This window comes from Physella acuta, unplaced genomic scaffold (assembly GCF_028476545.2).
Source record: "Physella acuta isolate Inbredline_101_S28 unplaced genomic scaffold, ASM2847654v3 ptg001231l, whole genome shotgun sequence".
Lineage (NCBI taxonomy): Eukaryota > Metazoa > Mollusca > Gastropoda > Physidae > Physella > Physella acuta.
In genome coordinates, this window is record NW_026732747.1 from 237,901 (window position 1) to 298,848 (window position 60,948).

Sequence of the window (60,948 nt, forward strand, 5' to 3'; positions counted from 1 at the left end):
GTCTTTGAAACAGATGAGCTAACTAATGAGTCCGATGTGTCTTGGGAAAGAACGAGGAAAGAAGATGGTGAAGCGACACAATGTTGACATTCTTTTCACCTTCGTGTATCTAAAAATTGGTTGTGAAAATGGTCTTGAAATTTGTGCTCATCAGTTCCTTCTATTCTGAAAAGTGGTTTTTATGCTGCTATATCACCTTTTCGTAACAACCCAGTTTTTAGCGCAATTTCCTTAAAGGAATTGCGATTATTAACTCGTCATTTCTGGATGGATGGATGGATGTGTGTCCGCAGCTTTAAGTCGTATCTCCTCCTCAACGAAGCAATATCGAGGACTAGTTCCAAAGCAAATATGTTAAGCAAGTTCCGAGGATGATTGTGGGCTAAAAAAATTCCCGGAATTCCTTCCCGGAAAAGCCAAAATACCTCGAAAAAATGCAGTTTTTGGCCCATATCTCGGCAACCAGACCACTCAGCGACTTGAAACATTTACCAATCGATTCCTGCCATAATTTAGAACAATATTGCCGAAGAAAGTTTTCAAAAATATCCTTTCGTTCGGTCACAAAAAATTAATTAAGGAAATTGCGCTTAAATTGTCACTAGACGTTTTATTAACTTGTTTTGTTATGCTAAAATGCCACTTTTTAAAACGTCACCTCGATATGTCACCCGATGTCAACCCCCTACATACCCTGGTGACGTCACAGAAGAGTCGAGTCCAAAGCTAAACATAAATCTCGCTTCAATGTTCTCAGCCAACAATGCCAAGCCTATTGTTTACTCCAATCTCAAATAGCTCATGTTTGGATTGCATGCCGTGGAAACCAGTGGCGTAGCCAGGATCGTCTCATGGGGGGGGGGGGGGGGGGTTCAAATTTTTACCCGGGGACAAAATTTTGATTTGCACCTCCCCCCCCCCCCCTCAAAATTTTGATTTGCACCCACCCCCTCGAACTTTCGATTTGCACCCCTCCCCTCTCAAACTTTCGATTTGCACCCCTCCCTCAAAATTTCGATTTACAGCCCCTCATAGTTTATATATATACACCGAGGGGTCTATGGTGGCCGGGTTTACGACCCCCCTTAACCCCCCCCCCCCCCCCTGCCTACGCCACTGATGAAAACTGATAGTTCGTAGTGTGTGGTTGCTCTTTCAGTCAGTTATGTGAAAACAACCTGATTATCGACTGTATTTAATAGTTTTGAATTAATATAATCAATCAACGTTGCACATTGTCATTAGGTTATTCTGGTAGTAATGTTTGTTTTTACTGTATGCGTTTAAAAATGTATTTCCAAAACAAACTGCATTGCACATCTGTACTATCAAAGTCTAGAACGTGTTCGTTTATTCTTAATGGAAGTACAATCTACCAATACTGTAGAACATCTTTAATTAGATGAAAATAAAACTAGAAGAAAGAAAATAAATCAGAATGAATTCACTCGTCAGAAGAGATTGAAAACAAAAACAATGTGAAAATACTTGATGAGGTGTTTCTTTATTTAGTCTACTTTAAAAATAATAGCTACAAATTAACAAAAAGCTGTACCAATCAGACAAAATCTGACGAAATATTGAATTAAAAAAATATTTTTAAACTATACGACATATATATATATATATATATATATATATATATATATATATATATATATATATATATATATATATATATATATATATATATATATATATGTATATATATATATATATATATATATACAAATGATTTGTTAAAAAATAGACCTTTTTTATTATACACACTTATTTGATTCATCTGTTTTAAAATAGTTGATTAGTTTTCAGGCACATGTATAGAAAATACGTAATTTAACAAAAAACAGATTATTTTGATTATTAAACATAAGTATGTAGGTTTAATATAATAATAATTAAGATTCAGGTTTATAGTTTCTAATATCACTAACAAAATAAAAACCTTATTGTAAAATAAATAAACAGTATATTTAATAAGAAACAAATTATTTTGATAATAAAACATAAGTAAGTAAGCTTTAATATCTATATTTTACATTAATTGTTCATTATGTTTACAACAATAAACACCGTTAAAAACAGTAAGGACAATAGTAAATTTAAATTTAGTAATAAATATTATTTTTATAATTAAACGCAAGTAAGTGAATTTTTAAAACTTTATTAAAGATGCAATTCATATTATTTTAAAGACAATCAACATTTTTGATCATAAGGTGACAAGTAAATTTAAATATAAAAATACATCTATTTTTTAAATAATTAAATTTAAGTACGGGAGTTTTAAAATCTACATTACCCATGAATTATAAATACCTTCTAACAGATTTAAAATCTTCAATAGCGAAATTATTTTATAAAATGAACACCTCTATGCATATTCAATAACAACAATGGCGATAGCTATACCAAGCTCAATGAGGGTGGCAAGGATGATGAAAGCTCTTGTACAAACCTTCTCACCCTGTCCACAACAACATTCCCTTAACAGAACTATGACCAGCGTAACAAAATTGATCGCCACCACAGCTAGTTTCACCTGCTGGATGGTAGTCACTTCCCCAATGTACAGTGTGGCCAGCAGGCTCAGCACCATCTGGGGTACGTCCTCCACCCACACGACAACAGCCGATACAGTATCCGGATCCCATCGTTCCAAGCAATAATTCACTGTCTCAACCACATACGTGATGGTGCCGACGATGCAGAAAATGAGAATAAAAAGTGTGATCAAGTCTTTAAGAGTGTGGGTTGTGGTAAACACGTCGCGGAAAAACCACCAGTCAAAAACAAGATCTGCTGTATCAATGAGCCAAAAGATGATACACAAAACGGGGTGGGGTTTCTCATAATCTGTAGATCCCATTGTTTAGTTGCTTTTAGTTTGTGGATGAATGTAAAGTTCCAGGAATTTAGTTTTTCTGAATATCTGTTTATTGTCTGTAACAAAAATAACATTTGGCAATAAAATAATGTTATATAAATGTTATATAATTGTGACATATTCTAATATCCTTTCAAGACCTACCAATACTTAAAGAAGATGAAGTAGAGTTCAGCTATATCTGTACTAACTGCAACCAAACTTTCAAAATTACGCTATACTAAAATCAAAATAGCGTATTTGTATTTGCTAATTTATAATACTTACTGTACATATATCTAAAATATTAGAATACATTATTTTATAAATTTATGTATTTTAAACTTACATTAGAACACGAAGTCAAGCAAACACATTGAGATCTAGATCTATGTCTTACCGTTACAAACTCTGGCACCTCTTCTGTGTGAAAACACTCTTTCTGCGCTATTTTAAGAACTGAGAAACACGTTAAACTTAATGACTTAATTCCTGGAAATAGGGTTAGGTGAACTCCCTATCCCTAGGGATTCTAGTAAAAAAAAATTCATGTTATTTCAACACATTACATGCTGTACTTACATAACACTGAGTTTTACTTGTTAATAGCAATTGATTAAGTAATTAATTAATTAATTAATTAAACATACCTGGCTATTGTGCTAATAAAATTGACTATCCAAGGCTCCTTAGCTCTAAGTGAGCTTATACACGGACTGATGTTTGCCTGTCTAGGCTACAATGTTGAGTCTACATCTGTTACCCAGATGAAAAATCCTTAATCTGTTTGTTACACAAATAATTAATGGTGTGTGAAGTTTCTTTGTTTTAAAATCAATGCTTAAAATACGATCGATTGCTGTGAGCGGGGGGGGGGGGGGGGGGGGGTCGGAATTTGGTGACTGTGGGGTGGGGCTAGTTATAAACTGCATCTACGAAGCGTACATATATTTTAATCAATGTTTATTATTTAAATATTTTATTATACTACTTATTATTGGTAAAAAAAAATTAAACCTTTGTTATATTATCCACCCAGCAACTTTTTTTTATCATTCACTTTTCCGGCTTTATTAATTTTACCTATTTTTTTTTACCCGTGCAGGGCGACTATAGAGGTTGAGGGGTGTGGGGTTGTGTTGATGTCTACTTTGTTATCAAAACACGAGGCATAAAAAGTTACACATATCTCTCCAATGAGTAGAAAAGAAAACGAAACCAAATTTACTAGAAGACCAAAACTAGCTTGATTTTAAAAAATAAAACGAAAGCAGGGTATAAAATAACTACAATATTTTGTGTGAAAGTTATAAGTTTTGTAAGTTTTTTTTTTTTACAAGACCCATTACTTGTTGGCATGGGACTGGGCCTGGGTCTGTGTCTGGGTCCACAGTATTGAAATAATTGGCACACACGATGCCCCAGTTTTAGCGGCACGTTCAAGTTGCGCCTACTCAGGAACAATCAATACTGAAACTTGGTGAAACTTGGGTTATTCCCCTTTCTACTGTCCAAAACACGCCAGTCAATGAACAGACATTTGAATGAAAACAATTTCTAATATGACGGAAGGCACAGACTACCCTTTTGACAAGTGAATTTTGACAAGTTATGAGACACTGACGAAAATAAACCAATGTTAAGGAATATGTATCAGATTAAAGTTATAGGTACCATAAATCAGCTAGAAAGCTACAAAGCGTGTATTTAATATGAACAGGTAGCTAGAAATGTAAGATAATTCGAATAATATACTAATGTAGCCTAAAGGCCGATAAATATGTTTTATCATTTTTATCAATTTCTTTGTATATTACTAATTTTCGCTTAAAGTTAAAAAATAGAATCTGACTTTTTAATAACACGATGATTAAATCATTTTCCCAATTATATATATATATATATATATATATATATATATATATATATATATATATATATATATATATATATATAATATATCTAAACATACTAAGATTGTAGTCAAGCTTTGGAAATTAAGATGAAAGAGCTTCACATTTTAATTACACTTCACCCCCACACCCTCCACCCCCACTCACATTTTTTACCTCCCCACACCCCTCCTCTAACTCCACTCAAAAAATCAAAACAAAAACCAACCAAAAATAAACCGAAGAATGTTCAGGTTTTTATATTGTGATGTTCAAACGAATAACATGAATACGTACATACGTGCACACTTCATTATCATCATATATGTTACCATATAGAATCAACTAACTTAGTCGTTAAACATTTAAAAAAATATCGGCGTGTATTTAACCATTTCGAATATATTATTGAAAGAAATACAAACATAAAGTAAAATGCATGTGTATGAATGTATACACTCTTCTGCATAACGTCTGTTTTCCTACAGGCAAATATTCTAAGATTTCAGAATTTGAGGATGAAAGGCGATAGTTTGGCGTCGAGAAAACCTCACATTATCACCGACTGGCTGTGAAATAGTTAGCCGAATATTTGGAAGAATTGAAAAATAATTCTTCCCTCGTTATACACTACTATCGTATAAGTAGCAGCATCAGCTCTGAAGAAGCTCATTTTTTACGGAGAAAAAGTCAAGTAAACTTCTACAACAGCAATGACGACTGATGTTGATTTGATAGATGTCAAATAAACCGGGAGTGATCTCCCCTAAAACTTTCTCGAATATTCTTATATAAAACAACAGTAAAACAATAAAAACAATAAAATAACTATAGAAGCGTGTATTTGCAAGCAATGTTATTCCCCACACTGTTTCTGGAAACTCTTTTCTTAAAGTACAGATTCGGTATGCTGTTTTTTTTATATGGTGCTTGTGGTGAAACTTAACCTATGTATTAATTATAGCCCTTTATTCGTAAATGAATTGCTTGTTATAATAATATTACCAGGTTTTGAAACAGTGATTTTATCAAATTTAAAATAGTTTTGACATGTAGTAGCTTTCTTTTAAATATTGGCCTACTGATTACTATAAACTTTTAAAAGTATAACTGGTCAGCTTCAGCAACTGATTAATATAAGTTAGATTTCCAACTGCAATAAATTAGATTAAAGTTTAAACAGTAAAGGAACACAAACAAATGATAATGATCAAAATACGTAATTTTTATTGCATTGTTAAAGCAAACTAAATTCTAAATACTAACACAATTAAACAAGGGTAACAATAATTCACACAATAAATTTAGCTACACAGGAACACAGCTTACCACAGATCTGCACAAAATAACATCAGTGTTTATGTATATTTAATGTATCTCTACGGCGCGAATGGAATAGGTGATGTGGGGCGTGGGGGGGGGGGGGGGCGGGGGGCTGACGAACTTCGATACCCCATCACCTTCACAAAGTTAAAAAAAATAATTTACATTAAAAATGTATACTGTATAATGGTGTTTGTACACCTCACACTCACCCGGAATTTCCTAGTGGCATATTCACACTCCCCCCCCCCCCCCCCCCCCCCCCCAATTATTTTTTTAAAGTGCCCCAGAGAAAAATTGCTATAAAGAGACCCTTTTTATGCATGTGTTTGAGCAGCCTGCACAGTTAAAAACTCATTATTTAATATTGGGTCACAAAGTAATTACCTGAACATCTTAAGCGTTTAATTTATTTTACGAAAGCAATAACAACTCATCTCGTAAATAATCAGTTGATACATTGCAAACTTATAAACTGAAACTACAAAATTTTAAAAAGCGATAATTAAAAAAACAGTACATGCATAGATTTGTGAAACCTTTAAAATGACAATGATTTCAAAGCTATTTTTTCCACCCAACTCCTGCCAAAATAACAGCAATAACAAGTTCGATGAAAGTACCAGCCTTGATCCACTTTCTACTTTCACTTGTTTCACTCTCACAACATCCATCAAACAGTGCACAGAGCAGAAACAGCAAGTTCCCAACCACAAGAGCTATCTTGAACCACTGTACTCCAGCTACAGGTTGCTCGATGTATATGGCGGCCAGCAGACTTAAACATATCTGAGGGACGTCTTCAAACCAGACACAAAAGGCTGAGAGCTCATCTTTATCCATAAAACGATTTATATGGTTACAAATTTCAGCGACACACGTCACGGTTCCAACGCAACAGAAAATCCAAATCCAGAATACAATTGAACTATGTTTGACACTTTTTGCTGAGTCAAAATCGTTAAAGAAAGTCCAATCCAAAAAAAGATCCGCTGTAGATATTATAATCAAGACAATGGTTTGGCAGCAATCGTCATGTCGTTTTGTTTGTTTGTTGGTGCTCTTCTCGTTCTCAGATCCCTGAAATTAAATTAGTTTTTTTGTTTTATTTTTCAAATATAAAACTAGTTATCGGACTATTGTTAGACTGTCAGAAAATTTGTAACGAATTTACCTTGTTCAAAAGTGAAGAAGCGTTTTTGAAAAATAAAAAACCGATGTTAAAAATTAGTAAAATTATGTGACAGAACCTTATATACAGTTTAGTGATGTTCTTTAACAAATAAAAAGAAAACGTATTTTGTGGCAACTTACTATGTTTAAGTACACAGCATTCCGGGACATTTTGAATTCGATTAGAAATGTATTACAGTCTAAAAAAACAAAGAGAAAGAATTGTAGGATTCAAAGTATTTATACTCTTACACTAATTAAAGTTTGCTAATCTCTTTTTGTAATTAAAATTACATAACATAGTGTGAGCAATTATTAAATTTAGCATACAACAGAAATATGACTTTTTGTTAGTATTTAAAGTTAGCTAAACAGTGAAATAAGTTTTAGTAATGAAAGGTAACATAAAACAGAAAAAGGTCTTACATTGATAAAAGTTCAAATACAAGAGAAATAATGTTTACGGTAAATAAAGTTAGAAGAGCATTGACATAGGACGTACAGTTAATATAGCATTTACAGTAATTACAATTTATAAAACACTGAAATATAGCTTACGTTAATTACATTTAACATAACACAGAAACAAGGCTTACAGTAAATGAAGTTAACACAACACTGAACGAATACGTACAGTAATAATTTATTACATTTATCATAACACAGAAATAAGGCTTACAGTAAATAAAGTTAAAACAGAAATAAAACTCACGGTAAATAATGTTAACACAGAAATAAAGCTTATAGTAAATATAGTTAACACAATACTGAAATAAGGCTCACAGTAAATAATGTTAACACAGAAATAATGCTTACGTTTAATAATGTTAACACTTGGCTGAAATATGTCTTACTGTCATTCAATTTAACACAACACCGCGCGTAACTGCGTTGATCACACCTTTCTTTATAACTGAGAAAGTAGTCAGGTGAAACTACACACTGAGCGACCTGGACAAGCTGACACGCGCATGTTAATGTGACACGTCGACACAGCACAGTGGGATAGGGGGATTGTAAGGACGAGGGGAACCACAATAGCAATGAGCCAATAGGTGCGATTACTTTATTACTGTTACTTTCGTTATTCAAGAAATGGCGTATGGTTCCATTTCTTTAGTTAAAATGTTGTATCACTAAGTAAAAGTAAAAAAGTATACAGTTATATTGACGAGGTCGGTGGGCCTACTTATAACATTTTTAGGAGCACGTAGGGCGTATGACGGGGGGAGGAGTGATATTTTGCTTTTATAAATATTCTTATCACTTACCCATAATCCAGATTCTAACAATTAACTTAATCGCACCATCACCTATATTTATACTTAAAAATACTTTTTTTTTGGAACTTCAACTGTACAATATTTCTATTTTATGTAATGCAGGTCTATCTGCCTGTGTTTGTATTACACGTTTTAAAAACAGGTTTTGCCTTTGATGCATTTATTGACTTGTAAACAAACGCTAAATGATACATAAATACTACTCACAGAAAAAGTCCGTACCAAATTATCACGTGTTGTTTCTATGATCCAGTATCACTTTTGTTTTTTTATGTCCTATTTTAAGAAACGGGAATACCGTAAATTACTATGGAATCCAGGTACTCAATATGAGGAAATTTGGTTTCATTTTTAAACATAGTCTTATTCAAGTGATGTAATTTGCTTTCATCTATTATTTTACTATTTTACACACAGAAAAGCAATTTTAATCCAGGTGTTAAGCTATATTTGGATGTAGATACTAAGTTAATGGAGGGCTTAATTCTACGTAGACGCTCAACTCATTTATAAATGTTTGCTATTTCACAGAACTGACTAATGGTTATCTGTTTCTTGTTTAGGTGTTAATTTGGTTTCGTTTTTATTAGATAAATAATAGTGTGATTCGTGTGTGTAGGCCTGTATCCAGAGGCGTAGCGAGGGGGGAAAGGGGGGGGGGGGTGTGGACCGCACCGGGTGACACCATTTAGGTAAAAATAAATTGAGAAAAAATTGAGGTGGGGGGGGTGCAAATCGAAAGTTTGAGGGTGGGGGTTGCAAATTGAAAATTTAAAGTTTGTCCCCGGGAAGAGTCGCTACGCCTCTGGGGGGGGGGGGGGGGGGGTGACACCATTAATTGCCGTACCGGGTGACATCCGACCTCGCTACGCCACTGCCTGTATCATAAGGCTTAACTTGCATGATTTATAGTTGGTTTACTTGACATGGTGTCTGCTTGCCTCCACTTCAAATTCATTTTAAAAATATAATTGTTTTTTTTTTAAATTATAAATTTGAAACAATGAAAAATTCAATTGATTGTAAAAATAATTAAACTATTTATTTTCATAGGAGTTTGAGAACAGCGTGTAAGTTTAGCAGTACATAAAAAAACAACAATCGTACATATCAATGTTTTTAAAAACGTATTTTTTTTAAAGACATTAAAATAAGCCAATGACAAAGAAAAAGCAAAGCTTATAATTGAAAATGATAAACACAGTTCTTATTAAATCTCCACTTATTATAATATCAAACACTCAGTATTTTTATGTAATTATTCTATGTATAAATCTCTTGTATGTTAAGTTTTTTTTCGTAATTAAAAAAAATAATTACACAAAAAAAGCTTAAATAATAAAAAAAATTCATAAAAAACGTTTTAATAACAAGCTTTTATGTAATGATGCACTAAAAAGTAGAAAATAAATTATAGACTACTATTTAAATAACTATAAAGAAAAGCGTGGGTCACTTTAGTATCTATTGGATACCTTTACTAATGTTAAGGAAGACACCCACGCTTTTCTTTATAGTTATTTAAATAGTAGTCTATAATTTATTTTCTACTTTTTAGTGCATCATTACATAAAAGCTTGTTATTAAAACGTTTTTTATGAATTTTTTTTTCAGTACTTTACATGTTTTATTTACAATAGAGTTACATGACTAAAAACCATTGCGCGCCTACTGAACATCACGTTCAGTAGGCGCGCAATGGTTTTTGAACGCAGCCATTACGTGATGGCGCAGCTATTGAAGGTGATGACGCGTGTGGTGTGGTTGGCTAGACATGCCTACTAATTCGGTCCAAATCTTAATTAATTAATAAAAAATTAATTAGGCATCCAATTAAGTCAAATTTAGTTTCAGATTGCATTGTCTTCATGTCTTGACCCACGTGCCAACTGTGAATCGTATCGGTCAAGTAGAACTGTCCGAATTTTCACTCCTGCGTTTCCGTCTAGACAGACTGACGACAGACTGACGACAGACTGACGAGGAAGTGAGTTAAATAAAAGCTTGTAAAAAAGCTAATTTATAACAAATCAAAGCATTTCTGTAAGGGGGTCGTCCATAAATGACGTCACACTTTTAAGGGTCTGCGGGGGGGGGGGGGGGTACGTAATTTTGACAATAATTTATTAAAATAAATTCAACTGCAATTTTGAGGGGGATGGGTGTATATGCTGATGAGTGACGTTATTTAGGGAGACGTCTGGGTTTTTGTGACGATGTGTGACAGAGAGGAGGGTAGGAGGTAAAATCGTCATTAATGGATGACCCCTTATTCATTGATCATAAATAACAATAGATTGTTTTAAACAATAACTTGTGAATACATTTAATTCTTGAACTCAACAATAGCAGGCTAGGAAAACAAAATATATGTTAAAAGCGAAAGTACATTGCGTTTTAAAATAAATTTTACATACAATCTAATGATAAAACAATAAATTATTCAGAATATTTTTTGCAGCAGGTTGTCATAATGTAAACAGCATATATTGTACATTCAACAAAAAATTTAAACATTTCTAAATTCATAGTATAAAGTATGTAAAACTAAAAAAAAAATTTTTTAAATTTTTTGTTTTAGTAAGTAGGAAATAACATTAAGCATGTAGTGTGCTGTTATCAATATTGCACACATATGGAAAGGTTCGATATGACCAGCATTGTTCATTTATGATAATAAAAATTGCAATAGAAACTTCTAATAGGGTTCCTACAATTATAAACACTCTACAGTAGATATTCTCATCATCACCACAGCAGCACTGCCTGCAGAGATCTGTTAGAAGCACAGCAACCGACAGGCTGTTCACTACAACGACCGCTACCTTGTAGTATTGTACATATGTGACGGTCTCTCCAACACAAAGTGTGATCAGAAGGCTCAGGGTGATCTGCGGAACGTCCTCGACCCAGACTACAATGGCGGAGAGGGTATCATCTTTTATACACTTGCAGAATCGATTTACCATCTGAATAATGAAAATAATGGAGCCAATGATACAGAAAGCTAAAATAGCCTGGGTAACCCTGTCATGAAAACCGTTGAGAGTGTTTAACACGTCAAAGAAGAACCACCAATCAAATAGCAGATCTGTTACTTCTAGGACACAAAAAATCAAATGTTTGGTGACTCGTTTACACGTGCATTTGTCATTTCTGCACATTTTTGTGTTATTTTTGTCACAATCTAAATCCAAAAAGAAAAGGAGGCTGAAATCGGAGTCAACGACCTATACAGCGCAGAACAACTTGACACGTAATACTTGATTGTGTTGGGGGGAATCACATTCACCACTAGATTTAAGAGCGAAGAAGAAGTTCACAATCTGTAAAAAAAAACCTGTTAATCAATATTAATATAACATATAAAAAACCTTTTGTGTAAACAAAAAAGAAAACGATAACTGAATAACATTGTGAGGGATGCATCCACCCCCCTGTTTTTTTCTCATGTTGGGCCACTAGATAGTCCACATAACTCACCGCCTATTGATGCATAAAAAGAGGATGCAACCTTAACCTCTTTGTCTCTCTCTTACTTGCTCTGTGCTAGTGTTTCTTTCAGACTTTTTTTTCTCCGGGAGGGGTGCGCTTGAAACTTTAAGGGGGTGGTGGTGGACATTGGTAAAAGTATATATTTATATATTTTCTATATATAGGTTTATTTTCGAGTAGACGTGATTCCGGGGGGGGGGGGGGGAATGGAAGAGCTGAAGGGATGCCTGAAAGAAACAGTGCTCTTAGCTTACCTGTTTTTCGCACACGAAGATGGGGCCGTCGGACCGACGACTCTCACGAGGGTAGGGTTTTGTATTATTTTACGTAGTTCAATTTTTATTTACTGTAAAAATGTGTGTAACTCATAAAAATAGTTATTATTGTTACCAGGTGTTTGTTAAATCTATTTAATACACACGTAGTCCATTCTTATAGTTAACGTTTTGTTTTAAGTAACTGAGTTTACCCGTAGTTATCGGAGCTGCTAATTAAGTATACTTACCGGCTGTAAACCCTTACAAAGACAAAATATCATCAGACCTGGCTATTAGTATTGTTACATCTTGCTGTTACTAGCTACTAAATTTTACTAATACTTTTGGGAGCTAATCGTGCATGTGACTCAATTCGAGAGGCAGTGGTTATAGGCTTAAATGCAGTGTTACTTTCAGACTTTTTTTCTCCGGGGGGGGGGGGGGGAGGCACTTGAAATTTTCAGGGGTGCGGAATAAATTTTCCTGGGGAAGGGTCGGAAATTGGTAAAAGTATATATTTTCTATATAAATTCTATTTCATTCGGGAAATGGAAGAAACTCTGCCTATGTATAATTTCGTCGACCTATTACTGTTGAAACTATTTCTGCCGTGGCTCAGTTCACGTGACAGTCGATTACATATTTTACTATACATTTATTTATTACCAGCAGAGAAGTGGCTCTGACCCTTATACTGAATTATATTATTTTTCCTGTAGTTTTAGCTATTCGCTACTCGCTTATACCAGGGGTCTCCAAACTACAGCTCGCGGGCCGAATGCGGCCCACGAGGTCCTCTCTTCCGGCCCGCGGAGATCTTTTTGTCCACGGAAAAAACGTTTGTTGGTGATGGCTGAAGAACTTTGCCCAGAAAAATCAAAGACATGCCTGGAAGAAACTGGCCCCCGAACTGAAATTTGATAGTTAATGCGGCCCTCGGACTGAAAAAGTTTGGAGACCCATGGCTTATACCATTACCTTCTGCTGTTGACAAACATAACAGTACACCATACATTTTAAGTAAAAGTAAAAATTTGGAAGGTATGAAGAAGTGTTTATTCTATAACTACATTTCTATTTCTAGATACGTATTGGCCTTATCAATTAACTTAATTTATAAATATATTTACATAAGATTAATACATTACATACAATTTAAAAAAAAACTGTATATTATGCGTTAGTACTAACTAGAACTACTTAAATTATTTCCAGCGATCTTCATTGACATAAATTCAGCTAAACCTCTTTCTACCCTAGCTATGCGGATTATAATATAATGGATGAGATTGTGACTCTCGGAGCTAAGATCCGATCAATTTTGTTTCGATAAAAAAAACTTAGCTATTGGCATTGGTAACTTAGGGTTTCAATGTATTCGACAAATGATTTTAAAAATTGGTATAGGGGGCCTACATATTTTATAAAAGCTGATATAATGTTATATTGTATTTAAAACGTTTTTAGCAGACATAAAAACATTTAGGTTATTTAAAGATAATTTTAAAATAATGTATACACGCAAAACTTACTTAGAATAAATCTTCGATGAAATCTACTTCACCTGACTTTCGACCGCTAATTGTCACCGTTACTCTTCCAACTATCATTAAAAGTCTGATGGTGATCTATTTTTAGCAATTGGAAAAGCGTCTAAAGACTTTCTAGGATTCCAGGAATAGGGAGTTGCCGTTTTTCTTTCAATTAAATGAATTCTTGGGCGGTTCAAATTTAAAATTTAACTAAATTAATTTTTTTTTTATAATTAAAACTTTAATCTTTATTTTCACGACATATTCAATCATTTAAAAAAAATTTAATAAAATATAAAGAAAAAGTACACAAAGGAAATGTTGCTGACATTATGTTGTAGGATTTACATTACTTTCACGCTGTCTCAGTTCTTTACACTTCACTTCTACGAGTTCATTGGCAATAACTCGAAGAAATCATTAGTGTAAAATGGACGAGTTATATCCCTTATCAGAAACGTATCAAAGTTAATTTCATCAATTTAAAAATTATTAATTTTATTGTTCGAAATTTTTTTGAACGCAATCAGCGTTATTACATTTGTAACTTGGGGTGAAAAAACACCGCACTATTTAGGAGCTGGGTTAAAGATGTGGGTTAGTAAATTATGTTTTTATATTTTAAACAAGAAACCTTGTATTAAATTTTATTATTTTAAAAGAGAGATTATAATATGAGAAATGGAAGCTCACATGCCAAAAACAACTTTAAAAATTATTTTCTTTTCAGTTTTTATAGAAGAAAAAAAATGTCAAAATTTATTGAACAAGTAAAATGAATACGATAGAACAACAATACTACAATAGCTGTGGATACAGCAATAGTAATGGAAGTCTAAAGAACATGATTTAGGAACAATACCGAAAGATTTTACAGGTATTGATTTCAGTAAAAAAAATTAACAATTAAAATTATTCTTATACTAAGTCACAATTATTATTACAAATTAACTATTATTCAAATGTGTTTGTTCAGTCCAACTATAGCCAAAATAACAGCGATAACAAGTTCGATGAAAGTACCAACTTTGATCCAAATTCTGCTTTCATTTATTTCACTGTCACAACAATGATCAAACAGTGCATAGAAAAGATACGCAAAGTTCAAAAGTACAAGAACTATCTTGAACCACTGTACTCCAGCTACAGGTTGCTCTATGTATATGGCGGCCAGCAGACTTAAAAATATCTGAGGGACGTCTTCTATCCAGACACAAATGGCAGAGAGAAGTTCTTGATCCATGTATTGACAACATCTATTTACAAATTCCAGAAACCATGTTGTTGTTCCAACAAAACAAAACAAACAAATAAAAAATACAATCCAACCCCACTGTCCACTGCTTGACGAGCTTAGATCATGAAAAAATTTCCAGTCAAACACGAGATCTGCAGTAGAAATAATTATCGTGATCAAAACATGAGAGCATTATCTTTAGCTTCCTTTACTTTCTTGCTTCTTTTGTCACTTTTTGATCCCTGAAAATACAATTAGATATCTCACTGAATTGTACATATTATGTGCTACTGTTTATTAGCCGTGTCAACAACACGCGAGATATGGGGTTATTAAGCCCCTTATAAGTATTCAACGGTAAGTGGTCACCAAAATAATTTAACGAGTGTAGTCAGTCTGGCTCTGTGTGGGTATTGATTCAATCAGCGGGACGCGCATTAAGGATGCATGTATTCAGTCCGAGGGTTTATTCATGGTTATAGGTTTGTAACAATTATCTTCCTCTTATAGTCACATTTGTAATCTTTCTTTTAATCTTTCGTATCACTTTCTTCCTCTAAAAATACTTAATTTAGACTTTCTCAGCCCAGCAAAACGAGACAAGCTATCTCTACAGATTAAATTTGACCACATTTTCTTTGACCCTAGGGGCTTTGACCTATGGTGGTTCGACCATTGGTGTGACCATTGAGGCTTTGACCTATGGTGGTTCGACCATTGGTGTGACCATTGAGGCTTTGACCATGGTGGTTCGACCATTGGTGTGACCATTGAGGCTTTGACCTATGGTGGTTCGACCATTGGTGTGACCATTGAGGCTTTGACCATAGGTGTTTTGACCATAGGTGTGACCATTGAGGCTTTGACCTATGGTGGTTCGACCATTGGTGTGACCATTGAGGCTTTGACCCATGGTGGTTCGACCATTGGTGTGACCGTTGAGGCTTTGACCCATGGTGGTTCGACCATTGGTGTGACCATTGAGGCTTTGACCCATGGTGGTTCGACCATTGGTGTGACCGTTGAGGCTTTGAACCATGGTGTTTTGACCATTGGTGTGACCATTGAGACTTTGACCATAGGTGTTTTGACCATAGTAGATTTGTTCAAATCGGGGCTTTGACCATATGGGCTTTGACCTCTGAGGGTATAAGATCACAGGTGGTTTGTCACAGCAGAGGTTTGACCACAGGTGCCAGTACCATACATGGTAAAGATTAACTTATCAAGCGATAAAATGTTGCGTAACTATATTTTAAGCTGCAGCATATTTAATAATATGAGTAGTTCATCATGTATAAATACAGGTCATCTAGACCTTTCATGTCGGAAGTTGCAGCAGTTCATAAAATTAAAACTTGATGTAAATATTTTAAATTAATTTTTAAAATATCTATATAATGTTTTCTTTAAACATTTCTGTTGTTTCAATTAAAAATAACCGTAATATATGCATTTTTTTTTATCATTTGTTTGTGTTTTTTATTTATTTTAAAGTAAATCTTCATTATTTATTTGTGAAACATTTTATAGGTGGTAGTTTCTATTAGTGGAAACTCAATGGAAACTTTTTATATACATTTGTATTATTTGCATCATTAGTTTAAATTAAATAACATTTTCAGATTTGTATTATTATAAACACCAAATGTGGATAAACCACATGCAGTCAAAGCCACGCTGTTGTCAAAGCTCCTGTTGTCAAATTACCTGTGGTTAACAGCACCTGTGGTCAAAGCACCGCTATTCAGATACCCAGATGAAAAACAAACTCGATCTTTCATTTTAAACCCTAAAGTATATATCAAATTCCTATCACTTCAAAAACCTAGACAGAGACTAAATTAATTTTTTTCCACACAACACGACTCTAGATAAATCGTTACTATTTTCCATACTGTATCATAATTTCGTCCATTCCTTGTTTATTTGCAGCAAGATTCACTCTCTCTTTCAAATATTTTACAACACACTTCTAAAAAAGTACAATAGTCAACGAATGTTAAGAAAGGTATAAAATGTGTACACATACAATGTTTACACGGGCGTCCATTTTTGTAGAAAGCGCTTTGAAAACCTGTGAAATACAAAATAGTTTTAAAAAAGGCGTACACAAATTTCAGAGCTACAGTTATTTAATTTTACTTGTAAGTTATGAAACAGCGGCAAAATGTTTTTTTTAAAGTGTAACGAAACTGTTAAAACTGATAAAATACACACGCACGCACGCACAGAAACACAAAAACTCACCGAAATACGTACACTAACACACACCAACAATAAATAAATAAACCGGGAGTGATCTCCCCTAAACTTTCTCGAATATTCTTATATAAAACAACAGGGGATGGGAACTCGGGATATAGATATGATTTTTAATCCATTTTAAATACTTAAAGTTTTAAAAAAAATTCATAAAAAACGTTTTAATAACAAGCTTTTATGTAATGATGCACTAAAAAGTAGAAAATAAATTATAGACTACTATTTAAATAACTATAAAGAAAAGCGTGGGTCACTTTAGTATCTATTGGATACCTTTACTAATGTTATGGAAGACACCCACGCTTTTCTTTATAGTTATTTAAATAGTAGTCTATAATTTATTTTCTACTTTTTAGTGCATCATTACATAAAAGCTTGTTATTAAAACGTTTTTTATGAATTTTTTTTTCAGTACTTTACATGTTTTATCTACAATAGAGTTACATGACTAAAAACCATTGCGCGCCTACTGAATATCACGTTCAGTAGGCGCGCAATGGTTTTTGAACGCAGCCATTACGTGGTCGTGATGGCGCAGCTATTGATGACGCGTGTGGTGTGGTTGGCTAGACATGCCTACTAATTCGGTCCAAATTTTAATTAATTGATAAAAAATCAATTAGGCATCCAATTAAGTCAAATTTAGTTTCAGATTGCATTGTCTTCATGTCTTGACCCACGTGCCAACTGTGAATCGTGTCGGTCAAGTAGAACTGTCCGAATTTTCACTCCTGCGTTTCCGTCTAGACTGACGACTGACGACTGACGACTGACGAGGAAGTGAGTTAAATAAAAGCTTGTAAAAAAAAAAATTCATAAAAAACGTTTTAATAACAAGCTTTTATGTAAAAGTAGAAAATAAATTATAGACTACTATTTAAATAACTAGAAAGAAAAGCGTGGGTCACTTTAGTATCTATTGGATACCTTTACTAATGTTAAGGAAGACACCCACGCTTTTCTTTATAGTTATTTAAATAGTAGTCTATAATTTATTTTCTACTTTTTAGTGCATCGTTACATAAAAGCTTGTTATTAAAACGTTTTTTATGAATTTTTTTTCAGTACTTTACATGTTTTATTTACAATAGAGTTACATGACTAAAAACCATTGCGCGCCTACTGAACATCACGTTCAGTAGGCGCGCAATGGTTTTTGAACGCAGCCATTACGTGATGGCGCAGCTATTGAAGGTGATGACGCGTGTGGTGTGGTTGGCTAGACATGCCTACTAATTCGGTCCAAATTTTAATTAATTCATAAAAAATTAATTAGGCATCCAATTAAGTCAAATTTAGTTTCAGATTGCATTGTCTTCATGTCTTGACCCACGTGCCAACTGTGAATCGTATCGGTCAAGTAGAACTGTCCGAATTTTCACTCCTGCGTTTCCGTCTAGACAGACAGACTGTCGACAGAGGAAGTGAGTTAAATAAAAGCTTGTAAAAATAGAATAAAATCTCGTAGACAAAAGAATTACACACCAAGTGAACGCCAAATAAAAAAGTGCATAATAGTGCGCAATATTATTAGTACTTTAAAAATTTACATTCGGTTTTTGAGAAATCGGAAGTAGCGTAAATTACTACTTCCGTTCAACGGAAATTACTCAAAATTTAACAGAAGGTAGAGAATAAGATCTTTATATATGAAATGACAAACATACTAACACATACACACTTATTCACATTAATCCTTGATGATGTATAAGGCACACACTGCTTTGAGGTCCAGTTTCAATTAAAACTAAAATGAACACATTGTCTCCCGGCCTAGATTAATTAAACACTTCGAAACACCACCCACTTCTCAACTTAATGTTTTCAATACAGCCCTCTGTAGCCTACTCTGCTTGCATAGGCATAGTGGAGAAGAATGTTTAGTAGAACCGAAGTTTTGCTTTAGAATAATCAATGTGATAAAAATATACCAGCTGTCGTGATAAGCTTTTATTTGCTTATTGATTTGGAAATCGAAAGTTTGAGGGTGGGGGGGGGGGTGCAAATCGAAAGTTTGAGGGGGGGGGGGGTGCAAATCGAAATCTTGAGGGGGGTGCAAATCGAAACGTTTGTCCCCGGGCGCCGGGAAGGGTCGCTACGCCTCTGCGTGCACCGGATAACTGCGTGTGTGTTTTTGTGCGGAGTGAACGAGGGTACAAGGGAAGCGACTGGTCGAGTGACAGCGGGTGTGTTGTGAGGGAGAGAGAGGAAGTGTGTAAGAATGAATACGGAGGGCAGTTGGATTTTGGGGTGGAAAGTGAAGGTTGATGTTTGAAAAAGCAAGGAGATTAAACCCTCTTGTATTACCTAACTGCAAAGAGTTTTTGTTGGTGTGTTCCTATACCTTGCTCCACGAGATTCATGACGCCCTCACGTTTATTACTTAATAAATAATAACTTTAGTGAACATAACTGTTATTTATTACAGTTTGTAACATGTATTTATAATAATTTATGCGAACCTTTGTAGAACTAACTGGTTCAAGTGTTTACACTTCTTGCCTGATGCATGGCATGCGATGTGATTTGATACTGTGTAGACTTATCATCCCATCTGGCTATACCAGGGGTCGGCAACCTTTTGAGACTGAGGAGCCAAAAGTTACAATTTACAAAATTTCTAGTTTTTAAAGAGCCACTACCTTTTTATTTCAATATTTTATTATTTGATTAGGACTTGGTAAATAAATGTGATTTGTTATTTAAAATAAATAGCTTTAAATATGAAATAATATTTATTCATATAAAATTATACACATGTTTCGCCAGAATAATAAACTTAGTAATCAAATAATATAATTATAGGACTATCCGTCACTATCCCAATCCACATTAGAAGTTGCTAACTTTTTTTTTCTTTCTTCACGGTTATCTCCTGCTCAGGAGGTGTCTGCCATTAGCCAGGCAGGCTTCAACACATCTAACTTCGACTAACTGGCTTGAATATCGGTTTGATAACCATGTATCTGTTGCTTCTGTCCTTTGGTTCTCACCAGGCTTCTCTTCCACCTCCATTGAACGCAGGGTAAACTCGTACCCCACAGTCCAGTACCCGGCTCAACCGTGGGAAGCTAATAACTAAGAAACTACGTCACTCATGTGAAATTAATTATTACTGATATATAGAGAAATGCATTCTTAATAAAATAACATTCCCCATTTAAAGACATTGGAAAAAGTCGGCACTTGGGCAGTGGCAAGCATAGGATTGTTGCCACGGGGTTGTGGGGCTGGGCTTGGTGCCCAAGTGGCTGTCAGCTGTCCGTTTACTTTCTACTGCACATATTCTCAATGTTCTCTGATAAGTGTTTTAATTCTGTTTTAAGTTGTTTTTCTTTACAGTATGATATTTGATATAAATTTTGAAAATGAAATTATGTAACTATTCATACTTTTGCAAGGAGCTGGAGAGCCGCATCTTAATAGCTAAAGAGCCGCATGCGGCTCGTGAGCCGCAGGTTGCCGACCCCTGGGCTATACTGTTGACTTCTTTTAGTGACTATTTTATTTCTATCTTCGTCTGTATATGATAATGAAACGGCACTTCATTTTTAATGTTGTTGTTTCAGTTACAATGCCTGCTTTCATTCCCTAAACTCGTTAACACTAAAAATAAATAACATTATGCTACTATACTGCGATCATTAAATGTGTCTACACTAGTCTACAGGTTTTAGTCCTGCTGTCGCGCCGACACAAAGCGATCTATATTTAGCTGTCAAACAGAAAAAAACGGAAAATCCCTTTTACCAAGAATGGTAATCCAAGTCTTGAGCTGGTTTGCTTCCCTTAGACACAGCAGTATATCTATGTTATCTATTTTATCAGTGTAATTACTGTTTGGAATCATCCCTAAATAGCGGCACGTTTATTTGTCGATTTTTAACTCCCCCTCCCCATTGTCACAGCAAGACCCCCCCCCCCCCCACTGTGCAAAATTATTTTTGTTTTGTTTTTTAAAGCATCGATTCATTTCGAAAATATTTACTGAGCCATGTATTAATATTGAGTGTATTGTGCAGTAAAACACGAATAAACACGTGTTAAAGGCTAAATTTAGCTTTTAACATTACTTTTTAAAATGAAAAAGTGTGCCGTAACACTTTTTGAATTCCCTCTCCTCCTATATTTAACTTTTAATCTTAACTGAAGAACTGTCGCTGTTTTGTTAAAAGAGAACATTTAAAAAGATAAAAAAAAATAAAAAAAAAATAAAACCAAACAAACCAAAAAACCAAAAAACAACACACCGTTCGCGTCCTATTTTAAGCCCGGTCCGTGTGTTTATTCATTCTGGAACTCCAACTGCATTGATGTAATGGTAAGGCGGTCGGCTTTTTAGCGCAATTTCCATTCTGGAGAATTGCGTTTATTAACTCGTCATTTCTGGGAATGGATGGATGGATGGATGAATGTGTGTCCGGGCTTTAAGTCGTATCTCCTCCTCAACGAAGCAATATCGATGAATAGTTCCAAAAGCAATTATGTTAAGCAAGTTACGAGAATGAGCATAGGCCATAAAAATTCCGGGTTTCTTTCATGTATTTCCCGGAAAAGCCAAAAAACCTCGAAAAAATTCAGTTTTTGGCCCATATCTCGGCAACCAGACCATTTAGCGACTTGAAACATGTACCAATCGATTCCTGTCATAATTTAGAACAATATTGCCGAAGAAAGTTTTCAAAAATATTCTCTCGTTCGGTCACAAATTTTAAAATTACATAAACACCTACAAACCGATTGTTCTTCTAGCTTGAACGCACCCCAACATTATACGTCAGAGCTATTTTTAGATAACATAAGGAAATTGCGCACAAATGTCACTAGACTTTTTTAATTAACTTGTTTATGTATGGCGTGACGCTATGAATCAAAACTCAGCCAAGCTAGACGAAGTGTGTAATGATGCTTTGTGAAAGGTGCAGTGTTTAAATTCAGCTCTAGTGGTGATGGTGTGTGAGGAAACGGTGGGGGTGGTGAGGAAGGGGTGGGGGGCGGTGAGGAAGGGGTGGGGGCGGTGAGGAAGTGGTGGGGGGCGGTGAGGAAGGGGTGGGAGTTGTGAGGTGGTCAGGAAGGGGTGGGGGTGGTGAGGAAGGGGTGGGGTGGGATGGTGAGATGGTATGGTGGTGAGGAACGGGTGGCGATGGTCAGGTGGTGAGGTAGGGGTGGGGTTGGTGAGGTGGTGATGAAGGGGTGGGGTGGTGTGGTGGTGAGTAAGGGGTGCGGGTGGTGAGGAAGGGGTGTGGGAAAGTATTACTGCTTCTATATTATACTTTTAAAGTAAAGGCGGCTGACCACACTATCCCTTTAAATGCCGCGGTCACTGAAAAAAGAACTCTGCTTCACCTATCCAAAGGGACTGTTAGATTTGAAAATGTTATTTCTCACTGCCCTATGTTTGAAGAGGCACAATCGACTAGAAAATTCCAATCAAACATAAAATCTGCTGTAGAAATTAACCCCATGATTAACACTAGTTAGCCGACTTCACAGGCTCTTTGTTTAGGTTTTTATTTTGTTCTTTTGTGAATGTTTTATATCCGTAAACAATTCCTTGCGGTTTGTTTAACTAAAGCAAAACACAAACACAAGTTGCAGTCATGTTTTGAATTTAATCCCCGGTTTTTGCAGCAATTACAGAGGATCTAACTCTCTTTTAGAAAGTTTTATCTCCAAATACAACAGGCAAAATACGGCTGCTGGGAAAAATTGTATAATAATAAGTAGCTGATCTTTCTTTTTCAGGTTTGAATAGGCCTATGAAGAAAAAAAGGAGCGCGCTAATCTAAATGTTGGTCTTTATTTAAACGATTTTATTAAAAAAAACACAATTCACATCACCTGTTGGTAAGCAGTTTCGCTAGTCTTATATTCATTATTTTTGTGTATAAACGACAACCAGCACAGATCAGACTGTCCATGTTGGAGATGAAGAAGGATTCCATATAGTTCTCTGGTGTTATTAATTAAATAACGAAAAAAACTACAGCTTAATCTTTTTTAAACCCTACTTTATATTACTTAGTATAATGACAAGACAATACAAGATATGTACATTTTGTTATATCAAACGACTTAAACAAAAAATAATAAATACACTAAACCAGAAGATTTTTAGTGTTCATAATTAAATTTACATTTATGTATATATATAATATAATATATATAATATATAATATAATTTTTAAAAAATTATAAAACTTTTCATTCATGTTGATACAAAAAACATTTAACGTTCTTAATGTCACTTGCTGAATATAAATAAACACCACTAAATTCAATGTTTAATCCACAACATTACTAAGTTCAAATTAGCACACGTTGATGGTATGAAAGCAAATTGTTTTGAAGACTTGTACATCACTTGGTTTAAAACACATAAAGTCACTCTAGTCTTCTCAAAACAAGTTAATAAAAAGTCTAGTGACAATTTAAGCGCAATTTCCTTATGTTATCCATAACAATTTTAAATCGAGATAAATCATATATTCAGCAAATAAATAATGCAACACAAGTAGTTTCAATAATTCAAAACAAAATAGAAAAAAATCCTTTCGAACCTCCGCTCATTTGCTATGGTAAAATCCTTTCGAACATCAGCGCTTTGCGCTAAATCATCCCAGGCCTACACGATGCTCAGTTTAAAAATTCTTAATTAATTTTTTGTGGCCGAACGAAAGGATATTTTTGAAAACTTTCTTCGGCAATATTGTTCTAAATTATGACAGGAATCGATTGGTAAATGTTTCAAGTCGCTAAGTGGTCTTGTTGCCGATATATGTGCAAAAAACTGCATTTTTTCGAGGTTTTTTGGCTTTCCGGGAAATCCAGGAAGGAATTCCGGGAATTTTTTTGACCTACGTTCATCCTCGGAACTTGCTTAACATATTTGCTTTGGAACTAGTCCTCGATATTGCTTCGTTGAGGAGGAGATACGACTTAAAGACGACTTAAAACTGCGGACACACATCCATCCATACATCCATCCATCCATTCCCAGAAATGACGAGTTAATAATCGCAATTCTCCAGAATGGAAATTGCGCTAACAACTAAATTGGCGACCAATGTGAGCGACTCTTATGAAAAAAAAATAAAGCAAACACAATAGTAAATGTATTTCGACAATTTTAAGCGCCAAAATATTGCTTTAAAATATAAATTACAATGAAAATTACAGCAAACACAGCTTTAATGAAACATCCAAACTTAGCTAAACATCTGCTTATGCTTGTTTTTTCTTCCAGAGGTTCTAGTATGTTATGATGAATATCACTCAACACGCTATATTTAAAAATGGCTAAGAGACTTTTAGCAATCTGAATTCTATTGAAATGTCCATAGTATGAAATATAAAAGTTGGATGATAGCTGCGGGAATTCTACAAAATAAATTACAAACACTGACAAAACACCAAAATGAAAATGCCGAGATTCTCCCTCTAGTAAAAGTAGATTGAATATTTGAAGCACATTCAAAAAGAAGCCAAAACACAAAATTCGGAAAAATAAAGTTGAAATATTAGGAAAGTCTTCACTGTTAACACCATTGTAAAACCATATGTCTAAAATAACATCAATTAAATCAATCGCAGTGGCTAGCCTCTTAGCTTCGGTGTACCTCTTGAAATCATAGTTCAGCATTATTGTTTCAGGGGAGACGATCATTTTCTTGATCTATCAACACAACAGATTTGTAAATAAATTTTAGTTGATAAATTATAATTAAGTTGATTGAATATTTCAAAAGAGAGTAACGTTATTATAATTAAAACAAGAAATCCCACGAAATTTCATAGGACGTAGTAGTGATATTTACAAATTATTAGTGTAATGGTGAGATGGTTAACTGATAATAGTTTTGTAATAGGGCTGGTAAGTAGGTCACCAACCAGTTCTATGGCTCATGCAGGTTTTATTGAGCCGTAGAACTACTTACCAGCCCTATTACTTACGAGGCCATACAATTAGACCTATAATTGCTCTTTTTGTTAGGTGAGTATATTTTCCACAAATTGTAAAATTAAAAAAAAAGTTTTTTAAAATTCGAAGTTCATCAAAGATGGCTGGGCATTTTGCTTAAACTATTTTTTGAAACAGTGTTATAAATAGAGAGAGAAAAACAGTTACATTCAGTTTGGATATCTTTAATTAATACAAACTGACGCCTCTCTTGGGGTGTAGTTGCACAAAACACTATGTATTTGTGTCGATTTTTATTTTCATTATTTCATAATTAGTTTTTACCACCAATCTAAGTCCATAGAAACCGGTGAATTATTTTTTTCCTATACTCAATTTACAACAACGTGAGTGATTCTATATTTGATTAGACTGTGAGAGCGAGTACTCGACCATATAAACTCTGCCTCATTTATAAATTAATAACAGCCTACATATCAAATATGCTTTACACATTTTACAAACAATCCAATTTAAAGTATGCTTCACAAATAGATTACAAAGTTTACATATTTTCTTTACAAAAGCCTAAAACTTCGGCGTAACCAGTTTCTTAAAGTACCGTAGTGTTATTTCAACAGTGATCAACTTAATTAGCTATATTTACAAAATTAACTACTTACATTACAGCAAAGGTGTAAGAGTAATATTATAGGATTTAAACTTCTCCCTTTAGATAATTTTAAAAAATGACAGATCTTCTAAATAGTTCAACTCAAATCAGATTATCATTCGACAGTAACACATATTTCTCTGTGAACAGTTACCGAGAAGAGAGTTGAATGAATTTAGTTTCCTTCTCTTTCATTTTTTACCTCGGATGAGTGCGTATGAATTGTAAGTCTACGTAAGCAGTATTTAAAATAAATCTTCAAATAGAATCTAGTTTGGCAGGTGACCAAATTTAACAGTAGATTGATTTGTTATTACATTATGTTTGCTTAAAAGCTGAATAATGATCCCCCCCTCCTATAAAATAGCCCGACTACTCTTACTACTTACCCCCCGCCCTCCATTCCTGGGTAATATTTATTGATTAAAACACTTTCATTAAAAGTTTCCGTCAAATCGTCACTCTATACAATACAATTTTTCACTTAAAAAGAACTATTTGAATAAACTACCAAGCTTGCAGATTTAGTTTCACCTCATTCAAAAGTTAAACTAACGTTTATGTTTTTAGGTAATTCGCAATGAACATTGTATTTCATACAGCGTGTTTTAGTTTTCGTTTAAAAAGTGTTTTTCAACAAAATTTATCGCTGTCGTGCAAGCGTAGATCGTCAGCTGAAGCTTGATACAAAACTGACTTTGTATTACAAAAGAAGCTCAACACTACCAATGGGTGAATGTAGACTTTTTTTCTCCGGGAGAGGGGGGGGCACTTGAAATTTTCGGTGGGGGGGGGGGGGTGAATGTAGACTTTTTTTCTCAGGGGGAGGGGGGGGGGGCACTTGAAATTTTCGGGGGGGGGGGGGGGGGGACGGGACGACGACGACACTGTTAAAAGTATATAGTTTCTATATAAATTCCATTTCGTTCGAGGGGGTGGGGGTGGCAGACTTTTTTCGGGTGGGGGGGGGGGGGGGGCTGGGCTGGGTGAAAGATGTCGTCTGAGACACACTTCATGTATTATTACCTGTATACTTTGTTTAACATACGTTATGTGTCTTAAAACTATTTAGCTAATATAACTTCCTGGTGTTTTTTTTTTAAAGTTGTGTCGGATTTGTTACAATTCAAGACTTAGTAACATAGTTATTATCGAAGCTTTTTTTTTTAAATGTACGACTTTATAAGAACCTAACAAACACCTCTTTACTCAACAAACACAATCTGTCTGCATAAGAACAGTTGTTATCAGTCTCGTACGAAGTCCAAAATTAGTCTACTTGTGAAAATTTTCTTTTTCTATATACTAAAAATTGCTGCAGTAAAGTTCCCTTTTCAACCTTGACGCAAGTGAAGTAGAGTTTACTTGTTCATGTGACCTCGGCATATGAAGAGATAGTGTGGTCAGCGCTATGTCCAACCGCCTTTACTTTCCCTAACGTGAGTTAGGTACCCATCATAGTTGGGTGGACTCAGGGACGGTCTACTAACTTGAACCCGGATTCGGGCTCGAGACTTACGGGTTTGCAGTCCAGCTCTCTACCGCTATACCACTCCGTCCCCTAAAAAAAATAGCTGTACTTTATTATTGAAATAAATTACGAAGTATGATTTTCTTTTCTTTTTTTTTTTTACATCAAGGCTTAACGACGTGTTTTAAATTTAGTGAATTCATAATAAAGGACATTTCCTTAATCGTCGATATTATGTGCACTAATCAATACAGACTTTGGTGACCAACTCAATTATGATTTTTTTTTACATCAAGGCTTAGCGATGGGTGTAACATTTAATCGGGAGTTTATTCTAAAATTGAGTAAACAACTGACTTCACAATAAAGGGTATTTCCCTAGTTGTCGATATTATGTGCACTAATCAATACAGACCTCAGTTACCAGCTGAATTAACAATGAAGGGTATTCCCCTTGTGATCGATATGACGTGTACTAATCAATACAGTCGATATTATGTCAGCACCTATTTGAGCTATTAGATAGTTAACGACCTATGACTGAAACTACCATTCACATAGAAAACATGAAGTAAATTTAATTCATAACAGAGGCGTATCGACAGGGGGTGGGGAAGGGGTACATATGTCCCCGGGTGCCGACCCTAGGGGCGCCAAATGGATTGAAAAAAAATTATAAGCTCATTTTAGCTGCGGTTTTGAATTATAAATATATAAAAAAATATATATGGGGGTGGGGGCTGAAAGTTTGTCCACGGGCGCCGGGAGGGGTCGCTACGTCTCTGATTCATAAGATCGAAATCCTAATAACTGTTTATTCCCCACCTCTGCATAACTGGTCGAATGTAATGATCTACTGAGCTACTAGTGGGGACAAGTGACCAACACATACTGACGAATTATCCTGATCCAGTATCTGAACATATCTATGTCATGAAACGATCCGGCTAATGGACAGATCTAGTGTACAATGTGACGTAGATGTCTATATGGGCTACAGGGCATTACCCCCCTGGATATTTCCCCCCCCCGGACATTTCCCCCCCCCCCGTATTTTCCCCCCGGAGCAATTACCCCCCTGTCAATTACCTCCCTGTCAATTACCCCCCCCCCCCCCCCGGGGAATTACCCCCCCCCCCCTCCCCCTCTCAAGTTAAAATCCTAACTCCAACTAGAATTTTAAACCTATATACTACTTTAATCCAAACCTTAAAAAAAAGACTAAAACCTAAGCATCCACCTTGGCCTAAAACTTCACACAAAACCAAAACCAAAGCTAGACACAACCCTAACCCTAACACTAGCTCTAACCCTAATCCTAACCCTAACCCTAATCCTAATCTTAACCCTAACCCTAATCCTAATCCTAGCCCTAACCCTAATCCTAACCCTAGCCCTAAAACCTAACCCTAGCCCTAAAACCTAACCCTAGCCCTAAAACCTAACCCTAACCCTAACCCTAACCCTAACCCTAACCCTAACCCTAACCCTAACCCTAACCCTAACCCTAACCCTATAACGAGCCCTAGCCCTAGCCCTAGCCCTAGCCCTAGCCCTAGCCCTAGCCCTAGCCCTAGCCCTAGCCCTAGCCCTAGCCCTAGCCCTAGCCCTAGCCCTAGCCCTAGCCCTAGCCCTAGCCCTAGCCCTAAACCTAACCCTAAACCTAGCCCTAACCCTAACCCTCACCCTAACCCTAGCCCTAGCCCTAGCCCTAGCCCTAGCCCTAGCCCTAGCCCTAGCCCTAAACCTAACCCTAAACTATCCCTAACCCTAACTCTAACCCTCTCCGGGGGGGGGGGGGGGGGGTAATGTCCTACAGTGCGGGGGGGGGGGGGTAATTAACAGGGGGGTAATTGACAGGGGGGGGGGTAATTACTCTGGGGGGTAATGTCGGGGGGAAATATCCGGGGGGTAATTGCCAGGGGGAAAATGCCCTGTTCCTTTACAATTAAGCGATACGTGTCAACTGGTTATGCGCTATTGAGGCCATTGACTCTGAGTTCAGCCTGCTTTTCATTTTGGATTTGCTTCCATAGCCTTTGTCCAACAAATACCAAATTACAAGGCAGCAGTTGTTTGACTTTGGAGTTGTCTCTCCTAGAAGAGTGGCTGTCCCCAGCTAACGAGCCTCATCTACCCTTAGGGATCAAACTCGAGACTTTTCGGTTTCACAACCATGCGCTTTACCGACTCGACCATGCCAACCCGATCATTTAAATTGGCTATTTTAAAAAAAAAATTTCTATGATGCGATATTTTTGAAGCAAGTCCCTTCTTTGAAACAAGCAAAACAGCTAATCTGTTTTTATTTGCAGTGTGATTCCTAAATGTAACTGATATTTCAGCAAAGTTTTAACTTAATTATAAGATATTAGATCCTAAGAAATCTTCAAGAGGCACATCACGATCACTACGGTACAGCATGCAAAAACCTAACAAAGGATAACTACAAAAACATCAATGTGTAACGTACTCCCGTTCCATACTTACAATTCATACCCAATGAGAAAACGTATTCCCCGCTTTACCTTTTGATATGGACTTCAGAAAAATAAAATATTTGCCCCGGTTGAATTTTTTTGCAAAATATAATCTAACAAATTAAAACAACCTTTAATTAAAAGAGTGATTGAGCGAACGATGAAAGAATAATGGATTAAGATATCAAACTAATGATTTAGCGAAAACGTAAATAATGCTTCCTTTTTAATCTAATTTAGCAGAATATTAAACACTTTAATTTTAAATTCTTTTTTTTTTTTTTTTTTTTTTTTTTTTTTTAAATTTTAAATTCGACTTGTTTATCAAGCCTCTAGATAATTGCTAAATCAACCGTTGTGAACAAATTAAAGTATATATTACTTAATGAGGTTGTATAAATATATGATTATAAGGCAGATTTTAACAATATAAATAAAACATATTTTATTTAAAATTTAAAAAATTGAACATTTTCATAAAAAAATCATAAATTTATCAAAAATAATTTCTTATAAATATCACAATAAAACAACAACTACCTTAAAAAAAATCAATTATTTATACATTTACTCGAAAATTTAAAAAAAAAAGAGTTGTGTATCTTGCCAATACCAATAACTGGTGCGAATGTAACTTCACATGTAAACATGCGCACATTGTTTTATTTTTTAATTATACTTTTCTGTAGCGTTGAACACAAAATCTATTAATAGATCAATCAGCAGTTCCAAGAACTAGCGAGACCTTAAAAATCACAAATAGAATTAAATTTTAAAATCATTACAGTTTTTCTTCCTTTTATTAATACTTTAAAAAACATCATCTTGAAAAAAGGTAGTTACTTAAATGAAAACTTTCATTATATAATTGTTGAACTCCATATGGACAAAATATAAAGGAAGTATTACCTAGTGATACATAGGTTACAAACTGATACTTTTAAATAAAAGCATTTAATTAGAATTAATCGCATATAAAAATGTATTTAACTTCGAGGGAAATATAGTTTAATAGGTAGAATTTCATATAAAATGTATACAAATAAAGGACTAGAAATAAAAGTAACTAGAAATTGCTTAAAAAGCCTGATCTGTTTTAGTTAGAACTTATTCAATGAAATCAATTTAAAAAACAAAACAAAAAAAAAAAGCTCAAATGTTCGTTTTAGTAAGAACTCATACAGAAAAATAAATAAAAAAACAACAACACATCTGTTTTAGTAAGAATTCATTCAATGAAATCAATTTTTAAATACATAATTTAAAGCGTCTTAGAAAATGGAATTTCATACGTTTTATCGCACCAGTTCGGTACCTCTAGATTCGACAACGCAAGATACTTAACCAAAATAAAAATAGCAATCACAATTTCAACAATAGACCCTGCTACTAACCACCCCACGCTGTGTTTATTTATATCATCATCATACCTACACATACAACAAGGCAGTACACATTTTAGTGCAAAGTTTGTCACAACCAGTATAATCTTCGCAATCTGCACGCTAGAAAGTTCCTCGGTTAAACATAAAGCAGCAGCTAGCATGAAGAACATCTCAGGGATTTCCTTCAACCCAGTGGCGTAGGCAGGTGGGGGTTAGGGGGGTCATAACCCCCCCCCCCCCCCATAGCCCCCTCGGTATATATATAAAAGTATGAGGGGGGTGCAAATCGGAAGTTTAAGGGGGGGGGGGGTGCAAATCAAAAGTTTGTCCCCGGGTAAAAATTGGACCCCCCCCCCCCCCCCCTTGAGACGATCCTGGCTACGCCACTGCTTCCACCACACCACAACAGCATCCAGAGTTTCTTTCTTCATAAACTTTCGGCAGCGGTTGGCCAGAAATGTGACATAAGCTATAACACCAATGATACACAGTGTCAGTATAACGATGGTAATGTAATGCAGGAAACCATTGCTGAAGTATAGGAAAACAAAAAGCGCCCAATCGCCACATAAATTGAATATTTCTGTGAGCTGAGTTAGAACTTCACTGCAAATGTTGAGCTTTTTCCCCATTTTGTAGTTCAAATCATATCTGTAATGATTTTATTAAATTGATAAACTAAATAAAAATAATAAAAAAAATAGATAAAATAAATAAACTACATTGAAAATAAAAACACACAGTTGTACCTATAACAATTGCAAAAGTAAAGGCAGTATAATATTAACAGAAGTAGAAAAAGTAAGAACAGTACCAGCTAAAGTAAGACATATAGCAGCAGTAATATTACCCACATAATGCAATATCAATACAATTGAAGTAACAATAGTAACCAACGGTATGGGCAGTAACAATTGCAAATGTTACAAATCAACCGTAGCCCTAAGTTAACAACAACAATATAATTAACATCAGTTAATAATATTAACGTTAACACACAGAGAATAACAATAAGAGAAACAGTATCACTTACAGCTTAGAGAAATATTAACGACATGTACTTTTATAACAACAACAACCACAACAGCAACAACAAACGCTACAGCTGTAACAATAATCAAGCGGAACTTTAAAAAAAAATATCTTTGTAAAACAAAAAAAGCTATCAAGTGCTTTAACTAACAATAACTTACATGTTTTGAACATAATATATGCTCTGTCAATTTGCCGGTATCATATAAAATGTATAACTAAGCTTTGGGCAATTATTGGACAAAGTATTTTTACAATCTATTTTTAGAATGAACTTATTCCATTTGAAAAGATCTACGTGAAGTCTGACTTGGCAAGGCGCTGGAAAAATGTACGTCATGTAAATCTATTTTTGTAACAATAATTGTTAGCAGTAAGGTGATCGATTTTACATATTGAATATTGATTTTCTTAGTGGTAAACCTATTTAAAAAAACGTTATAAAGCGATTCAGTTTTTTGTCTTTGTTTTGAGCCGACCGAGGAGACTGAATCTGTATTAACGGCTGTAACCAGAATCACTAAATATACGATAAATGATAAAACATCAGTGAGTAACATTCTCATGAAAATCGAACATTCCAGATCGTCTCCTATCCCTCTCCTACCCACAGAAGCAGCGTATTCCCTCTTTCCCTTTCGGCTCATACCCACTGATGCAGCGAATCCCCCTAATTCTCTTTCGATTCGTACTTCAGAAAAAAAAACTATTGTATCAAAAGTAACCATTGGATAAACGTGTTTGTTCATCATAATTTACAAAAAAATGTATTAAACGCTGCCTTCAAATTAACTTTATATTTATAACCAGAGGCGTAGCGCCCGGGGACAAACTTTCGATTTGCACCCCCCCCCCCCCATCAAACTTTCGTTCGATTTCCACCCCTCCCCTCAAGATTTCAATTTATTTTCAAACCCATTTTGGCGCCCCCTAAGGTCAGCGCCCGGGGACATATGTCCCCCTCCCGCCCCCCTCGCTACGCCTCTGTTCATTACTATAATTTATACGTTGTTATCAAATATTACAATTGTTAATGCTGTGAATCCTCTTGTGTTCAGTAAAATAACTGCTTATGCATCTATGTGTTTGTTGTTGTTTTTTCAGAGTAGTTCCCCCTACAACAGAGATCCTCGTTTACCAATGTATTAGACATACAAAAATTAAGCTACAATTACCTCATGAGCTTTAAATAGACCTAATCGATGAAACAAAAATTGATGAAACCGAAAAGTCTCCAGTTCGAACTCTTGGGCAGATGAGGCTCGTTAGCTGGGGACAGCCACTCTTCTAGGATAGACAACTCTAAAATAAAAATAAAAAACTGCTGCCTTGTGTAGTTTGTTCTTTCAAAAAGAAAAGCAGGCTGAAAACGGAGTCAGTGGCCTCAATGGCGCATAACCAGTTGACACGTATACTTAATTGTGTTGGAGGCGTGGTTGAGTCGGCAAAGCTCATAGCTGTTAAACCGAAAAAAAAGTCTCGAGTTCGAAACCTCTGGCAGATAAAGCTCAATCCCTTCCAACAATAAAAATTAAGAACGAAGGAGAAGAAGATGAAACAAAATGATCCATACGCCGAATTTCTTAATATGGTGAGACTAAGGGCAGAACTATTAAAAAAAATTGTGATTTGATACTGTAAAAATAGTTGATCCAAAAAATAGGATAAATATGTATGTTGTATTTTATTACTTAGGATTAGGGTAAAAAAAGCAAGTACACAAATTTCAATTCTTAAAACTTAAATATAAGGTTGTTTCTAAATGAGCCAAAAGCGCAACTAGCACATAAAACACCATCATAAGCAAAGTCTTTTGGAAGTTCTGATTTATGTTGATGTTTTGTAATCAAGCCTAATTACGTCACTGTTACCAGCTGTATCACATCTTACGCCACTGCCAACTGGTGAAGTAATGCATCAATTAGTTCTCACGATTTACAAGAACCCTAGTAACGTCATTGTAAACAGCTGCCCCACTTATCATTTACTTAACCCCATTTACTAATCATCCTTAGCTTTGCCACTGATTCACTATCCTGTACCAACCATCTTAGATATATCGCTACATCACCTTCTTGTATCACCTTAGATACGTCACTACATCACCTTCCTTTACCACATTAGATACGCCACTACATTACCTTCCTTTACCAAATTAGATACGCCACTACATCACCTCCTTGTACTACCTTAGATACGCCACTACATATACTCTTTGTACCAAGCGTCTTAGATACGCTACTTTATCATCTTCCTTATCAACAACCTTAGATACGCCACTACATCACCTCCTTTTACAAATCATCTTCGACGCCATTACATCAACCCCCCTCCCTGTACCACCTTAGATACGCCACTACATCGACCCCCTTATAAGGGCACAACTATTAAATAAAAATGTGATTTGATACTGTAAAAATAGTTGATCCAAAAAATAGGATAAATATGTATGTTGTATTTTTTCCAGTCATAATTATGTTTTTTGAAAGTGAATCTTATAAGTTGCTTCACGATACAAAGGTGTCATGCCATCCAGGGGCGTAGCGAGGGGGCGGGGGGTGCGGACCGCACCGGGTGACACCAAGGCAAAAAAGCAAAATATATAGAGAAAAACTTGATGGGGGGGGGGGGTGCAAATCGAAAACTTGAGTGGGGGGTGCAAATCGGAAGTTTGAGAGGGGGGGGGTCCAAATCGAAAACTCGAAAGTTTGACCCCGGGAAGGGTCGCTACGCCTCTGGGGGGGGGGGTGACACCATTAAGTGCCGCACCAGGTGACACCCGACCTCGCTACGCCACTGCTGCCATCATCGAGAATCCCTAAAGAGTATTGAATGTTTATAGATAGATACCTCGGGAGTTGGACGTGTTCCCGAAAGACACTTGCTCGAATGTCGTTTGCCTGTTGGCTGTTTTGCCGGACGGACGCTTGCCCAAATGCGACATCGCCAAAATGGGACGAATGCCCAAATATATTTCTTTATAGGGTATTCCTATAACACAGCTTTAAAAATGCTTAATAATAAAATAAGATTTAAAATTTAAAACAATATATTTGTTCAGACTTTTTAGAAATGATATTATATTATTTATACTTATAAAACGTACTATTGTATTTAAATAATTGCAATGAATTTAGTTAAATTTACATACAGTAGACCTGATTAAATACAAATATAAATTGGCTAATTGGCATTGTTCTAAGTGAACAATATTCCAATATTCTAATGCAACATAATAAAGCTAAATAATTAAAAGTTTTACTGACATAAAAATAACAATAATCATTCGTACCAGATTAAATGTAGTTAATATTTTTAATCTAATTTGATCAACCTTTAGAAAAAAAAAAGATTTTCTAACCCATTCCACAGACCATTTGATTAAATGTATTTTATTAATAAAAAAAATAATTCCAAAAATAATAAAAGCGTTAAGGTATATATTTCTGATTTGTTGAAACAAACACCCAAGAAAGCTGATACGCAGTGAACAATGGTATGTAAAGTCAAATCGAAATTTTCCAACAATGCATTTTTTAAACCTTGAATTAAAATAGTGATTTGGTGAACGAATGAATTTAAATAAAATAAGTATTATTTTAGATATTGTTTTTTTACCCCTTGTAATTGACAGCGGCTGTTCGCTTTATGCAAAATGTAAACGATCTTCTTCAAATAAGAAGACCTGTTAAAATTAAGTTTAGCTAATATTTTAATTTTTTTTAAATTTTTTTTTACAAATGTTTGTATTACGTCTTTATGTGTACCGAAAATAGCTAATATTTTAAAATTCGACTTGTTTATCAAGTCTCTAGATAATTGAAACGAAGGAATATATAATGTAATTAAAGAGCTGCTAAATAATACAGGTTGTGTTAATAAAAAGGTATGGTTATTCGGCAGATTTTAAGAATAGCAATAAAGTAAATTTAAATTAAAATTCTAAAAATTGAAGATATATCTACTAACAAAAATTTTACAAAAATATTGTCTAAAAAATTACGATAATACTGCAATAATATTAAAAAAATTATTATACATTTGTATACACGAAAAAAGAAAAAAGAAAATTAAGAGTTCTGTTTCCTACCAATTCCGATAACTATGTTGAGAATATAACCTCATTTTCAATCATTAAACATGCATATCGAATAATTACACATACACGTTCATCCAGGAAGCCAGATAAAGTCAAACTGTCCTGCTTAAACTTGAATAAAGGACGTGTTCATTATACTGATAACTTAATCCATACAGATATAAGACTAGATCTAATTCACTTTGAATAGATCAATTGGTGCTCGCCGCGTTGTTTCTGTGTGTAAGGCGTCGTCCATAGGTGATGTCACACTTGTAGGGAGGAGGGGGATCCGTAATTTTGTGATGATGTGTGATGAGGGGGAGGGGGGGGGGGGGGGGTCAGATGGTGTGACGTCACATTTTCGCATTATAAAAAAGCATGTTAGAAAACTGGTCTTAGCCGTTATTTCGCGATTGAAAACTGTTTTAATAAATTGTAATAGGAATTGATTAAAATACTCTGTTTACCAGGTTTTGGAAAAATATCGCTTTTTTTAAGAAAAATTCAAAAGCAATTTTGAAGGGGGGGGGGGGGGGGGGGGGAGTTGTAGGCTGAGATGTGACGTCATTTTAAGGGGGGGGGTGGTCTGCCTATTTTTGGCGATGTGTTACTGAGGGGAAGGGGGAGGTAAAAATCGTCAAAAAAAAACGTGACGTCATTTATGGATGACCCCTTACAGGTTATTTTAACTTATGTATCAATCCTCTAGACTCTAGATAGTTTTATCAATCCTCTTGATAATTTTATTTACAACGTAGTTGATGGTAAATTGACAAGATTTAAAAAATAAATCAATTGTAATCGTATCAATGTACGACTTGTGTAAGATTTTGATAAATGCAAGTGTATTTATAGTAATTAATTGAACAAAATAAAAAGGCATACAACTCGACTTAATTAATCACTAGGGGGATGCAACAGTTTCATTGACGGGTTAGTTTGATCTTGCCCCATCCTCGACGGAAAATTCATAAGCTAACATGGTGGCGACCTAAGCCCAGAAACAAAAATGTATGTTGAGAAATTGTCACTGCAATACTGATCTATCATTAAGTGTATGGGTCGGCGTGGTCGAGTCGGTAAAGCTCATGGTTGTTAAACCGAAAAGTCTCGAGTTCGAACCCTCGGGCAGATGAGGCTCGTTAGCTGGGGACAGCCACTCTTCTAGGAGAGACAACTCCAAAATCAAACAACTGCTGCCTTGTAGTTTGTTATTGGTTGGACAAAGACTATGGAAGCAAATCTAAAAAGAAAAGCAGGCTGAAATCGGAGTCAATGGCCTCAATGGCGCACAACCAGTTGACACGTATCTTTAATTGTGGTCGAGTCGGCAAAAGGTCATGGCTGATTAATTCGGAAAAAGTCTCGAGTTCAAACCCTCTGGCAGATAAGGCACGATCCCTTCCAACCACTAAAAATTAAGAACGAAGAAGAAGAAGATTAAGTGTATCTATCATACATGTTATCCCGTGGTAAAAATTGACCCCTTGCAATGTGCGTATACTGGATTTGACCAACCAGTCAGAATTTATTTTTAGGGTGGGGGTCGACTTCTCGCTTTTAACTTGGTAAATATAAAAACAACCATGTTTATTGGTAATCGAAACAAACTAGAGCATAATGCTTTTATGTGTTAACAATACTGGGGAGTTAGATATTGGAAATGGATATACCTGCTCTAGAAACTTAAACAAAAACCCAGAGTTTGTTCCAGGCCCCCCCGAAATTTTTTTACCGCCCCCCCCCCGAACGAAATGAAATGTATATAATTTATATAGAAAATATATACTTTTAAGTGTCCCGCCCCCCCCCCCCGAAGAAAGTCTACCGCCCCCCCCCCCCGAAAATTTCTCCCCCCTCGGAGAAAAAAGTCTGGAAGAAACACTGCAAAAACCTCTTAAAGACCTAGATACACTTTCCCATGTAATGCACACTAACTTTTATACGCTGACCATAGTTCACATATCCATAATACTCAGGCCCATATGTTCAGGCCCATATACCCCAGCTCCATTATGTCCTGACCCACTGACATAAACTCAAACACGGACCCCCGACCCAGAGGCGTAGCGACCCTACCCGGCGCCCGGAGACAAACTTTTCGATGTGCACCCACCCCTCAAGATTTCGATTTGCACCCCCCCTCAAACTTTCGATTTTGTACCCCCCTCCCTCAAGATTTCGATTTGCACCCCCCACTCAAACTTTCGATTTGTACCCCCCCCCCTCAAGATTTCGATTTACACCCCCCCCCCCCTCAGACTTTCGATTTGCACCCCCCCTCAACCTTTCAATTTATTTTCCCAACCCATTTTGGCGCCCCCTAAGGTCGGCGCCCGGGGAAATATGTCTCCCCCGCCCCCCCCCCCTGCCCCCCCCCCCCCCCCCCCCCCCACTGCCCTGACCCTCTCACATATAAACAAAGACACTTCAAGAAACAAAACACCGATTCGGCCAAGTAGAACTTTTAAAAGGGAGAATACTCCTAATAAAGAGATTCAAAGTTGCTTCCCTTCTGTTAAAAATCGAGCCACTGGAAACGCTCTGCTTATCAAGATTTGGACCATCAAACAAATATATTTGCCGTTGTGAATGAACAACATCACGTGCTGCATCGTTCATCTTGGTCTATGTCAGTGGCGTAGCGAGGTCGGGTGTCACCCCCCAGAGGCGTAGCGACCCTTCCCGGGGACAAGTTTTCGATTTGCACTCCCCCCCTCAAACTTTCGATTTGCACCCCCCCTCAAGTTTTCGATTTGCACCCCCCCCCCGCCATCTCTATATATTTTTCTATTTTTTGCCTTGGTGTCACCCGGTGCGGTCCGCACCACCCCCCCTCGCTACGCCCCTGATCTGTGGTCAGAATATCATCTAGCACTTCTAATTGCTGCCTTGTTAAAATAAACCATTTATTTAAGTTAGTGTAAGCTGCACTTTTGATGAGTGTAATTAAGCTAAATGAAAATATATGCAGCATATCACGAGTGCTGTCGGTCTCATTAAAGTTTATTCACACTCTAAACAAATTGTAAATTCAGCTTACTTAATAATTAACTTTAGCAAACGATTTTTTTTACTAGTTCGTAATAATCCACCTGTTTCTTTCCTGGTCAGGCATTCGCCATTTTTTGGGCTGAAACCCATTATCATTTAAGATCGTTAGATGAATAAAACAGACATTCTAACAACAATAGTGTTTGTATATTCTAAATGTAAACATAACAGGCTTTGTTATCAATTTATAACTTTATTGTTATGAATAAATATGAGCAATAGATCTATACAACATTAAAAATAAAGATAATCTGTAAAATAAAACTTAAAATGTCCTTGTTAAATATTTCCTAAAAAACACATGTTTATAAAAATATCAAATATAATGAGGCAGTTGTGTAAATATAAGCAAGCGTATGTAATCAATGTGATTCGTCGGTCAAAATTAGCGAAGTCACTTAAGTCATTAGTAGCTCAAAACATTAGTCAGGGAGTCCCAATACAAAGTCATTGTATATCTAAACAATACAAAGTCATTGCATATCTAAGCAATACAAATTCATTGTATATCTAAGCAATACAAAGTCATTGTATATCTAAGCAATACAAAGTCATTGTATATCTAAACAATACAAAGTCATTGCATATCTAAACAATACAAAGTCATTGTATATCTAAACAAAGATTGACGAACATTGTTCAAACACCATTCATGATTCGTCTTTTTGAAATTTGGCAATGATGCCGGTGACGTCAGAGGATTTACGTAACGTGATCCTCATGTGATCGTGCTGAGTGGAACCCAGGTCGTCGCCCAACCCCGTTTCCCGAAGTTTCATCAGGATGTGACGTACCCCAGGCCCAAACGTCTCCGCGGCTGCCTCGTGATTCCTAGTGTCCTTGACCCCTATCTTTTGCTGACTGCTGCAGCTGTACGTCTCATCAGTCGCGCTATCCGCGGTGCTGTCTAGCGCCCAGGGCAGCCCTCGGTGGACCAGGTTCGAAAACGTGTTGTCCTTGTCGTCGTCGTTGTAGTAGACACCACAGAACTCGCCGGTTTTAGTGCCGGCTGAGCTGGGGGAATCGTTAGTTTGAGGGGTCCGGAAACCTGGAGCTGTCTTAAAGCCTTCATGCTTAGGATTATCTCTCGGCGTCGCTACGGCAGAGAACTGGTCGTTGGACGTATTGGGATCAGGGGTTGGAGGATCAAACTCTGAACGTAGAAACAAGTTGAATTTATTTTCCGAGGTGTTTTGCGAACTGCCTGTGGTTTGGTAGCTGGGTGGTTGTGGCTTGACTACCGCGGCTCGTCTCTTAAGGACAGGCGTTTCATCCAGGTGACCAACAGGGGGGAGGTTTTTGGTAAAAGTGCTCGCCGGTTGGGTTTTTTGGTTGACGTCGTTCAGCTTCTTCTCATTCTGATGGTGGGGCGGCTGATGCTTCACGTCGTACCTGTGCTCGTTGAGGACCTGATTGCTCACGACTGTGGGGGTTCTAGAACCGACGGGGGTTGAATCTCCGACAGTCCGACACGACACAGGACAGGTGGCGGTGGACGGGGTATCGGGGTGTACCTGCTCACCTTTTTGCTGCGCGCCGTCTTTACACCGAGGCTGGACGTAGTAGCTGAGTTCATCTGTCGGCGACCCCGTGTTCTCGATATAGCTCAGCTCTCCGTTTTCTTTCCCTGAGGAACTAGTCGATCGGTCAGAGATGACAAAATTGTTCGGGTCGGAAGTTTCGATGAACCATTCAACAAAAGAAAACAAAGGAACCTTCGGCAGGCTATGGACCAACTCGCCGACAAGTTTAGGCGTACTGCTGAGTGGGGCGTTTTCTACTTTTGATATCTTAGTCGGCGGGGAGTTCTTTTCTTTCATTCTTCCACGCTTGAGGGCGTTTTGGGCACTGTTACTCACGCTTGAAGTATGCACACTGGAAGGCCTCCCTGGAATGTTCTCGATCTCACTGACTGGATCTTCAATGACCGAAGCACTCCGTTCTAATCTCGAAAACTCTTCCCGTTTCTTGACGCTGTCGTTTTTTCTTACAACAGTACTGAAGTTGGTTCTAGCCTTAATGTTATTCGATGAATTCCCCGCACGTTCCTTGTCTTCCTCGTAGGGTGTTTTATTTATAACAGGTTTTGGCAGATTCAACTTCGTCTCATTCGTGTGTTTGGCAACTTCCTTAGGCCTACAACCCCCAGTGGGGATTTCTGTCTTTGTATTCTGTTTGTTGCCCTGATCAAACGCAGTGAAACGGAATCCTGTGAGCGGTACGACTTTCTCTACAACCGGTGTTGGCCGCTCCACAACCGGTGCTAGCCGCTCTACAACCGGCACTGGCCGCTCCACGACCGGTACTGGCCGCTCCACGACGCTATTCGACTCTGACGCAGACCACATGGCGGTCGTACAGGCTCTAGAGCGTGACATCTGTAGCTCTTCCCTTATACGCAGAGCGCGTTTGACTCGCCTATCTATTTCATCAATGTTGGCGTTCTTCCAGTACGGCCGCGTCACGCAGAGTTGATTGAGCTCGGATACCTTTGTAGACGGGCCACTTTCTTCGTCAAACTTGGTAGATTCGGACAAATGAAGCACTGATGATTGTGTAGTATCCAACCCTGTATGACGGGGACTCTGGGACTCTTCTGTTTGTTGTGAAGTTGAGGGAACAGGTTCTCTTGGCACCACTTCCTGTCTCTGCTCGTCTCTACCTTTAGTCGAAATTTCTATTTTTTTAGTATCTTCACGATGCTGGCCTTTTGACTTATTGTCTATTCCTGATAGAGACACGCTGTTGAAGGTGAATCGTGGTTTACCTTGTGCTGCCCCCACACGCGAATGATCAGTCTTCTCTTTGAGCTCAGGTATTTTCACCTGTTTGATGTCTTCAGCTGCGGGTTGAACTAACGGCTGAGCTGCTCTATCTTTCAGTACAGCGTCGGGCTTTGGTTTCGTTAACACGTTTACGACGGGCTGGGATTCCGTGGTCCAATCTGACGTCATTATGTTCGAAGTATCGTTGTCTTTCGCGTAGCTTTTCATGGCGTTGGTGTCGACGCTATTGCTCGCTGTTGTCTGTTTATTGACGACACAAAAATTGTCCTGTAACCATTTCGCCACTAGCTTTGTTAGAGCATCTACGGTCGTGTTGAATGGAGAGTTGGTGCTTGGCTGCCTGTAGCGTGAAGAACGTAAGCTTTTTGAATTCCGACTGCGATCTCGCTGAAGTCTAGACACCGCATTTAAGTTCTTGCGGCGGTAGATAGGTTTACCCTTCATGAAGTATCCTCCGAGGTGGGGGCTTGTCTGGACGTCCACCCCTGTAGGAGGGGGGCTTGTCTGAACGCCCACATTCGTGCATATTTCAGACACTTCCGTTTGGGTCATGTGACTTTGTGTCAAGGGAGGCGACCAGGTAAACATTTTGGAAGATTTCATTCCGCTACTTTTTGGACAAGAGGAGACATCATTGCAAGCAGTTTCACTTTTCAAGAGCATAACACTGGAATAGCTATCTGTCCCATTATCTTGATCATTTGTGTTCAGTTGACTTAGAGGATAATTGTACGATAACTTAAATTGATTTGGTTTTAAGCCTTGCGATTCCTGACGATTATTGTCTATCAAAGTAGGCCTACTAGTTACGGCTTTTGACGAACTTTTGCTATCATTAAAAAATGAAAAAGGCACTTCATATTTATGTTGCAAGTGTGCGTCTTTTTTCTCCATTTCATATGGCTGGCGGTCAAAGGTACGACGCTGCTCCTGTGTGTACGTTTGTTTCTTTTCCCGGGTTTCAACGCGATCATAGCTAAAACCATACGGCAAGTCTTTACTTTCGTTGCTTGATTTACTTGCGTCTTTGTTAGCGAAGAAACCGTGACTGTGTACTTTGACCTGGTGTGGTACATCCCCACTACTCAACAACGGTCTAGTTTCCGTGATGGCGTTGCTGATACTCTCTAACGTGCGTGAGAGGTCACTGCTGTCGAACAACTGCGTATCCACTTTGGGGCCAACAACGTATCGCCCTTTACGGGATGGGCTGCAGTTGTTTTTGTTCTGGATAGGGTAGGTGCCTAAACCGCTGGGCGTCGTGGTGCTCTCGCTACTCGTTCTTGTCACTTTACTGTAGGGCTCATGACGGTGCTGGCGGATTTTTTTAACACGTCTGTACTTGATGTATTCATCTTTCTTTTCCGTATCCGCCCAACTCTGAATCATTCTACTTTCCACTGAGTCTTCGTGAGAGATTTTCAGAACAATCTGCGGTGTCTCTTTATGCGTTACAGTGGGCTGAACAGGGGCTTCTGGTTTTGGCTTGACCCGCAAGACTTGACAGTGTTTGTGGCTAGGCTTCTCGTAATGTTCCTCATTAGGAGAGCGAACCTCGACGCGTTTATTGCTAATTCTTGACGTGAGTTCAGACACCATGTGCCCTACTGATATCAGACTGATCGATTTCTTCGTCCCGTCGTTTGCTTGTTTCTGCCACTGTTTCGATACATTTTCCTGCTGCGAATGTTCTTTACTTTTGAAAAATTTAGAATTTGTGTGTTTAGGGATAGGCTGGTGTCGTTTCTGAGGTTTATCAATATTTTGGCCGCCTGAATCATACGTTGGCAGACAATGTCGCACGTGCGTGTTCTCGGCAGATTCCAGTTCGTATTTCTGCTCACTCGGGGAATCCTGTGACACACTATTGGAGTTGGTGATGACAGAATCTTCTCTGATATACCGTATTGTTCTCTCCGGCATCTCGTCGCGACTAAAACTACCGTACTCATAGATCGCCGGTAGATGCTGGTTTCTGTTACATGACCCGTCATTCCTAGAGTTGCTAGCGGTTCTGGCATCTGATTGTCTGTGTACAATTTGAGGTTCTGTTCTCTTAAACCCGTGCACCTCTCGTATATTTGTAGCGGGCTGATGCATGTGGTATCGGTCGGAGAGGTCCTTGTCAACGCGATCATTGGTTGTTCTTGCTGCGTGATGACTGTGAAAGTAATCGTCATGGCCATTATCAAACGTCTCAGTCCTGCTGACGCCATCTTCTAAGGTCTCTACTTCACTCATAGACTCGTCACTGAAGTAGGCTGTTGTCTTGGGTTGCATGTGGTGTTGGTGTGGCTCGGGTTGCTGATGTCTGGCTCTATCTTCAGAGTGGTTTGGTTCATTTAAATGTTTGGGTGTAGGAGGCTCGGTTTTAGACATGTGTTGAAAATGCACAGATCCAAAAACGTTTAAGTTCGATCTGTTTAGCTCGGGCTGAACAATGTTAACCCTTTGCCTGCTCTGGTCGGGTACCATCAAGGTAACTTTGTTCTGTTTTATACCATTCTGTTCAGACACGGCTTCATTTAACCTATCTTTGTTGCGTTGTGGTACAATCGTGTTGACGCGATTCTGCTTCATCACATTCTGATCAGACCCGGATTCAGTTAACCTTCGTTTATGCTGCTCTGGTACCATCATATTCACTTGATTCTGCTTCATCAAATTCTTATCAGACCCGGAATCAGTTAACCTTCGTTTATGCTGCTCTGGTACCATCATATTCACTTGATTCTGCTTCATCACATTCTGATCAGACCCGGATTCAGTTAACCTTCGTTTATGCTGCTCTGGTACCATCATATTCACTTGATTCTGCTTCATCAAATTCTTATCAGACCCGGAATCAGTTAACCTTCGTTTATGCTGCTCTGGTACCATCATATTCACTTGATTCTGCTTCATCACATTCTTATCAGACCCGGATTCAGTTAACCTTCGTTTATGCTGCTCTGGTACCATCATATTCACTCGTTTCTGTTTCATCACATTCTGATCAGACTCGGCGTCATCAACTTTCTGTTTATTCTGTTCTTGGTCGAGCAAGGTCGTCTTTGTTTTATTCTGTCCGAATTTGAAAACAAATTTATGTTCGTTTTGGACGGGATGATTCAGAACGAATCTTGTAGTCTCAGGCTGATCTTTTCTCTGGCAAATTTTTTTTTCCTTAGGCTGTTGTACCTCGCAAGGACGATCTGGTTCATGGCGCTCTGAAGACGGCACGCGAAAAACACCAGCTGTTGGACAAGTAGGTCTAACCAAAGTGTCATTTTTAACTTGCTGTGAATCTCTAGGAAGAGGCCTCCTGCTACCTACAGCTTTCTCAACATTAGCTCCGCTGTCGTGATGGAACTTGGAGCTATCGATATACTGACTGGTAAACGATTGGTCTTCGTTCTTACATTTACGACAGAGCGGCAGAGGCTCTTCTTTTTTTGTTTTGTGAATAGGGGTGACGGAAGTTTTCTCCCTATTAATGTTATCCCGCATCTCTTTGGCTGGATTCTTTATCTTCTGTATCTCAAGTTGTGGAATGCTGGTACTGTCAGCTCCATCTGCCTGAGCAGCAGTTGGTAGCTTAAGTCCAATAGTCTCAAGCCAGCGTGTACTGTTATTGGCCTTGAAGAAATTGATGCCTTTGTTTTCAAACTGACCCGACTTCGGTGTTTTCTTAGATTCGTTTACATTGATGAAAGGTTGCGTCCAAGATTTTTCGTTAAACGCGAATGAGTTTTCGTTTCGTTTCTTTGGTGAAGCCAAGAATTGACCATTGCACTTTTTTGAAGACGAATCGTACTGGACTTTGCCTTGACTTGACTTCGCGATGTCTAAATTATTTCTGTTCATTTCTATAACTGTGTCACTCGTTATCGGCTGTTGTGTCATTTGAGATTTGTTGGTAAAATCGAAAACATTTTTACTTTTCTTATGTGAAGATTCCCTGTTAACATCTGTCTGTGGATGAGCATTGACAATGGGTCTACTAGTTTTACAATTCAATGGACACTTATCATGATTTGTTTCCACAGCGTTGTCAGATTTTACTTCATTTAATTGAAATCTTATGTAGTTTGTGTTATTAAGCTCAGAGCTCCCGCGTCGAAAAAGTTTCGGAAAAGAGTAAAGGTTCAACACTTGCCTTTTCTTCTCATCGCTGTCGTCTAACCCGAACCCCATAGCCTTCCCGGTAAAACTACTTTGGTCATTACTGCTCGTCCCTCGCTCACCTAGAAACTTCGTATTGTGCCGGCCTATGTTTTCGTTGGCGTCGTTGGCTTGACTACGAGACAAGCTTGGGGGATACATACACTGCAGGCTCTCCAAGTTAGACGTCATTTGGGAATCGCTCTTAACCAGGTCATTTTTGGAATCTGACGTCCGTGTACCACTACACCGGATATAGCTTTCAAACTCCCTGCCGATGGAATCCTTGCTCTCTTCGTCAGACACAAATTCTTCCTCGACATAACATTGACTCGCCCGTGAGTCCGCGACACGGCTGAACTGGTTCGTATTTCTGTACGAGCGAAACGCTCCTTGTCCTCTTAAAGAACTTAGAACCGGCGTTGCAGTCTTTCGGATATTGCAACTCTCCCGGCTGTACTCCTCGGAATTGACGATCGACGCCGTGGGTTTGATAGGCTCAACGATTTTTAAGATTCCTCTGTTTTGTCTGGCAGGGTACGACTGAACAGCTATGTAATCCTGAGACACGGCATAATGCGGAGTGCATTTATTCGTTGAGATATCGCATGGCAGCTGATTCCCTTTCGCCTTCTTTTTCTTCTTCGGCTTTTGAACTGTGGTCTCCGTTTTACACATAGTGAAGATGGCTTTTTTCGGTGAAGTATTATCCACTTTTTTCAAAACTTTGGGATGCGCCGTCTCGGTAGTGCTGTAGAAAGCGGACCAGTTCGTCTTGACCTTAATCCTCCCGTTTTTGTCTTGAGATATCGCATTAAACCTGTTCGGTCTATTGTTCTGCAAATAACTGAAATCCGGGATGAAATTTTTATGCTTTATGGGACTTGACAGCGTATGTTTCTCAACAACATTTTTACCGTGAGTTACTTTCACCTGTTTCAGCTTCATCGATTCCTTTTTTGACGGGCTAACAGAACACTGTTTGGTCGACTGAGACATTTTGGTTTGAGGGCTGAAGGTCTTGTGTGTTTTAAAACCAGCAAAAACTCGCGGGCTGTAAGATTTTGAGAAGGTCTCTTCATTGATGTGGTGGTACTGTACTGTAGGCATGTCGTGGATAGGACTGGACACGCGGGCGGGTTTCTTCCTGCCAGAGCTAACGCTCCGTCGTGCTTTCAGCTTGTTGGGTTTGGGTACCACTAGTCTGCCAAGGCATCTGTACAATACATTTGAAAACAACATTTTTGATCTTATTTTTATGTTAGTGTTTCTTTCAGACTTTTTTCTCCGTGGGGGGGGGGGGGGGGGGAGGGGGTGTTACTTGAAATTTTCGGACCGGACTAAATTTTTCGGGGAGGGGGGGGGGCGGCACTTGTAAAAGTATATATTTTCTATATAAATTATATTTCGTTCGGGGGGGGGGGGGGGGTAAGACGTTTTTCGGTAGGGGAGGGTGAAGCCCCCCGGAAGAGATGCCTGGAAGAAACTCTGTTTTTTTTGCATAGAAAGCATATTTGTAAATATTCTTTATTTATAGTTTTTCTCATGTAAAATCAGCTACTAAACACACAACAATAGTTTAGAGTAAGTAAGTATCAGGACGCAGTGCTGACCACAGTATTCGTTTAAGTACCGATGTAACAATAATTACTGAAGTCTAACATCATCAGCCGTAAGGATTATTGGTAATAAAGTAAAGTTTCCCTTTCAAACCTGACGGTCTATGGGGCAAGCCAAGTGGAGTTCACTTGTTTCTGTGACCTCGGCATATGAAGCGATAGTGTGATCAGCACTATGCCCAGCCGCCTTTACTTTCCCTAACGTGAGTTAGGTACCCATCAGAGTTGGGTGGACTCAGGGACGGTCTACTGACTTGAACCCGGATTCGAACTCGAGACTTACGGGTTAGCAGTCCAGCTCTCTACCGCTAGACCACTAATAATAATAATAATTAAGTATTTAATTTAGCGAATTTTACTTCATCGTCTCTCGTGGAATGTCTGAAATAAGGAATTGATTTGTTACGTCACTTACGCGGCCTTGCTGTCACTTTTAGATCTCGCTTTTTCTGTAGAAATAAAAAAAAATTGCAAGATAGTTTTGTGGAATTGAATGGTTGCAGGTTTGACTGAGGTCAATACTTTAAATGGAGAATGTGAGATGGGGGGGGGGGGGAACGGACGGACGGGGACTGCTTAATGGATACAATTTCATATATATATATATATATATATATATATATATATATATATATATATATATATATATATATATATATATATATATATAATTTGTTTCTGTCTATACGTCAGCATTACTACTTACATCCATTAATGATTAAGCCTTAACGGTATAGTAGTTTTTAAATCAATAATTACGTTGCTATATTTTAAACTGAATAGTGCCTAAGATTGAATCATGACGAAGCGTGTGCTGTGTTTGTGTAAGGTATCACCCCCCCCCCCCCAATCTTCAGCAAGAAATACACTTATTATTTGTTGTTTTTTTTGTCTATAATTCAAAATTTCTACTTACACCCATTACAGATTAAGATTGAACTGTATTGTAATTTTTAAATCAATGATTAGGTTGCTATATTTTTAATTGAATCAACATGAAATAAAACAAAATAGTAAGTTTGGAAAAAAAAAAGGTATACTTAAGCAATGCATAAACTCATCGACAAAGATGTTTGAATTCTCACTGGAACAAATAATCAGAAAGAAACCCCGAACAAGGGTACATACCAGTCACGTTGGCAGGGGAGGGGTTAGGGGGGGTCATAACCCCCCCCCTCGGTATATATATATATAAAGTATGAGGGGGTGCAAATCGAAAGTTTGAGGGGGGGTGGGGGTGGGTGGGGTGCAAATCGAAAGTTTGAGGGGGGGGGGGTGCAAATCGAAAGTTAGAGGGGGGGGGGTGGTGCAAATCGAAAGTTTGTCCCCGGGTAAAAATTGGAACCCCCCCTTGAGACCATCCTGGCTACGCCACTGGTACACACAATCAACATCTTCCCACTTTACCTTTGGGCGACGCTGAGGTGTATCCCCTCTGCTTGATGCGTTTGGCTTTGATCTGTTTCACACGGTGCGAGGAGGTGCCGCGGCTAGTCGTCACACACGACAGGGATACCGTCTCCGTGCTCAGGTAGGTCTCCTGGTGCTTGGCTGATGCCCTTTCAACCACATCGTTTGTTTTGACAATCTCCAGGGGCTTCTTTGTACTCTCTACGGGCTCCTTGTTGATTTCCACGGTCATCTTCGGACTCTCCGTTTGTTCTCTGGTAATCTCCTTTGACTTCTTGTAAGTATCAACGGGCTCTTTAAGACTTTGAACCTGCTTCTTAGGACTGTCATGGGGCTCCTTGGTATTCGTGGGATTCTTAGGACTCCCCATGGGTTCATTTAGATTTAAAGCAGGCTCCTTGGGGGTCTCATTTGGCACCTTGGTAATCACCACGAGTTTCTTGGGACTCTCATGGGTCTTTTTGTGATTTTCGGCTGGCACTTTATGACTCTCGATGTGCGGTTTGGGTCTCTCCACAGGTTCATTGGGTCTCTCCGCAGGCTCGGGTCTCTCCACTGTCTCATTCGGTCTCTCTACTGTCTCATTCGGTCTCTCTACTGTCTCATTCGGTCTCTCCACTGTGTCATCCAGTCTCTCCGCGGGCTCCTTAGGTCTCTCCACGGGCTCATTTTTTCTCTCATCCGGCCTCTTGTGACTCTCACAGGGCACCTTTGGTCGCTCGACAGTAGCTTCCACTTGATGGCTAAGTGAGTCCCATCTCCTTGGGGGCTCAAGTCTGGATGTTGCTAAAAATAGACATATATATATATATATATATATATATATATATATATATATATATATATATATATATATATATATATATATATATATATATATATATACATACATATATATATGTATGTAAGTATATATATATATATATATATATATATATATATATATATATATATATATATATATATATATATATATATATATATATATATATATATATATATATATATATATGTATATATATATATATATATATATATTCATTTATTTATTTATATATATTTTTTAAAAAAATTTTTAAATAATTAATTTATGTATTTATGTATTTAGTTTTATAAACTTAGTGTCCCAGAAATGTAATATTAGATCGTGTTGTCAACAGAATCAACCACATCAAGTTTTGTCCAATAACTCAAACTTCGTATTGATTTATAAGAACTTTTAAGTAACAAGACGTAAGTGTGAGTATTAAGTGTAATAGTTACATGGTTGGTCGACATCAGCATCTGACTGTTCTGTGGTGGCGGGCTCGGTCTCTACTATAATCGGCGGCTGTGGAACTGTGGGCGGCACCTTCTTAGACCCAGCCTGAAAGACAGTTATCGATTGTCACGAGAATGCCCTCTAATTGGAGAGGTTCTATAATTTTGCATAATATCATCTTTATAGATAGTCATATCAATATCAGGATATATAATATTTATATATGCACCCATGACACAGTGGCCACTGGCTGAAAACCTCTGACAATAGAGATATTGGCCAACCACTTCAAACTGCTATTTGTAGAACTACGGGTGGGGTGGGGGGGATAATTTAGTTCGATGTTATATAACTCGGCTTTCAATTGTTTATATTTTATTCTTGCACGATTAACTGCTATTTTAAATGGTTGGGAGTGAATACAATTGTACGGTAACCGCGATTCCCCAGTGTTACTTGATTTAAGTAATGTAGTCCACAATATATTTTGAACCCTTGCTCTTAGTTCATTCAGCCGTGAAAAACAGTTCACCGTTGTAAACAAGCTGATTAAAAGTGATCGCTGCTACTTAATCATGTTATCTCCCTTTTCTTTTGAAATAGTTAAATTAATTTTAATGACTAATTTAACATTCGATTTTCATTACAAATGTTGTGTTGCGATATTGTAGAAAATGCACTTTCAACCTGAGCAATCAAAGATGTACTTCAAATTTGCATTTATAATTTTTTACCATTTTAAAAAGAAAGAGATAATCAACCTACACCAAAGATTCACTCAAAACAATTATATTCCTACTGTGTGTTGCTGAGACGGCGTTGTATTCTATTCAGTTTTGCATTCAGTTTATTAAAATCTGTGCTACTGTAGTTAAGTAACGCTTTTAGCACTAATAAAAAAACTGCTTCAGAGTTTAAATAATGAACATGGTCTAACAGCAAAAATGTGCACAGGAATATCACAAGTACAAAACAAGATCTAGCTGTTTTTACACCGAGAATACTCCAAAAGTAAAACGTGTTACTTTGTTTTTAAAAAAACCGATAATTAAAAAGTTTAGTTTAATGAAAGGGGGTATTGATATATGACATTTGGTATTTATACCTCATCCATCACTAAAATAATAGTCACACATTTCTCGCGGCAACAAGAACTCGTCCAAAAAAAAAAACAACTCTTAACCAAGCATTTTTCATTTGAATCTGGTTCGCGATCAATTTAGTTCTAAAAATATGCCTAAAAGACAGCTTCGGTGTGTCTTAGGTTATTATTTAGCGAGACAGCTGTCTGCTGCATGACTTGGAAGTACACAAGGCAAATTTCTGCTGTATGACATCTCATGTCAACAAGATAGTTGGTCGTTGTATGACATCAGATGTCAACAAGACGGTTGTCTGCTGCATGACTTAGAAGTACACAAGACAAATATCTGTTGTATGACATCTCATGTCAACATGACAGTTGTACGTTGTATGACATCAGATGTCCACACTACAGTTGTACGTTGTATGACATCAGATGTCTACATGACAGTTGTACGTTGTATGACATCAGATGTCCACACTACAGTTGTACGTTGTATGACATCAGATGTCTACATGACAGTTGTACGTTGTATGACATCAGATGTCTACATGACAGTTGTTTGTTGTATGACATCAGATGTCAACAAGATAACTATCTACTTTAGGACAACGTCTGTTTAAAAATAGCAATCTGCTTTATGACATCCAGTAACGACAAGACACCTGTCTACTCCTATGTCTACAAGACAGACAGCTGTCTACTCTATGAGATCCAATGTCTACAAGACAGACAACTGTCTACTCTATGAGATCCAATGTCTACAAGATAGACAGCTGTCTAGTCTATGAGATCCAATGTCTACAGAACAGACAGCTGTCTGCTCTATGAGATCCAATGTCTACAAGACAGACAACTGTCTACTCTATGAGATCCAATGTCTACAAGACAGACAGCTGTCTGCTCCAATGTCTACAAGACAGACAACTGTCTGCTCTATGAGATCCAATGTCTACAAGACAGACAACTGTCTGCTCTAAGAGATCCAATGTCTACAGGACAGACAACTGTCTGCCCTATGCGATCCAATGTCTACAAGACAGAAAGCTGTCTGCTCCAATGTCTACAAGACAGACAACTGTCTGCTCTATGAGATCCAATGTCTACAAGACAGACAACTGTCTGCTCTATGAGATCCAATGTCTACAAGACAGACAGCTGTCTGCTCTATGAGATCCAATGTCTACAAGACAGACAACTGTCTGCTCTATGAGATCCAATGTCTACAAGACAGACAACTGTCTGCTCTATGAGATCCAATGTCTACAAGACAGACAACTGTCTACTCTATGAGATCCAATGTCTACAAGACAGACAGCTGTCTGCTCCAATGTCTACAAGACAGACAGCTGTCTGCCCTATGAGATCCAATGTCTACAAGACAGACAACTGTCTGCTCTATGAGATCCAATGTCTACAAGACAGACAGCTGTCTGCCCTATGCGATCCAATGTCTACAAGACAGACAGCTGTCTGCTCCAATGTCCACAAGACAGACAGCTGTCTGCCCTATGAGATCCAATGTCTACAAGACAGACAACTGTCTGCTCTATGAGATCCAATGTCTACAAGACAGACAGCTGTCTGCCCTATGCGATCCAATGTCTACAAGACAGAAAGCTGTCTGCTCCAATGTCTACAAGACAGACAACTGTCTGCTCTATGAGATCCAATGTCTACAAGACAGACAACTGTCTTCTCCAATGTCTACAATACAGACAGCTGTCTGCTCTATGAGATCCAATGTCTACAAGATAGACAGCTGTCTAGTCTAAGAGATCCAATGTCTACAAGACAGACAGCTGTCTGCCCTATGAGATCCAATGTCTACAAGACAGACAACTGTCTGCTCTATGAGATCCAATGTCTACAAGACAGACAGCTGTCTCCTCTATGAGATCCAATGTCTACAAGACAGACAGTTGTCTGCTCTATGAGATCCAATGTCTACAAGACAGACAACTGTCTGCTCTATGAGATCCAATGTCTACAAGACAGACAGCTGTCTGCTCTATGAGATCCAATGTCTACAAGACAGACAGCTGTCTGCTCCAATGTCTACAAGACAGACAGCTGTCTGCCCTATGAGATCCAATGTCTACAAGACAGACAACTGTCTGCTCTATGAGATCCAATGTCTACAAGACAGACAGCTGTCTGCTCTATGAGATCCAATGTCTACAAGACAGACAGTTGTCTGCTCTATGAGATCCAATGTCTACAAGACAGACAACTGTCTGCTCTATGAGATCCAATGTCTACAAGACAGACAGCTGTCTGCTCTATGAGATCCAATGTTTACAATACAGACAGCTGTCTACTCTATGAGAACCAATGTCTACAAGAAAGCTGTCCACTCTCTGAGACCCCGGTCTACAAGACATAATCTAACTTCTGTATGAGATCCAATGTCTACAATACAGACAGCTGTCTGCCCTCAGAGATCTTATGTCAACAAGACAGCCATATGTTATACGATGTTGCTAAGAAATTCAGGCGCCTACAAGGCACCAAGATAAACCACCGTACTTCTGTGCACATATCTCGGGAAAAGCATATATCAGCGTGGTCTAGTGGTAGAGTGTACACACGCTGACCCATCTATGACTAATTCGCTACTGTGACTTACTTGTTTGGGGCGTTCCGGTATCAGAGGTACGTCTTGCGGTTTTTGTTTACGTCTGTAGCGCATATACACGTACGACACAATGGAGGCCGCGATGAACAACACCATCATCCTGTAACAACAGCAAACAATGGCACACGGGGCTTGAAAACACAGGCTACAGAAGACACTACCGACACAAGACACTCACACACAAGAAACTCCCCACACAAGAAACTCCCCACACAAGACACTTCACACACAAGGAACTTCTCACACAAGATACTCCCCACACAAGACAATCCTCACACAAGACACTTCCCACACAAGACAATCCTAACACAAGACACTTCCCACACAAGACACTCTCCACACAAGACACTCCCATATAAGACACTCCCCACACAAGAAACTCCCCACACAAGACACACCCCACACAAGACACTCCCCACACAAGACACTCCCCACACAAGACACTCCTCACACAAGACACTCCCCACACAAGACACTCCCCACACAAGACACTCCCCATATAAGACAATCCTCACACAAGACACTCCCCACACAAGACACTTCCCACACAAGACACTCCTCACACAAGACACTCCCCACACAAGACACTTCCCACACAAGACAATCCTCACACAAGACACTCCCCACACAAGACACTCCCCACACAAGACACTCCCCACATAAGACACTCCCCATATTAGACACTCCCCACACAAGACCCTCCCCACACAACACACTCTCCACACAAGACACTTGCTACACAAGACACTACCCACACAAGACACTCCCCCACACAACACACTCCCCTAACAAGACACTCCCCATAAAAGACCCTCCCCACACAACACACTCTCCACACAATACACTCCCCACACAAGACACTCCCCACACAAGACACTCCCCCACACAACACACTCCCCTAACAAGACACTCCCCATAAAAGACCCTCCCCACACAACACACTCTCCATAAAGATACTACCCACACAACACACTCCCCATATTAGACACTCCCCACACAAGTCCCTCCCCACACAACAAACTCTCCACACAAGACATTTCCTACACAAGACACTCCCCACACAAGACACTCCCCACACAAGACACTCCCCCACACAACACACTCCCCTCACAAAAAAAATCAACCAATCACACAAAACAACTTACACGGTTAGCGGCGCCAGATGCCATGCCCAAGAAAGTACCTCGTCATCGAACACAAAGGCTGGAGGCGGGGGAATTACTTCCTCCTGTTTTGCATGTGATTTCCAAATTAAGCTGTACAATAACGTTTCCAAAGTCTCAACGATAGATTCCCACCAACTACCCATGGACTCGGTCTCGTTTACAGGCTCTGAAATTCAAAGACTAATCATTAATTAATTGCATTCTTAAGTATTTAGGTCAATCTAGCTCCATTTTAGCAGATCAGTCAGAAGAATAAATTTCAGTCAAAGAGAGGTAACTGTTGTTAAACCCAGTTTGTAAAGCGATTAAAAAAAATGAAATATATTTAACACCAGCCGTGTTGAGTGGCAGAGTCTACTGTTACTAACCCGAAGTGTCAAGGGTTCAAGTCCTTAGAACGTCGTCGGGTTCACTCGGCTGGGAGGGGGTCTGTCTGGAGTTGGGGGAGTTAGAGTGGAGTTAGAGCAAGCAGGGCATTGGGCTGACCCCACTATCCCTTCATATGCGGGGGCCAGATACAGATGAACTCTACTTCATCTGTAGAACGTTTGGATAGTTCATCTTTTAACCAGATGTAGTAAAGTCACAAGACTAGTCTTGTCTTCTACAGTCTCTTTCTCAAACATCAAAATACAAACAGATTACAATTACTGCTTGAAACAAAGTACAATCAATCTACTAACTCAATACAATCGACTGCATCATAATACAATCAGATTGCAATTACTGCTTAAAACTGCAGTCAAACTGCAATAAATCTATAAACACATTACAATCACTACAACAAAATAAAATTAAACTACAGTCAAATTAAAATCGGTGTCTTAAACTACAATCAAACTACAATCAAATTATTATTACTGCTACCTGCTACACTTAAACTACAATCAAATTAAAATCACTGTCTCAAACTAAAATCATACTGCAACAAACTTCACCGAAAAAACACCAATCACCACCTCAAACACCAATCACCGACACAAACACAATTCACCGACGTAAACAACATCTACCTCGACAAAGACCGATCACCCACACAAACACCAATCACCGACACAAACACCATCTACCACCACATACACCAATCACTGACACAAACACCATCTACTACCACATACACCAATCACTGACACAAACACCACCCACCACTTCAAACACCAATCACCGACACAAACACCATCTACTATCACAAACACCATCTACCACCGCAAACACCAATCACCAACACAAACACCAATCACTAACACAAACAGCATCCACCACCACAAAACCTTCCACCACCACAAATACCATCCACCACTACAATTACCAATCATCGACACAAACACTAATCGCAGCTTCAAACACTAATAACCACCACAAACACCTGTCACTACCACAAACACCAATTACAATCTCAAACACCAAACATCGATCAACACCCCCCCCCCCCCGCCCCACCGTTGAAACACGACTGACTCACCTTCTGACGCCATGCCTACTACCTGCACCTTCCGGTGCACTGTCCCAATAGAGTAGGATCAAATCGCTGCTGTACGCCTTTTCTTTTTTCACTGACTTAAATACCTCCACATACAGATTCTCACTCTGAAGTTGCTGATGCTATTCTTTTTTATCTGCAATCGTAGAGCCGGGTTAGTGACGGCTATTAGGGGCAGATAATTTAGTATTAAACGATTTGAAACGAAGGGGAGGTAACAATTTCTGATTGATCTTTTTTTTTGTAAACGGGTGTTTGCACTGGGTGGGAGAGGAGGGTGGGCGGGAGGGGGTAGTGTTGAATTCACAAATTATGAATTGCTGATAAGCAGAAAATAAAACAACTAGATGGCGGCGTATGCTACGTCGCGGGTCAGCTCGTATAATATATACCACAACGCGCGAAGTGCGTATTCTAGAATAATTATTACTTTGGCACCAAACCTAGCCCTAACTCTAACTCTTTCCTTTAGCCTAATCCTAGTCTTGCTTCTTAACTTCGAACCTAACTACTTGGGTGTATTGAAAACTGATGTTAATTAGGATTAAGCGAACAAATCTCGAATTCATATAGTTATGATAGGTCATTTTTATGAATGCCTTTGCTTCGATGGTGTCCATGAGAGTGAAAATAGAAATACTTCAAAATACTTTATACTTTTAAGACAGGGTCCTCAAGGGAAATAGAGCTGTTGACGTGTTTCTTTGTTCTAGGCTTATTGTATCATAAGTAATCTGATTTGCGGATTTAATATTTCACACCAATGGACATAGGCATGCGGACGTTCTTCAATCAAGTACCTGTAAGGCTGTAAGGGCTAAGTAGGTTCAGGCTTGTTCACTCATTAGGTTACGTACTATAAATTAGAGATGGATGTGCTAATGAATGAATTAGTACTACAGTTAAGTACCCATTAGAGCTGAATTTGCTCATGGATGTGTTAGTACTTCAGTTAAGTACCCATTAGAGGTAAATTTACTCATGGATGTGTTAGTACTACAGTTAAGTACCCATTAGAGCCGAATTGGCTCATGGATGTGTTAGTACTACAGTTAAGTACCCATTAGAGCTGAGTTGGCTCATGGATATATTAGTAATACAGTCAGGAGTTCATTAAACATGAATGTACTAAGGAATATATAAGGACTACAGTTAGGTACCCATTTGAAAGGAATTAGCTCATGGTACTACAGTCAGGAGTCCATTATATATGAATGTACTAAGGGATGTATAAGTACTACAGTCAGGTACCCATTAAGAGCTGAATTGCCTCATGGTACTACAGTCAGGAGTCCATTAAACATGAATGTACTAAGGGATGTATAAGTACTACAGTCAGGTACCCATTAGAGCTGAATTTGCTCATGGTACTACAGTCAGTCCATTTTATATGAATGTACTAAAGGATGTATAAGTACTACAGTCAGGTACCCATTAGAGCTGAATTGATTAATGGTAATACACTGAGGAGTCCATTAAAAAGAAAGTACTAAGGGATGTGTCTGTATTAAAGTCAAGTACCAATTAAGGCTGAATTGCCTCATGGTACTACGGTTAGTCCATTAAACATGAATGTACTATGGGATGATGTATAAGTACTACAGTCATGTACCCATTAGAGATGAATTTACTCATGGTACTAGAGTCAGGAGTCTATTAAAGATGAATGTACTAAAGGATGTACAAGTACTACAGTCAGGTACCCATTAGAGCTGAATTTGCTCATGGTACTACAGTCATGAGTCCATTATATATGAATGTACTAAGGGATGTATAAGTACTACAGTCAGGTACCCATTAGAGCTGAATTGCCTCATGGTACTACAGTCAGTCCATTAAACATGAATGTACTAAGGGATGTATAAGTACTACAGTCAGGTACCCATTAGAACTGAATTGCCTCATGGTACTACAGTCAGTCCATTAAACATGAATGTACTAAGGGATGTATAAGTACTACAGTCAGGTACCCATTAGAGCTGAATTGCCTCATGGTACTACAGTCAGGAGTCCATTAAACATGAATGTACTAAGGGATGTATAAATACTACAGTCAGGTACCCATTAGAGCTGAATTTGCTCATGGTACTAGAGTCAGGAGTCTATTAAAGATGAATGTACTAAAGGATGTACAAGTACTACAGTCATGTACCCATTAGAGCTGAATTTGCTCATGGTACTAGAGTCAGGAGTCTATTATACATGAATGTACTAAGGGATGTATAAGTACTACAGTCAGGTACCCATTAGAGCTGAGTTGGCTCATGGTACTAGAGTCAGGAGTCTATTATACATGAATGTACTAAAGGATGTACAAGTACTACAGTCAGGTACCCATTAGAGCTGAATTTGCTCATGGTACTACAGTCATGAGTCCATTATATATGAATGTACTAAGGGATGTATAAGTACTACAGTCAGGTACCCATTAGAGCTGAGTTGGCTCATGGTACTAGAGTCAGGAGTCTATTATACATGAATGTACTAAAGGATGTACAAGTACTACAGTCAGGTACCCATTAGAGCTGAATTTGCTCATGGTACTACATTCATGAGTCCATTATATATGAATGTACTAAGGGATGTACAAGTACTACAGCCAGGTACCCATTAGAGCTGAATTGCCTCATGGTACTACAGACAGAAGTCCATTAAACATGAATGTACTAAGGGATGTATAAGTACTACATTCAGGTACACATTAGAGCTGACTGTATTAAAATATATTACAGCCAAGACTTCGAGTGATCGGAGCTGAATTCACTCAGGGATATATAAGTTCTACAGACAGGTAACTTGAAACTCTAACATAGTACCACATTTTAATCTATCGCTTCATACACATTGATCTAGATTCTAGGAGTAGAACTTTTCCCCATTGGTTAGATTTTATATCTAGACTAAGTCTAGTAGACAGTGTACATTTTTGATTCGAATAGATCTAGATCTAGACTCTAGATCTAGACTCTAGATGTAGAATCTAGATCTAGATTCTATCTCATCTGAGTGGAGCTTCTTTTATTTAAAAAAAAAAGTTACTAGTATAGATCTAGATCTTTATGTTGATCTAATCAATTCTAATCTAGACTAGAATCTAGATTCTAGATCTAGAATAATCTAGATCTAGATCTAGAATCTAGCTAAAATCTAGATCTAGATCTAGAATCTAGATCTAGATCTAGATCTAGGATTCTAGATCTAGGTCTATGTCGTTTGGGATCTTAAATGTAGATATAGATTATAGATCTATATGTATTATGTAACCTTAATAACTATTAAATAAATTATTCTAGACAATTTATATATCATACATCACTAAATAAACATTTAAAGCATTGTAACATACCAGAGAAATTGATTTTTCACATTACCAGCTTGCCGTCCTTAAATGTTGACATGGAGTTCATGTCGTAACGCTGCGTCAATGACGTCACAGACACGGTGCAGGAGAGTTTGATTTGGTTGCGCAAAACTAAACTCCAAGGTGTGCAAAACAGGGTCTAAACTTTATGGGCGCACCTCGGCAGATTAATCCATGTGTTTTAAATTTTAATAAACAACAGTCAATTAAAGAATAAAAATAAAACCCCGCTAAAAATATCCACCGTTGTGCTTTATACAAGTGTATATATTATGTGATAATGTGCATTCTAAAATTGATCCGAGGCAATACAATACGATACAATACGTTACGGTAGGTTCGGTACGGTATGGTACGGTGCAGTAGCGTAGCGAGGGGGGGGGACATATGTCCCCGGGCGCCGACCTTAGGGGGCGCGAAAATGGGTTGGAAAAATAAATTGAAAGGATGAGGGGGGTGCAAATCGAAAGTTTGAGGGGAGGGGGTGCAAATCTAAATCTTGAGGGGGGGGGGGGTGCAAATCGAAAATTTTGTCCCCGGGCGCCGGGAAGGGTCGCTACGCCTCTGGTACGGTGTACTACTCTCTAACCAGGAACAGGTA

At 37.9% G+C, this 60,948-nt stretch overlaps 3 protein-coding genes across 4 annotated transcripts; all 3 read right to left on the reverse strand.

Moving 5' to 3' along the window:
• Positions 1 to 2,284: 2,284 nt before the first annotated feature.
• Positions 2,285 to 3,280, reverse strand: LOC131957306 (uncharacterized). Its single transcript, XM_059322035.1, has 2 exons — positions 3,216 to 3,280; positions 2,285 to 2,943 (listed from the first exon to the last, which is right to left on the reverse strand). Exon 2 carries the CDS (start codon positions 2,867 to 2,869, stop codon positions 2,375 to 2,377), a length of 495 nt encoding a protein of 164 aa, XP_059178018.1. The 5' UTR covers positions 2,870 to 2,943; positions 3,216 to 3,280; the 3' UTR covers positions 2,285 to 2,374.
• A 3,107-nt stretch (positions 3,281 to 6,387) lies between these two features.
• On the reverse strand, positions 6,388 to 8,788 carry LOC131957286 (uncharacterized). Of its 2 annotated transcripts, none has more exons than XM_059322010.1 (3): positions 8,745 to 8,788; positions 7,396 to 7,454; positions 6,388 to 7,161 (listed from the first exon to the last, which is right to left on the reverse strand). In XM_059322010.1, exons 2-3 carry the CDS (start codon positions 7,423 to 7,425, stop codon positions 6,646 to 6,648), a joined length of 546 nt encoding a protein of 181 aa, XP_059177993.1. In that variant the 5' UTR covers positions 7,426 to 7,454; positions 8,745 to 8,788; the 3' UTR covers positions 6,388 to 6,645. The 2 variants fall into 2 exon arrangements, with proteins under 2 accessions (XP_059177993.1, XP_059177992.1); XM_059322009.1 differs by lacking the exon at positions 8,745 to 8,788 and adding an exon at positions 8,071 to 8,160.
• A 30,791-nt stretch (positions 8,789 to 39,579) lies between these two features.
• LOC131957287 (uncharacterized) lies at positions 39,580 to 60,412 on the reverse strand. The gene is made up of 8 exons (XM_059322011.1): positions 60,333 to 60,412; positions 56,969 to 57,122; positions 55,486 to 55,672; positions 54,332 to 54,440; positions 50,621 to 50,723; positions 49,355 to 50,143; positions 48,363 to 48,396; positions 39,580 to 47,544 (listed from the first exon to the last, which is right to left on the reverse strand). Exons 2-8 carry the CDS (start codon positions 56,979 to 56,981, stop codon positions 40,050 to 40,052), a joined length of 8,730 nt encoding a protein of 2,909 aa, XP_059177994.1. The 5' UTR covers positions 56,982 to 57,122; positions 60,333 to 60,412; the 3' UTR covers positions 39,580 to 40,049.
• Positions 60,413 to 60,948: the final 536 nt, after the last annotated feature.

Bases quoted from the DNA above. Each gene is read 5' to 3' on its own strand.
- LOC131957286 (XM_059322010.1), bottom strand. From the start codon at position 7,425: ATGTCCCGGAATGCTGTGTACTTAAACATA. The intron at 7,162-7,395 runs GTAAGTTGCCAC...ATTTAATTTCAG, and splicing joins ATGCTGTGTACTTAAACATA to GGATCTGAGAACGAGAAGAG.
- LOC131957287 (XM_059322011.1), bottom strand. The intron at 50,144-50,620 runs GTAACTATTACA...GTCTATTTTTAG, and splicing joins TGCTGATGTCGACCAACCAT to CAACATCCAGACTTGAGCCC. The intron at 48,397-49,354 runs GTAAAGTGGGAA...TTATTTCTACAG, and splicing joins CACCTCAGCGTCGCCCAAAG to AAAAAGCGAGATCTAAAAGT.
- LOC131957306 (XM_059322035.1), bottom strand. From the start codon at position 2,869: ATGGGATCTACAGATTATGAGAAACCCCACCCCGTTTTGTGTATCATC.